At 35.4% G+C, this 72,089-nt stretch overlaps 3 protein-coding genes across 5 annotated transcripts; 2 read left to right on the forward strand and 1 right to left on the reverse strand.

Moving 5' to 3' along the window:
• The first annotated feature begins 14,704 nt into the window (after positions 1 to 14,704).
• On the forward strand, positions 14,705 to 37,440 carry LOC109097855 (PHD finger protein 24-like). Its single transcript, XM_042732349.1, has 7 exons — positions 14,705 to 15,098; positions 23,754 to 24,181; positions 28,588 to 28,773; positions 34,249 to 34,327; positions 34,512 to 34,714; positions 35,752 to 35,918; positions 37,342 to 37,440. The coding sequence occupies exons 2-7, from the start codon at positions 23,756 to 23,758 to the stop codon at positions 37,379 to 37,381; spliced, it is 1,101 nt and encodes a 366-aa protein (XP_042588283.1). The 5' UTR covers positions 14,705 to 15,098; positions 23,754 to 23,755; the 3' UTR covers positions 37,382 to 37,440.
• Positions 37,441 to 45,448: 8,008 nt separating this feature from the next.
• On the forward strand, positions 45,449 to 50,215 carry prkab1a (protein kinase, AMP-activated, beta 1 non-catalytic subunit, a). Of its 2 annotated transcripts, none has more exons than XM_019111473.2 (8): positions 45,449 to 45,607; positions 47,074 to 47,277; positions 47,359 to 47,528; positions 47,975 to 48,068; positions 48,147 to 48,261; positions 48,417 to 48,550; positions 49,353 to 49,421; positions 49,511 to 50,215. In XM_019111473.2, exons 2-8 carry the CDS (start codon positions 47,131 to 47,133, stop codon positions 49,586 to 49,588), a joined length of 807 nt encoding a protein of 268 aa, XP_018967018.1. In that variant the 5' UTR covers positions 45,449 to 45,607; positions 47,074 to 47,130; the 3' UTR covers positions 49,589 to 50,215. The 2 variants fall into 2 exon arrangements, with proteins under 2 accessions (XP_018967018.1, XP_018967019.1); XM_019111474.2 differs by having other exon boundaries at positions 45,461 to 45,607; positions 47,063 to 47,277.
• Positions 50,216 to 65,281: 15,066 nt separating this feature from the next.
• Positions 65,282 to 70,611, reverse strand: ppp1r3c2a (protein phosphatase 1 regulatory subunit 3C2, duplicate a). Of its 2 annotated transcripts, none has more exons than XM_042732350.1 (3): positions 70,553 to 70,611; positions 66,983 to 67,048; positions 65,282 to 66,685 (listed from the first exon to the last, which is right to left on the reverse strand). In XM_042732350.1, exons 2-3 carry the CDS (start codon positions 66,994 to 66,996, stop codon positions 65,704 to 65,706), a joined length of 996 nt encoding a protein of 331 aa, XP_042588284.1. In that variant the 5' UTR covers positions 66,997 to 67,048; positions 70,553 to 70,611; the 3' UTR covers positions 65,282 to 65,703. The 2 variants fall into 2 exon arrangements, with proteins under 2 accessions (XP_042588284.1, XP_018967021.1); XM_019111476.2 differs by lacking the exon at positions 70,553 to 70,611 and adding an exon at positions 67,180 to 67,361.
• Positions 70,612 to 72,089: the final 1,478 nt, after the last annotated feature.

A 72,089-nucleotide genomic window follows, 5' to 3' on the forward strand; every position in this document is an offset into this window, starting at 1 on the left:
CACAATTATACTTCAGTTCAATAAGTTTCCCTCAGTTCCCTCACTGTTAACTTAACAAGACCAGGTTAACACAGCAGGAAGTCATAGAGAGACGTTTGAGAGAAAAGGTCAGTTTGTTCTACTGCAAAGGACAAATGGATGTTGATCAATAAATGCTCTTAAGAATAAAATGTATGGAAGTTAAGCAAACATTCTGCTGAAGAAATAGGGTGCAAGAACTCCATGGCTCCTTTTATAGCTTGTTTTTCTAGAAACATAAACAGTTTGCATTAGAGAGTATAATGAGAAACAATGCAATGATCCCTGCTGATCAGGGGCAAACAAGCAGTAGTTTCACCTCTATTCAAAAGCACTGCAAACATGAATAAGAAACCCATTATGAAAGTTTTATTCTACTAAAGTATTTATAGAGTTAGGGCTGTTTGTTTTATTTTAGACATCCTTAGGGTGAGCTGTGCATTCAGTGGGCACAATCTGGCTCTGTCTTTAGACAGTGTGCATGCAGGCTTTACATGACATCTGGGGCATTGGCTCTAGTTGGATAAGGGTTTGGAGGGCCTTTTCCTTTGTCTGTACAGGAAATGCCTCTAGGAATGTGATTTCTTCGAAGCTCAGTTTTCTTCTGCTTTTGTCAAACATTGTGCCAGTGATCCCAGCCAAGCCATGATTCCATCTACTATTGTGTGGATGCTTAAATAGCTCCTAGTTTGTCTAACAGCTATTATGGATGCATTTATGAAATATCAATCCTTTTTTTACTTTCAATGTTAATTTTTAGTTGATTTTTACAAGTAGATATTAACATTAGATTGTAAAATAATAGCAACTCAGTAAAAAAAAAAAACATTAACATCATTGTCTTTCATCCTTTTTGAGTGCAGGTATTTTGTTGGTAAATGAAGAAATCTCCTTTACAATGCTACCCTTTATCCGGGAAGTGATTACCTGGTTGAGTGTTTGTTTGCAAAGTTCATGGAAAAAGATCTTTTTTAAGGAAACAGCCGTAAGAAAAACATGATATCATTGTCATTTTGCAATATCCTGGAAAAAGATGATTATTTTACATCTTCTACGGAAACCTCCTTAAGAGACTTGAGATTTTGAGTTCAGAAAAAACTTGTAATGCCCTGACAAGTTGTATTTAGATATGGAGCCAGCCAGTTTCTCAATTCAGCTTTTGTGTAAAACTCTAGAGTGTGGACACTATCCACCTTATTTTTCCCGTAAGAGTGGGTGTGGCCATTTGTAAATTGTCTTGCTTCTGGTGTCATTTGCTTCCAGCCATTTTTAGCTGTACAAAACAGCTCGTTTTTCAGCTTGATATTGCAAACTAGTGTGTCTTACCATATTATTCTAATGTATTATCTTTATTACGAACACACTGGTTTGTTGTGCAAACAGTTTTACTGTTTACTGCACTTCGTTATTCATCTTATTATATCTCTACAGCAGCTAATGAATGGAAATCTCACACATTCACAGAAAACAGCTTACTTCCGGACTGAAAAATAAGGTGGATACTGTATATATTGTGTATGCTTTTACAGTGGTTGAAATACAGGTGTGTTTAGATCTTTACCTCATGATATGAATGTTTTGTGGGTTTTAAGTTGTGTGTGTTAGCTTAGTGGTCATCTATATGCTGGTGTACTCTTCCAAATTAAGAAAATTTACTTTAGTGGATATACCAATTTAAAATGGACAGACTTGTTATGATGGACCAAAAATAATAATGACTTTACAATTTTAATGACTTTACAATTTTTTGTCTAATCAAATGCACTCTAGAATAATAACATCCCACCCCCTGACAAATTGGCAAGTAACAAAACAAAATTAATAGCTGTGATTTAACTAAGCTTTCTGTTTTCAACAGAAAGCAACAGTTATGTCCTGGAAGTCAAAATCTCATTAAATTTCTTCATAGGGGAATTGACTTTTAATGATAACCCATAAACCGCTAAATACAGACCTACTGTGACAACAAGGTTGTTTACTGATGATTTTTGCTGTTGTTGAAGTCGTCAGCAGATTTCAATGTGAAAAACTACATTACCCATAATTCTGCAGAAAAATCCACCAATCAGGGAACTACTTCAATCGGTCTCACTTTAAGTTCCATTACAAATAACACAATAGAGTCAATCTCCCTACCCTCAAAGTCATTCCCATTATACTATATTATGTATTTTTATAATGTTTGTTGGGGAAAAAACCTATTAGTGCTTATAATTGGCTGCCATTTTTCTTTTTACAAGGAGCTATAACTATTTCCTCCTTCAATCTTTTATAAACTCAATAGTAGCACACCCAAGCCTCATTCATGAATAAGACTAATGAATAATACATACAGTCATTCCAGCTGAAGTGCACCGCAGTCCTCTGGCTTCCAGCTGATGTCTCACCATTTATTATATCTGTTGTTTCAGCAAGTCTCAAGCACTATGCGTGCCTGATTACCTCCATCACGACTTCTTCTCATCCAGTACCGTTATTATATGCCGTTAAACCTCAATCTGCTCAGTGTTTTTCCAGCTTTCTGTCAGTTTGCCACAGTGAAGTATATGATGACTGCACTAGCGTCAAGTCATCTCCGGGGACATCCGCTGTGTAGCCTAATTGTTGAGGATGTGCGGAGGTGGAAATGAGATCAGCTTAATTGTGTATTTTCCGCTCGTTTGGGCCTGTAGCGCAGCCGTGGTTTTCACCGACGGAGCATGGTCAGGTATTTTTCCGATTTTAAATGGAAAAGACATTTTTTCAGTTACCTTTTGAAAAGTGAGATGTATAATAGGACGGATATTTAATAACACATCATTATAGTTAGAGTGATGTATGTAGGTGTATATACAAAGGCATCAGTCAGTCATTAAAGACTTGTGGTCTATGCTCTGTATTTGCTAAGTAGTCTAATAGGGTTGAAAGACAGCTCTTAATATGAGTATTACAGATATGCTTTTAGCCAAACTATGATAGGGATGTGTCTTACAGTAAACTGTCTGAGGTATTGACGTCAACTTATGATTGTTGATGTCTCTCCTCATTTCTTTTTCCTTTCTCCCTCCCTCGCTCTCCATTATGCACTTAAAGTTTTAAAAGCACCTCCTGTTTTAAAACTGTAACCTTCGTGAAGCGCTGTCATGATAAATTAAAGATGCAGACGGCATAATTCTTATGCAAAATACCTAAAAAGATGAGAAAGGCAGTTTAGCATTGTTGAGGGGTGTTTTACAATTCATATTTCCCTGAGATTAAAACGCTGATTGCGTTTTGATTTATGTACAAGCTTAGGTTCCATTCAGCCAGAGACAAAGCAAGAGCCCTTCCTCAGGTCTACATGGATGAGAGCGGATTCATCTTCCTCGTCAGTTCATTTCTAATTAATTAGCTCATACAGGTCTTAAGAGGCCCAGGCTGCACAAGTAGGTTATGACAGTGTCTGTCTCTTCATCCTGTGCTGCTGAGAGACACCTTTTGTGACAAGCTGGTTGAAATAACACATCTAGCTCGCTTTAACACAAATTTGAATAAAAACAAGCAAAAATTATCTTTTGGAGCAAAAGTGCATCCTGAGTGTTAACAACTAATTGCAAAATAGTGTGGCTATTTTGGCTTAAAATTTTGTGGCTCTGCATTTCACTGAAACACATCTTTTTTTTTTCTTTTTTTTTGTCCAGCGAAAACAGAGCTTTTGAAGAAAATTTGAAAATGCTGTTTTTGTATTGTGGACTGTGAAAACAGAACAATTAAAAAACAATGACGCATGTTTGGTCATGTGACACATATTGTACCCTTATATATGGTTGTGTTGGTGTTGTTGTGCCTGCTATTCACTTTAATAATGTTTCTGGAGATAAATGTCACTTTGTAAAATCTTCATATTACATTTCTGCAAAGATGACAGAATATGTACTCACAATTGACCCTCCGCCCCCTTAGTTAAACAAGACAGCAGGTTATTTCTGGTATGAAACAAAGTCTCAGGTTTTACATTTTGTCATTTTTTTAAGAAATTAAAAAATTAAATAATGTAATAAATAATGTAAATTTAATGTCGTGACAGAACGTTGTAGTGCCTCAGTTCAAGTGACACGTGAACCGATCATCTCTCCCACTATACTAGTTATAGCATGAAATAAACATGAATGAACATCAGAAGGTATCGTGTTTCATCTCTGGAAAGACGTCAATACACCATTTTTCAAGTTGAATTCCACCAACGTTAATCTACTCTCCTGTCTGGTTTGTTTGTTGGACAGAACGGCAGATTCAGCGTTATGATTGGTCAGACTGCCTGTTAGTTGAACTCAAAGGCCAATTGCTGTCATGTGGCAAAACATTATGAAAGTTGCGTTGTATGCCCAGTATACATTGTGTGGTTTTGGGCTGTCTAAATACCATGGAAGGGAACAGAAGGATTAAAGTTATTTGTTAAAGTCAATGGCCAAAGTGTGATTCATCTTGCTCTATTTATTTTGTATACTAATATTGTATACAGTATACTAATACTAATGCTGATGTTTATTCTTCTATACTAACTTATCATACAGTCAACAAACATTTCGTACCCAAGCTTATTGGATCCATGTCACAAGGCATGATTTGTAATGATCTTATAAGATTGCTGAGATCGCACAGTCTATAGAAGGCATGAGACCAAACCTGTGACCTGGACACACCAGTAAGTGGTGGGATATTTTGCTAATGACAAGAATAGTGTGAGAACTTTATATGTGACTTGGACCGCAAAACCAGTCATAAATCGAACAGGTTTATTTGTTGCAATAGCCAACAATACATTGTATGGGTCAAAATGATGAATTTTTCTTTTATGCCAAAAATCATTAGGATATTAAGTAAAGATCATGTTTCATGAAGATATTTTGTATTATATCTTCACAGTACAGTATAGACAAGCATTTTCATTGACTTTCCTGCCTGCCTGTCAACATATGTATTTGCATACCTCTGCGCACCCTGTTTGTGCAGACAGGATACGTCAGCAGCGCGTTCACGTATACTATTGCAGACAGCAAGATTGTGAGAATGGCAGGCAAACATCAACAACCTGATCTTCCTTCCTGGTATTGTAGTACTTTTACTAACTGTACTATAAAGTTTTCTCACCGGTGAAGTAGTAATGTTGTCTCTGGGTGTCTGATCTGTTTGCGTTCGTGCGTTCAGGGTGCGTGGCTTTGAACGGCAATTTGCAGGGAGGATGGGATGTTTGCTTTCAGAGCTATCAGGGTAAAGTTAGCATTTTCCAAGATCTTCTACTGCACCTTTAATTATTTTACCAAAACAAGAGGGATCATATAAAATGCATGTTATTGTTTATTTTGTACTGACCTGAATAAGATATTTCACATAAAAGATGTTTACATATAGTCCACAAGAAAAAATATTAGTTGAATAGTTGAACTGGAGGACTCATATGCAACTGCAGATTCTGAAAGGGGGATGTAAGCTTTTTACCTCAACTATTAAAACTTAATTTTTGATTAGTAATATGCACTGCTAAGGACTTCATTTGGACAACTTTAAAGGCGATTTAACAAAAGAGAAACAAAAGAAGGCAGCCATCTTGGGTGCCAGATGGCTTTTCAATATACTTCTAGATTAATGTGGATGTGGCCTTAGAAAAAATAAACTAAGCTAATTATATTTCACAGTGTCTGCCATTAAATAAAGAATGCATGAAAAAAGTGGTCCAGTGACACAACTTGTCCCACAATTTATATTTATATAACTAAAATAAGAAAAAGTCCTAATTCTTTCAAATATTTAATATTTAAATTTAATTACCATGTTATTTAATTTAATTATTACATACTGATTATTATATAATATATAATTATAATATGACTAAATAGAAATGCTCATTCGCATACAAATGCTTCTCACTCATGTGAATCTCTCAATCACAGGCAGCTGCATATAATGGGCCATTTCTGAATATATTGTGATATGCCAAAAATAATGCAGTTTGCTACATTAAGGGGGCAACACAGCTGGCACATCTTACCCCACTGCCCACTCTCCCTATCTGATTTCAGTGGCAGTCAGTGAAACCAAAAATAAATTTAAAAGCCCATGCATTTAAATATGAGCTGAAAACCACATATCTGCCTCTAAGTAAGGATTGTGAAAACATCCAGAGCATGACTATGTTTGATGTAGTCTGAGCCCGAGGCAGTAATCTAAAATCCTGCAGAAATGCTTTGATACACCCCCAACACCAGCATGACCATCCACTGTGAAAATGTGGAGACATGCAAGACCTGTTTGTTTATGTGAACCATTCATTTTATTAGTGTCATATAGCCTATGTATAGTACATGCAGTTATATACATATATATATATATATATATATCTATATATATATATATATATATATATATATATATATATATATATATATACATACACACACATGCACGCTATCAATATCGCAGTATACGCACGCACGCACGCACGCACGCACACACACACACACACACACACACACACACACACACACACACACACAAACTATACTGCCACATATCAAATCCACATCATCCAACCAATTACATCCTTCTGATTGCATTTTACATAAAAACTGTCTGGTTTCTCTGTTTTCAAATTTGCTGTCCCTAATGATTGGAATCAATTTGCAGATAGTGCTGAAATTGGCCAATTATATTTCCATATTAGCTTTTATTGATTCTGTTATAAACAGCCTTGCAAATAAATTGTAGAGGCTTGGTAATGTGAAACGTAATGTGTATTTTGTCAGCTTTAAATTATATTTAACCCAGTTATGTATATATTTTTTATTAATTTAGTCTCTGTCTTTGTTTTTCATATTAATTTTAATATGTTAACCATATTGCAAAAGGGTCATGACCCATATGTATATTTCTGTCATGACAACTTTCGAATGGATTGGCATGGTAATGAACATGACAAAGTTAATGTATTTGGTCTTGGTGGAATAGATCTGCTACACTGCTGCTGCTGCTGTTGCAGAGCAAGTACTGAGACTTGCTACTGCCAATACATCCACAACATGCTGCTGTGAGCATGTAAGAAATACTGCTGCTGCAAATACAACATACATGAAATAACCCCCATAAAGCATACACGAATCACCTCGTAGCAGATCTATACAGGTGGAGCTGGGGAAGGTGGAGTTTTTCTGAAGCACGCTGCAAACTGCTACAGCAAGCACTAGTCGTATATTTGAATGTTGTGGCGCAAGCTCATTGGCTACCTATACAGGAGAGAACCAATCAGCTGTGCCATGTGATAATGATGTCATTAGGTTAAATTGCGTTAGACCTAGCGGACTGCACCATCTAGAGTTTCATGCCAGAACTCTGTATATATATGAAGAGTTCAGGTGTAAAAGCTTCTAGTGCCGTCTAAAATTTTCTTCTAAAATGGTCATGTTTTCTCAGGCTCCTATGTTTATTTTCAGTTATTTTACTTTAAAGGCAAAGAAAATAACCTATTCATTGCCATTAAAGTGAAGCCTGAGAAAAATGCTCATTTTAGAAGAAAATTTCAAACGGCACTTTGAGGCTTTTGCATCTGAACTCTTCATATATAATATATACACATTACGTAATCAAATTCCAAAAATTAAGTACTTTTAATAACATTTTAAAATATTCGTAATCAGGCTACAGTTATCTTTTTATTGGTTAAGTTAGTTTTTTTTTTTTTAATTGATTAAATATATTAATTGTTTTTTTTTTATTTTTTTTAATTCCTCTTTTCCATCTTTTAAATGATTCTTTCTAAAATAGACTACCGCATATATACATTTGGAAAGTGTTCCGGTTTTTCGGAGATTCACAAAAAGACCAGTCAGTAGTCAGGTGGCACAGCATTTGACCACTGGATTTACAAAATCATTTCACAGAAGTGTTTTAACACTGCATCAGCTACTGATGAACACATTCATTTCCATTTGAATCTTCATTCAGTAGATTATTAACCATGTATTACTTTGTCTTTGGAAGGCTTTTGTCAAACACATTAAAATGCACAAATTATTTCTAATTTTCATGTAATGCAGGCATTCCCAAACTTCTTTGACCTAATATATTTACTTTAAGTACCCCTGAGATGTAATGCGATGGTTAATCCGCTTCATATTGTTAACAACAACAAATGGAATATATTTTCTTTCTCTTTGTATTTATATATTTATATGGTACAAGACTATCCTATTCAAATCAATGTGATAAACAAGTTAGGTCAAAAGTAATTTAAAAGTAATCAAAAAGTAGTCTGATTATATTACCTAAAATGTGTAAAGTAATGGGTTACATTACTAACTACAATTTTTGTCATGTAATATGGAATCAGTATACAATATATATGCAGTCATTTTTTTTATTTTTATTACCCTTACCTTTTGTAAGTTTGATGTTTTTTTTCTGATTTAAAAAGCTACCCTGCTATATGTTCTAGCACTATAAGACTGTAAGGCCTTCACAGACATTTAATTAAAGATAGAACTGAGTCTAGCTGCTGTCAGAGACTCTTTCTAACACCTCTAATGGATATCTGTGCTCCGCACCGACTGAATGTCAGGTCATCCTGACAAACTGTCTTGCATTTAAGCTCTGCATAAAATTCCGTCAAGGTCATGCATTCCCAAATCCAGCTTATGTCACCATTCCAATCAAATCAGTGCAGACAGATCCTTTGGGTTTGATGTATAGCAGATGATGGAGAAGTGGCAGATGGAGGCAGTAGTGCCGGAGAGTTCATAAACAGCTTTCCACCTCCAGAGGTGCAAATAAAACACTTTGCCAGATTGAACTGGGGGGAAAACACACATGGGGTAGTCTAGCTGCTCAAGGAAATTGATAAATGTTGATATTTGTTGACATTTCCTCCTTTTCCATGAAGCAATGTCTTGTAAACTTGTCTTAATAATTATAAACCTTATGGAAAGGTCTTAATTAGAGACTGGACTCATAACCGTTGCAACCATCTGCCCCCAATTACTCTAAGGAAAATAATATGCCACATAACACCTCATAAACACAAAGTCAACAGCATATATAAATAAATAAAAAAATGTTAAAGGTTTTCTGGTTGTTATCTCTGGAATGAGTCACTGACAAACGCCCACTCACAGAACAACTTTGGTTTTTCGTTCCCAAGACGGTCTTTGAATTAACTGCTGGAAAACTTCCTTGAGAAACATGATAGTATAATGTGTTGCCATAATATTAGCAACCAAAAATCCTGGAGGCAAGGGACGGCAAAGTTTTCTAAGACAGCTAAGTCATATTTATTATAGTCACATATCTGTCTCCTATATCTGTGCTTATTAAAACAAATGGTCTTTTGCCCTGCCTAGTGGACATATCTGCTGATAATAACAAGAGCTTAATCATTATCTAATATTCATCTGATTATTGTCTAAATGTCTCTGATGACGTAAGCAAAACAACGTACCTCTGGCTAAGTATAAAATTTGTGGCCTGGCCAAAGCACAAAGGAGTTTTTGTACTGCTGGACTGCTGTGGGAGGAATCAGGATGAAGAGGAAAAGGAGGAAATATTACATTGTCTCTATCAAATTTCAGCATTGCTGCTGTAATACAATTACGATGCCATTTGATTATGCGCAAAAGGGAGGCATATCCTGCTTCTGAAAATGCAGGGAAACTGCACAGCATGTTAAGTACTGTATAAAGTGCTAGAAAACAAATAACATTTGGAGCATTTTTTTATTCGACTTTTATTGGTAGAGGCCAAACATTAAGGATGCAGTGAGTTGAATATTAACGTGTGACATTACATTTAGATGGTAGCTGGTTTCTAATTGCTCTCTAACCAGCTACCAGATTTTTTAGCTGGTTTTGGAAACATGGGGGCTCGTTAACCAGCTGGAAACCAGTTAACTTAGGTTTATATAAAATGGGATTTTCCAGCAAATATAGCATATGTTTTATAAAGGGGGAAGTTCTAAGTGAAACTTTTATTTTTGTCTATTTTATTTTTACAAATAGGACAGAGCTAAACCAGGCAGAAAGAGAGAGAAAGAGAGAGAGTTGCTAGGCAACAAACTTGGCATCAGATTTTTTTTTTCTTTTTGCAGCAGTGCCTCAGTGTGCCAGATCTAAATTCATTCATTTATCATTACAGTTTTGCCTGTTTTCTTTGTGGTGGTAGACTAAAACCCTTACAGCAACATTTTGTTGGGGAAAATTAATGCATGGCGGATTTGGCTCAGCTGACACCTTAAAAGAATAAAAATAGGATGAATACAGTGCAACCAAACAAGCAATCTGATTGTTAGCAGAGAGGCTGATGGCGAGCTCCTCCCCAGAGTCCCTCCAAATGAACACTAATGGCCAATAGATCATGCTGTGGATGGGCTGCTAATGGTGATGGAGCTAGTGCAACGGCTGTCTTCCCTGCGATTCGATGTGAAAGCACAGAGTCTGGCTCCACTGTGCCTGTGCCTTTGTCAGGAACATTTGTCTATATTAAAGGGTTCATGAAGCACTTGTTGAAAGAGTGAAGTTTGGCTACCCTTGAAGTGTTTATGACATATTTTCACCCAATATGAACTTGACAATGATTTGCCACAAGAAAACACAAAAACATAACCATCTATTGAGCGCGTGTCATATTCTAAAATGAAGCAAATACAAAGACAAACTAATCAAATTTAGACACATAGAATGACAACAAACAACGACTTTCCATTAAAATGTATAAGCTGAACATTTCGTTGTAGCTATCATAGAGGATGATTTTTAATTTTAAAGCCTTTTCATTAAAAAAGCTAAAATATGGGTTACACAGAGGCAGTTATAATGGAAGTAAATGGAGACAATAGGGTGGTGCAGGTATGATATCAGAACCCTAAAATTCGTCACTGGTTTCTTTGAGATTTTCCTATGGGGTTTAATAATAGGGTTTTTCATTTTTTCACACAATCACACCCCAAACTATCTTATCTAGTTATTTATTAGAAACATACGATTTCAAAAATAAAACATACCAGCTTCAAAAATTCAAATCAGGTTGACATCAGTCTATTTGATGTTGACTTAACATTGGTTTTTGGTTACACAACCTAAAAACAAGCTCTAAAGGAACAGTTATTTTACCTTGAAAATGTGCATTCGGTGTCAGAATGTCTGTTTTTGTTTTGGTCTGTGTGATCACTTACAGTTTACCCAGTAATATTTTGACAGCCTAGATTTGCAGAAAACACAGCATGCTGCAGCCATGGAAGTGAGCAAATTAATTATGTCAAAGTTCGCACATTCTACCCAACCTAAAAAAACTCACCATCTATCTAAAAAGCTGGCATATTATGACCACAGGCATATTAAAACATGGACCTTTAAAACAACCTGAAAAATTACAAGAACAAATTTACAACAACAACAACAAAAAAAAAAACACATTTTATGAGAAGAATTAATGTAAGTGCTTATAAATCCTCCAAAAATGCTACCCCATTAATTTCCATTCTAAGTGCCTCATAACCTCGTTTTTTTACTTTGTTTTTAAAGAAAATCAGGGATGATTGAATATGAAAGCTTCAGTGAAGGTTCTACCAGGAAGACTCTAATGCGACATTATTCATTCATAACTATTAGCTCTGGTTAATCACTGCTTGACACTTGGAGTATATAAAAAGTGTTGAAGGTAACACATTACAGGTAATTAGCGGAGTTGATGACGCTGGTGTTCCCCTCCATTCTCCCGAAAAACCACCAGGTTGTTCCTTGTCTGTCTAACGGGGTAAGCTCCTCCCCTGCCTTCATCAGGCAGGACCAGCTGAATGTGCATTACCAGGATTTGGACAAAGGACAGGGCCTATGCCAAAAAACTTTTCCATATAAATTTGAATTCTTGTAGCTTGCTACCATCTGTTAATTCTTTATGGACTATATAGACACCATACTGTTTAAAGGTCCTAAATCAATACATCTTTGCAATTCACAACTTTCAAAACTGCTTAGTTTTTGTCTACTGAAAGTTTATTTTTTATTTTTTGGAAATACGTTTCATCAGCAGAACACTCAGTATGTTGTTTAACATCAGTACAGTCCATTGAATGCACTGTATTCAGTCAGTCACAGCCTCATTTTCATTCGTGTAAGAAATTAAATATGGTGCTACCCTGACTATGGTCTATTGTTTTTTTTCGAAAGTGAGAAAAAGCAACCCCAGAGACGTTTTAATTATCAGCTAAAATGCCCCATACAAAGCCTCATTAGCCTCTTCATTTTGCCTGTTATATTAATAACAGTAATATTCATTTGAACATGAGTTTGGGCTTACTACAGGGTCTAATTTATAAGCACACAATCTTCTCTTTCTTTCCTTTTTGACAGTAAGGTGTAGTGGTCCCTAGGGCATCCATTGTTCAATGTGCATTTACCTCAGCATTAATTATGTATGTGTCTCCTTTTGACCCAGCATGCACTGGGACCTCAAACTGGGAAGTGTTGAACATAACTGCCTACGCAGGATTGAATGTCCATAGGTATTTGAGATCTTGATGAAGGTGTATGAAAAAAAATTGTTTCAGAAAGAATTCCATGAAATTTTGGTAGTCGTAATTATTACCTGTACAAACAAGAACAAAATGTGACAAATTAGGGGTGTCTGGATAATTATTTCATTATTCAAGCCTTATTTGGTAGAGCCTCAACCTAATTTTGCACATGATGATTATTGGTGAAAGATCAATGTATTTTTTGTTATTATTATTATTGATATTTTGACTGAATTATTATTACATACAGATTGTAAGACCTCATATTGTTTAGACAGGAATTGCAGTTAAGGTTTGAAGGGATACAGCTAAAACTAATTGGCATGCACACATCAGTTTAGCGTAATTTTGGTCACACTTTACAAAAGTGTTGGGGTAGGTGTAGATGTTATGAAAACACAGTCCGATAGGTAGCAAATTTTATTTATTGTTAGCTTCTGGTTTTAGCTGTATCCCTTCTAGCCACAACCAGGAATTACTTAAAAAATAAAATATCACTTCCCTTATACATACTATATGTAAACATATCTAAAACCTTGTTCATTTTTTACTATAAACATCAACATTAACTTTGCCCGTTGACCAGAAACTTTCAAGATCTTAAAGTCAGTTTTGTCAGTATTTTGTAAAATATACGTTAATTAGCCTATAGTATATATTATGAACTTTTATTAAGTTTGAGCTCTCTGGAATACTTGATTATGATTGGTCACTTGAGAAATTCTGAGCACTAAATTGCGCATTAAATTGAACATACACTGCAAAAAATGCTTTTTGTACTTAGAATTTGTGTCTTGTTTCCAGCCAAATTATCTAAAAATGCTTAAATCAAGAAGAATTTTCTAGAGAAGTAAAAATTATTGTCTTGTTTTCAGAAAAAAACAAGTCGGAAACAAGCAAACAATCTGCCAGGGGGTAAGCAAAATAATATTGTTTTCTGTTTGAGCTTACCCCATTGGCAGATTATTTTGCTTGTTCTAAGTAAAATGTCACTTAGTTTTGACTTGTTTTTTATGAAAACAAGACATTTTTAATTGTCTAAAAAATCCTTTTTGATTTAAGAAATTTTAGATATTTTGGCTGGAAACAAGACAAAAAAATCTAAGTAAGAAAAGCATTTTTTTTTGCAGTGTAGATTTTTGGATTTGGACAGACAAGGATGTTTAATATTTGTAAGATTGGGGGAAATTGTCACATGTTTTATATGTTATGTAAATTTATGTAACTCACTATTTGCAATATCTATTTGCCAATTAATCTATTGCGATTAAATGTGGTGCTCCCCTGACTAAGGTCTGTTTAAAGGGTTAGTTCACTCAAAAATGAAAATTTTGTCATTAATTACTCACCCTCATGTCGTTTCAAACCCGTAAGACCTTCGTTCATCTTCGGAACACAAATTAAGATATTTTTGATTTTTGCGCAAAAGAAAAAAAAAATAATGACTTTATTCAACAATTTATTTTCTGTTCAGATCAAATCACAACAACGTAGGAAACGCGTTGACGCAGCTGAGATATTCTCCAAAATGGAACCAGGGTGATGCGGAGGAGACAAACTGTTGAATAAAGTTGTTATTCTTTTTTATTTTGCGCACAAAAAGTATTCTCGTAGCTTCGTATAATTGAAGATGAACCACTGATGTCACATGGATTAATTCACAAATCTCCTTGCTACGTTTCTGGACTTGGGAACATTTCAGTTGCGTTGCTGTCTATGCAGGGTCAGACAGCTCCGGATTCCATCGAAAATATCTTAATTTGTGTTCCGAAGATGAACGAAGGTCTTACGGGTTTGAAACGACATGAGGGTGAGTAACTAATGACTTAATTTTCACATTTGGGTGAACTAACCCTTTAAGACAACTTACTTCATATAATGCGACTACATGCCCCGCTATCGGGCATAAGTATGTCAAACGAACAATATATAATAAATAAATTAATATAGGCCTGGTTTTTGTAGCCAAACTGTATAGTGTAAGTAATGGACACCCTGTTGTCTAGATATTCTTTACTGATTAGTGAAAATATTGTAATGATTACAACCCCCAAAATCAACAAGACTATGTTTGTTCATTAAAGCAGTTTTGCATCCATATTCCGTGTATTGGCTCATCTCATTTCCCAGTGCCAACGTCATTTGAACAGACCAATGAAACGTCTCCTTTCGCAGGCTGAAAACAAGTTCCACGAAGAGGCTCGAAGAACACTGGACCCTCGCGAATCTAGTGGGCTAGTCAGCAGAAGCAGCAGACACAACTTTTACCAGGGTTGTGTTTATTTACGCGAGCTGTAGCTACGGTCTCCAGAGCAAAGTTCCACTCCAGAATTCAGCACCGGAGCTGTCCAGCCTCCGCGCCCTCTGCTCGTGCCTCAAAACGACGCTTTTTGCTCGGCTGCGGAATATTTGTTTGACGGGGTTACACACTGTGCACTGACCGTCGAGATTACACACGCATAGCTTTCACTGACGAAAGCAAACCTTGAAATGACTGCTGGCAGCGCGTGAGAGGAGCAGAAGAAATCGAGTCCCAAGTACCGGAGCACCATCCCATTTCCGTCAGGTTAGTCTTAGTTCTTTTCAAACTGTAGGTACTAACTAAATCAAGACAGTTGTGATTTTTACAGTCCACATTTAGTAAAGCTTGCAGGACGTGCATTGAATGCAACATAGAACATGCATTCAAATTGCCTGTCAAAACGCAAGCAAATTGCATGGACGTAAATTTCACGAGACGGATCATTCATGCATTAGTTTTATGTGGGTGAAGAAAATACCCCGTCTGTAACACCCGATGTAGGTCAGTGCTGTTTTGGCGGGTGTGGATGAGAGCCATGCATTATGTTGCGTCATTTTCCACTGTGAAATGTAATGAGGCTGGGGTTTGATATAGCCAGCTGCCAGACTTTACGTAATAACTTTTGTTACACTGACACTGAATGTTGCACGTGACCTAATTACAATATTGGATGTGCAATCAAATACTTTACACGGTAACTTGTGCGTAGCGAAGTGTACCCGCTCCTTTGAGCAACACTGCAGAGGTAAGTTTTTCTGGATCAATTGCAGTCTCTTTGTGAGACCCTTGTGCATCACTTCTGACGTCACAGTCCAGGAGCGAGCAGGGTGTTATGTAGTCCTTGAGGAGTGGAAGTCAGGTGCCTGCGTTTGGGGAAACGGACATTTAGGGAAAATTATGTAGCTGTAGAATTTTACAGAATTTCCTTTAGATACATTTCTATAGATTCTGTAGAATTTAAACAATCACATTTATTTATGTTTAGATAACAATATTTTAATCATTAATATTGATAATAAATAATAATATTATTTGTATTACTAAATGCAAAATAATGTAAGTAATATTATTTCAGATTTAAAGAGAATTATTATGGTATTACTACCCGCATAATAATAAATAATAATAACTGCATCATCATCATCAACAATAACAACAACAACAAATATTATCATTATTATTAATAATTAATAATCTGATTTTAAATATTTTATATTGCATATTGTAATTTTTTTTTATAATTATTGATATTATTTTTATTTTTTTATATTGCCAAATGTAACATTGTTTTATAAATATTGAAGTTATGTTTTTTCTGATTTTAGTATAATTTTAAATTTTAATTATACTTGTACTACTTTTTATTTATTATCAACCTATCATAATTATTATTAATTTCCCTACCAAGCCATTTCTACTTGATTTAACCCATAAAAATATGATTTGTTTGTATCAGTTAATGTATTTAGGTTGATTCAGTGATGTTAATTTAATTTTTTTGAATATCTTGACTTGAATATCATCTATAATAATAATCATTTGTTATATGAATATAAAGCTGATTTAACCAGAGCTTGATGACAGTGATGATGATGATGATGATAATGATTTGTTTTTCTTCATGTAAGAAACTATACTGATAATGTTAATAAAAATAATAATAGAGAACATAATGAAAATAAAGCTGATCTAATCCAAACATATAGGTTAACAGAAGTGTCTGAATCTGAATGTTCTGTATTTTACCTTCTGAACTTTTTCCAAATCACCAACACACCTTGCATGTTTATGACACTTTTTCTGTTATTTAACATTTGATATATTTCATCATACTCTATTCTTGGCCTTTGTAGTACTGTACATGCTATTCATTATGGTTCAGTATTAGTATTGCTTCAGTTGATCTATTTGACATGAACCCCCGCTATTACCCCTGTCCTACTTCTTCAGAACCCTCCTCCACCTTTTGGTGCTCGGGTCTCTCCTGTCTGCCCTCCTACCCACAATGCACCATGAGTGTCAGCTTTGGAACCCAGCAGACACTCCAGGTTCCCTCGTCTCTCTCACAGCGCTCTTTGTCACCTCCTCTCAGAAGAGTGCCTGGCACAGACTCAGTGCCTGACAGGAACTGAATGCCAACGTGGGGGCTCCTCTCTCTAGATGCATTTACATTCAAATTCCTCCACATTGCAACGCCTCCGAGCTCATAGGCCAGTGTGCGAGAGGAATCTCAACTCCCCATACTTATAGTTTGCCCAGCACACTTTGCTTTTGGGCCACTGAGTGTCCAAGTCAGGCATTATGGGATGCGATGGCATATATGCGTTCAGAAATGTTCCCAAAGCGCACAAGCTCACATTGCACAGATTATGTGTTTTATCACTTTGTTGCTCATTAGAGAGCGTTGGCGATTTTATCTTTGAAGTTTAGCAGCTTTTTTTTTTTTTTTTCGGTGGGTGTTTGTGATTCCAATCACTGGCAGAAGGTGGCCTTAGTGAACTCGTTAGTGTGATTAGTTCCAGGCTTTTGGGGATGGGATATTCACGTCAATGGGAAGCATTCCCATGGAAAAAAAGAATGCTTTGTCGCTGTCCTATTCACAGAACGGTTCCTCACAGGAGCATGCAGTGCATGAAAGGCAGGGTTTATTGGGATTCAAGTCAGCGACAGCTTGACAGCGCGAAGCTGATTTGTGTAACATGGTATTACAATAATATTAGAGGAAAAAACAAAGGTTGGTGCATATGTAGGTGCAATGCATCTGAAACATTAGCATTCAGAAGTTTTGCTGTAGGAAACAAGTGTAGCTTATTAAATGTTTCAATGATTGAAACTGCAGCTCACCAAACTACAAGTTACTAATAATTTAAAGGGACAGTTCACCCAAGAAAAGAACAGGATTTTCAGTTTTATGAGCATCTTCTGAATTCATTCATGAATTCGGATTAGTCAGATTCATGAATGATTCTGCCTTTCTGATCCAAATTAAAAAGAACCGACTCAAAGGAATTATTTGCTAAAAAATCAGCATCTCTATTTCTCTCGCTGCCATTTTGATAAAATATTTATCTTATAAGTTACTAATAAAAGGATGTATTGTAGCTATTATTCTTTCTTTTTATTGAGATTGACATTTTTATCAAATGTCTGTGCAGGGATAGAGGAATAGATAGAACGAGAGATAGAACGATAGATAGTCAAATGTCTGTGGAGGGATAGATAGATAGATAGATGGTGGGTAGGATGGTAGATAGGTTTTTTGTTGATTTAAATGAACTTTGTAAATAAGCTGGTTCACTAAAACAATGTTTAATATATAAGAAGTAGAGTGAATATTTTAGGTGAGCAAGATTGATTATTGCTTTATTGCTATACTTTGTCTGTAGATTGTCATAAGGACAAGGAGAAAAATAATTATGCAGAAAATTTTAATTTAATTGAACACTTAGAAGAAGCAATGGTTACCTTTATATGAAGTAAATGCACTGAAGCATATTCTGCTGAACATCTGTGCAGACAGATGCCTCACACAGAATGATAATTCGACGCCACAGTGTCCCCGGTGTCCTCACATAAATTGCCTATAAACTCCAATTCACAGCCTCACTTTATGAGACACGATTTTACACAGTTCACATATATGTCAACATGATATTAAAAACAAGCACAGATAATAACCAGTGCTTCTCAGGATGAATGTGATTTAATTATCATAAAGGATATATCTGTTTGTCTGTCTGTCCGTCCGTCCATCTATATAAAAAGTAAAACTAACACATTTCTCTTCTGTGAAACGATATATAAAAATATGAAAACACTATATAGTTTTTAAAACTTGTTAATATATAGGTAAACTCAACTATTAAGTTACACAGTTTTCTGCTTAAATTCAGGACCATGTGATTGAGTCTGTGTCAAAAGCCAAGTAGAGACAGAGACAGCAAAGCCATGTACATGTGTGAGTTTTCATACGTGTCTCCCCTCTGCCCTCAACTTCATTTCTTTTTCAGGAGATTCATCTAAATTTTTCAGGGAAGTATATCTGGCCTGTTAGTGAGCTGTGTTGGTGAGACAGCTGTTGCCCAGAATACACTGCATCTTTTGAGCTCATGGGAAACATTTTCCAGTCTTTTATTTCTGTGAGATTGCTGACTTGGTGCACCCTTCAGTGCAAATCTCCAGATCTAAACACTCACAGGGACCTCGATTTTCTCCTGAGCAATAAAAATAGTCAGCCTTGTGTATAAATTCAGGTCAGTGAATATTGTATTTTCTTGGGTAGGGGTGTTAGTAAAAAATCATTTATTTAATGTTTTCCTTGAGATGTTTACCTATAAGACTTTATACTCAACCTACATCAACTATCGTAATGCATTATTTCCATTAGTACAACATCTTGATATTCAGGAGATAAATTTCAAATCTTTACTAGTGGATATACGTCAGTTTAAGAAAATCCATTCGGTGAATCACATACCTTGAGAAGCCCATCTGTTACTGAAAAAGCACTTCCTCAGGTGTCAATCACCACAGACCTCCATCTCCATATTCACATTAGTGATCAACCAATATGGGCATTTAGTCCTCCTTAATTCTGACTAAGTGGTTACAGCTTTTGTGTCCAACTCACCACAAAATAGAACATTAGCAAATCTTTCATTTAAAATTCACAAGTGTGGCTCAGAATACAAATGTTGTTCTTTCTATTTCCAGAGGCAGCATCCTTGCAGAGATTTAAAGTGATAGATCACCCAAAAATGACAATTACCTCATGATTTACTCACCCTCAAGCCATCCTAGGTGAACATGACTTTCTTTCTTTAGATGAATACAATCGTAGTTATATTAAAAAAGGTCCTGCCTGGCTCTTCCAAGCTTCATAATGGCAGTGAATGTTGGTTGAGATTTAGAAGTCCAAAAAAGTGCATCCATTCATCATAAAAAGTGCTCCACATGGCTTCCACTGACTGTTATATGCAACTTACGGGAGAGTAGCGTTCTAGTGGATGATGTAGGTATAGCGTTTTTGTCTGCCATAATACATAAATTTAACACTCACAATTTTTTTTTCTTTTACCATGACTATAGGCAACTTTATTTTTATAGCATACACGATAGTTAATGGAAGCATGTTACATTGGCATTATAAAGAGAGAGCAAAAACATTTAAAAATACATTTTTAATCATTTATGAACATAAAAACGAATAAGAAATGAAAAAGACAAAAAATTAAAAAATGATAAAAAGTCTAGTTGTCAGTCTTGTCAATTGTTTTCATTGAGTAATTTCACTGTTTGGCAGTAATTGCTTCCCCTGTGTCTGAAAGCATCGGCTGTCACTGGAATGAACATGTTATAATCTGTGCTGAGAGTTGGGATGCAGTGGGATTTCTAGCCAGAAGTCATTTTCATAAGGTTTTCACAAAGGGATTGACTCAGACGTTGTTACAGGGGGAGAGATTCTCATCTTTTATTCTCCTCGAGGGGACCTGCGATGACCGCTCACTCTTCCTCTGCCTATTGTCTCTAAGGACTCTTCATCCATCACTGTATAGTCACAGTTTTACGTCTGTGTCACAGTTTTAGTTCTAGCATCAGTCTGTTCATGCATGGTCTGATGCATACTGCTGGCTGAAATCACCAGTTCTGTGAACTGATAGTCTGGCTTCTATGCAATTTCCGCCCGTTGGGTGTACAGGTCTGCCGGGAAACAAAATTGCGTTCACACTTTCCCAGGCTGATGCAATGAGCTCTTCCAAGGAGGAACTGAATTCAGATTCACCTGTGAGCATCACCAGAAATAACCTGTGGTCAGTTTTGTTGCATAAGCTGCCAAAGTGGACCAGGCTTCATGCAGTGCAATGAAACTATTTGTACCTGTAACATTTTTGTAATTTCAAACATGGATATTTTGGTAACGTTATTTGAACACGCATATCTTTCTAAAACACCCACATATGAAGTTTTGTGAAGTCTGATTCTAGTCAATGGTCTAGTTTAGTTTATTTAAATGAAACGATTCTAAATAAATCAGCTATCAAACATAACTAAAAAGTTATAAAAAAGAAATCAATTTATAAATAAAATGTAATTAATTCTAAAATAAAAAAAAACGTTTTATCTCAAAATTCTGACTGTGCATTTATATCTTGAAAATGTTGTGATTGTGACTTTTTTCTCAGAATTGAGAGTTTATATCTCGCAATTCTGAGCAATTTGAGAAGAAAAGTCTGAATTTTGATATATAAACTCACAATTGCAAGAAAAAATTCAACAGTTATTTTTTTTCGTTTTTATTCTGTGATTTTAAAAAAACAAAATTGCGAAATATACACTCAGAATTGTGAGAAAACAAAGTCAGAATTGTGAGATAAAAGTCGCAATTAACTTTTTAATTTACTTCTATGTCAGTTAGAAAAGGAAGGCTGTTTCAGACGCGCAGCAAGTTATTAAATTATGATAAATGATATATATATATATATATATATATATATATTTATATATATATTGATAAATGTATATATATATATATATATATTTGTATGTATATGATACACATGTATAATCAAATTTTGAAAACTAACTAATTCATTTGGCACTGATCCATTACATGGTCTTTGTTGCAGCACCATACAAAATAATAAAATATTTAATATATTATTTTTACAAAACGACATTAAAATGAGTCAAATTCCAGCTAAATCACTGTTAGTTTTATGGGTGGTATCTGATGTAAATATATAGTTGTTTGATTTTTTTTTTTTGTTTTTTTTTATTGTGTACTATTTTTGGGTATTCACAGTTTTCTAAATGGTTGCCTGGCTGTAATTTAGCTACTTAAAAATGATCCTTTTTTGTCAAACTACACTTTAAAGTAACTTTCCCAGATAGACTGCAATTTCCTTTTACTTAAGAGAGATATAATGTTATTCTCAGACAGTAATATATGCAGTTTGTTGCCGGCTTTGAGATTGTGCCTAAAAGATACGCATGAATTAATTCGGTGACAAGACATTAAACCACACCTCCCTCAGCCAGCTGATGTGACATCTATCAGAACACGCTGAGCTGTAACAGGGTAAAATACATCATACAGCCAGGGGGTAATTACTGCAAAAATCTCTGTGTCACTCCCAGGCCTTTGATGAGTTGAGGCTCAGCACCGCCTCCTTGATTTCCCTCATAATTAAAGTTCATTCTCAGACGCTGCCTATAGGGACAAAAGGGATATTACAGTGTGGCTTGTTTAGGTGGGTGCAGAGAGAGAAGAATGCGTTGGGTCAGAGCTTGGGTTGATAGTTAAGAATAAATAGGGGAAGGATTTCAATATCCATTGAAATTCAGAAGCATGCTGTGCTTTGCGTTTAGAAGGCGAGAGAATGCCAACTGAAGCAGTTTCACACCATTACCCTGATTAAAGGCTGAATGCATGGAGCAAGCATTCAAGATGATCTGATGTCTGGACAAGCTAAATCACAGTTCATGCTCAACACAAGAATGGAATCGACCAAGCTAAATGTTTCAAATTCACTTTTAGTGCTCGTTCAGTTCATGTGTTTTGAACAGAATTGGAAAAAGTTCTGAATTTGAGAATTGTCTTCCTTGCAATTAATGAGTGTTAATTTGAATTTGAATTGAAATGGAAACCCCACAGATATTTGAACTGGAATGACAGAAAAGGGAATTTACGCTAGTAAAATATTGTGCAGGGGTGGAGCAAGGGTTGGTGACTCCACTTACAACATCTGCTTATGTCTCTTTATTCTTGACAAGAGTTATGTTTATTTAGACGTAGAACATATTTACGAGCACATCAAATGGGAGACTGTTGAGACTTGCACTCTATTCTGCCTCAGCACCAGGCATGAGTCAAATGAGCGTGGAAACGATACTGGGCGAGGAGCAGCTTCAGTAGAACAACAGTGAAGTCAGTAAAAACAAGTTTTCCTGTTCGGTAAGCCATTATAATGTGCTTATAGTGCATGCTTCTCAATTACACACACAAATATGGTGGTGCGTGCTGCAGCCTGTATCATTTCATATTAAAATGCGAATGAAACTATGCGAGCATGCTTGTCAGATCCACGTCACATTCAGCAGCGGCAGCTCTTAAAGTAATAGCAGCCAAATAACATAATAACCCAGCTGCTGTGATTTAATTTAAAGGTTAGTGTTGATAACTTTATTCAATTTTTGTACATTTCCTACTTGCTGAAGGGCATTGAAGGTTTATGTGAAGATTGTTTTTGCGCAGTCTTCAGTGTCACATGATTCTTCAGAAATCATTCTAATATGCTGATTTGCTGCTCAAAAACTATTTCTCATTATTATCAGTGTTGAAATGTATTTTAAAATTCTAAAATGCTTCAGGAATTAAATTGGATTTCACGTTCTGAACACCAAAACACCCCTGATCGTGAATCACAAAATCTTGCGATCGAACAGCTCTGCATTGGTTTTGCACTCCGTTCACACTGCATTCACAAGTCGCCACATGTTGCCATTAGTTTAGATTGATGGTCTGTGATGGCAGCAGACCAATATGAGACACACCAAGCCTGCCAGTGATCAATCATATCAGAGATCTGTGTGAAGAAAACGCTAGCGAGGTGGTTTGCAACACATTTGCTGTGGTTCACAAAATCTGCTTGATCCAGCATGTGGGCGTATTTAGCCAGAGCAATGATTTAGAGACAAAGTCGATAGAACATGTCTTGTTTTTAACCTTAATATTTGTTATGCAACAGGGTGCTAACACCGACGCACTAGCATGAGAACTGTCTCTCTTTAATCTATTAATATAATGTAGGATTTGAAGCTTAACCTTCTAAAAACACCAGCATTGGGGATTGCATAGCCTGATACGAATCAATAATGTCTTATGGTAAAAATAGCTTTTGTTGTGTTACTGTTTTGCAGCCATGGGTGTGCTTATGTCCAAGAAGCAGCAGGTGGAGAAGGTGCAGAAGTGCAGTGTGGTGGTGTCCGCATTTAAAGACGGTCTGAAGGACCGGGCGGCTCCAGCGGCTGGGGCCCTGACTGAAGAGGTCATAGCCGAGAACGGGGACGGATCTGCTGATGGATCCCACCAGGCGAACAAGGAGCATACTGAACAGAAAGACAAGGACAGCAAACCAGGGTCATTACCAAATCAGCAGGCCTCAGCTTCGCTCAGAGAGGAGCATAAGGCCAATCAGGAGGCTTGGGGGCGGCTCCGCAATGGGAAGGGGGTGGAGCCTGAGGATCTAAAGAAGGCACATCAGCTCACTCCTCCTGCGTTTGTGCGGCCAAAGAGAGAGGTCAACGACGACCAACCAGTAGACGTGCCGCTTGGGCAAAGACAGCAGGTAATATGGATGAAATAAAAATTTGAAACGGTTTGTTTTTCAAACGTTTTTTTTAAACATTCCTGCTCATCTGTCATGTGTGTTTACTGTAGAAGTATTTCTCTTTCAGTTATGCACATTATTAAATGTTTTATAAATAATTTTTTTTTATTATGTCCCCTAAACACTACAAACAGTAGGACAAGCGATTTGTGAAATAAAAGAATGGATGGAAAATTTTCTAAAATATATTAATAATGATAACTAACAGCACAATTTATTGTTATAATTTTTGAATTATTTTTATTTGTTTATTTTTTATTAAATAGACAATTTTCAAAATTTATTTTGCAATAATATTTTTTTTTTGTTTAGTTGTATAGTTTTTTGGGGGAATATAGTAACAATTATCATTATTATTTTTTTAATTAAATATTTTATTTTATTTTATTTTATTTTATTTTATTTATTATTTTTTTTTTGGTTTATATTAACATTATTTGTTATTATAATTTTATTTTTATTTTGTTCATTTGTTTATTTTTATTAAATAGACCATGAAAAAAAATCACATTAACCACATTAATTTTTGTTTAGTTTTATATTTATTTGGGTGAGCATATAGTAACAATTATATATTATATCCCCTTAACCATACATAGGACAAGCAGTTTGGAAAATTATAAAAAATATATTTTTATAATGGTTATTCACAGCATCATTTATTATTATAATTCTATTTTAATTTATTTATTGTTTTAATTAAATAAAAAAATAGACATTTAATTAAATGAAATAGTCATTTTGCATTAAAAAAACATTTCTTGGGGGTGGGATTGCTGTATATCTACATACCAGGCCTCAAAAATTAGACATTACAACCTCTCTTAACCAAAAATCCCATACCTACAACTGCATGAGACTGAATAGCTCATCTAAAACATATACAAACAAGTCTGGCTTTCCTTCCAGCTGAAAGTAAAGGGGTGCTGTTGGATGTTTTCCTTTCATTCGGAGCTGAAACCCACTCTGTGACGCACGTATGTGAGAAAATGTCAAGACTGTGAGTAAGGGAAGCTGATCCCAGCTCAGCCTAAATGGCAGCTCAGGTTTGTTGACAGTGCGTGGGCAGCGGGTATAGGCTGTGCTGGAAAAACCTGGCTGGGTGAGCTGCACTGACGTCTGGGATCAGTCCGAAATTAATTGGGGTCACTGAAGCTTGCGGCGACGGGGCCAGGCCTTATAGCGAGCCGGAGAAGAGCCACTCCACACAACTCCACTCAACAGAATGCTTTTGTTTAGCTGCAGTCTCTCTCTCAGCAGAAATAAAAGACATAAGAGCAGGCAGAATGAGATGCAATTTGGCTCGTCTTTGTGAGTTATGTCTAGATGCATTTGCAGATGTTAAAATATGGGTCAGGAAAATGAATAAACAAACAGGCAGAACTGACACAAATGAAAAATCAAACAGCTAGTGAAAATAATTGTGAGAAAGAAAAAAAACTTTGCTTTTGCTTTGGCAAAGGGGAACACACTTTATCTTACATTTTCTTAGGAGAAAAAAAAGTGACAACTTTTATCATGCATCAAGAGTAAAGAACTATAATACTACTTAGCATCAGATTATTTGATTTTGGGAAGAATTCAGTCAGGAATGTTTGAGTTTATAGTCAAATTTTAAAAAAAATGTTTGATTGCAGGCTTTGGTATTTTGGCAAATTTGAGCACATTTTGAGACAATGCTGAAATTACAGGGGTCTTTTTGTCAGAAGAGAAATCTGATAGGTACAGCAGCACGGTAACACTTTAAATTGTGCTCACTGTTACACTGAATTAAGTGAAATGAACTTGTAATTTATTTAAAATGCTTTTGTAAATGCATCATAATAAATATTAAGGTTTTTCAAAGAAAATATTCCTTTTTGTTATTATTATTATTATTAGGATGGCTTTGTCCAGTCAAAACAATAAGGCAATCTATATAATGAATATATGCCCATAAAATGCCAAAGTGCTATTTTTATCTTCCACAGACAGTAGAGGTCCACTACCATTCTAGCAGTTAAATACCAATGGGTCGTACTGATTCAGATTTAGAGGCTCAGTGGCAAGGTGACGTCCTTTGGCTCTTCTGATCGTCCCGCTTCTAAATACAGCACCTCTCTCCCCCGCACTCATATCACAATCCTCACCCTCCTCAGAGACACATGTCACAATCTGAAGAGCAAAGACTGAGTGAGTCTGGTGCCGACGCCAGAATAGGGTGAAATATTCATTTGTTATATCTGACAAGTATTTGATCCCTGGTTTCCTAGTGCCACGATCCTTAAAAAAGCTCATATTTAATACGCAAATTAACAAGTTACTTGAAGTTGACTAGGTGGCAGTGGTTCTGGAGCTAAAGCTAATTTTAATGCTTGGTTCCCATGTCCTTTCACATTGTAATATTTAGCTGTGATTGTACGTTTCTAACAGCAGAAGTAGCAGCAGTAGAGCTGTAACTAGCCGTGAGTCATCACATCTCTCAAATCATCCCAGCTCCTGTGGAGACGCTTGGGTCTGCACCAAAAGTCCTTGAATATGATCTAAACTTTGAACTACAGTTTTGTCTCTGCACGTTTCAAAGGTTTTAAAATGTCTGACCCTGAGCTGCATTAATGTGACAGGTTGTCAATAGTTATATCTGTCTCTATCGGACGACGCTGCAGAGAGAGGAGGAGCAGCATGAAATGAGATGAGTTTGTTGGACAGTTTGACCACATTTGTTAAACACTCATTAACTGTTGATAGGTAACAGAATAAAAAGTCGCAATGCTAGTAACTTAAAGGGTTACTCCACTTACCCCCATGTTGTTCCAAACTTAATCACTTACCCCCATGTCGTTCCAAACTCGTAAAAGCTTAGTTCGTCTTCGGAACACAATTTAAGATATCTGAGCAGTACGCAGGCGGCTTACGCTCTTCTGTATCAGCCGTGCCACAAGGATATGTTTTTTACTTGTATTTACGCTTTGGTTTGAAAGAAAGCAGCGCATCAGCGTAGCGCGGCTGACAGAGAAGAGCAAACGCCGCCTGCGTACAGCTCAGATTTGCCAAAATGGCGCTACGCTGATTTGGAGAGACACAGAGGAGAGGAATTGTTGAATAAAGTTATTTTTTTTCTTCGTGTACAAAAAGTATTCTCGTCGCTTCATAACGTTATGGTTGAATCACTGATGGCAGATGGACTATTCTGACCACGCTTTTCATACTTTCCTGGATCTTGACACTGTTATTTATTTGGCAGTCTATGGGACAGTCTCAAGCCTCCCGGTTTTCATCAAAAATATCTTAAATTGTGTTCCGAAGACGAACGAAGCTTTTACGGGTTTGGAACGACATGGGGATAAGGGATTTATGACAAAATTTTCATTTTGGGGTGGAGTATCCCTTTAAGAACATTTTAGTAGTGTTGTTTTGCAAATAGAGTAAACAAGCGACTGTACGTTATCCTAGCTAAGCTAACTTCCTAACTTCTCTCATTTGTAGCATTAAAACTTGCTACAAATTGCTTTAGTTACTTTAGTATTATTTATATGCTATTATATTTTTCTTTAATATTTTGAGTTAGGTTTTTTTACATAATATTCACATTTAGTTTTCAAAAAATATTTCGATTTAATTTTTATAATGTTTATATCAGTTTGTGGTTTTAGCGATTTTTGTTTAATTAAATTAAGTTAAATTAAATTAAATTAAATTTAATTAAATTTACCTGTTTTTAATTTCTGTTAAACATTTTGATTTTTTTTATTGAATTATTTTATTTTATTTTTGAATTTATTTTATTTAAATAAATTTCAACAACAGCAACAAACAAGTCATCAATTTGTCTTCCCATTAAAATATTTTTTTTTTTACTTTATTTTATTTACCTTTTTATTTATTTCTTTTATTTACCTTATCTACCTTTTGTTAGTACAGTTTATTGTGTCTAACGGTTCAAAAAAAGGAAGTGAATGAATACATCCATACATAGGCCTACATGCAGACAGGTAGATGTCTATACCATCTATACAGTTTGATTCTATCACAGTTTAGTATTTATAATCAGTAAAACCTTTTCTTGAGCTGCATTCATCAAAGCAGCATGACATCCACATATCAAGACATGAAAGTAAACCACATGCAGATTCAGCTGCACCATAGGAGACTTTAAATGAGAAGGGAATGTCAAGTGAGATTATTTCTATATTCGGTGACCTTTAATGGAAAGCAGCTAATGGAGGGAGGTATAGAAGTTTGATTGTAGAGTCACCGCACTTCCTGTCATGTGTAATTATGCATTTTCAGTGCGCTGTATGGCCTTTTTTCAGTGAATCAATAAGAGTCTTGTTGCTAAGACTCAGATGATTTATCTGTGTTGTCTCCCTCTGTTCTGCGATCAGCCTGTCAATGATGAGATGTGCGAGGTGTGTGAGGTTTGGACAGCAGACGATCTGTTCCCCTGCCGGACGTGCACGCGGGTCTTCCACGACGGCTGTCTGCGGGAGATGGGTTACCTGAGCACTGAAGCTCTGCAGGAAATGAGAGAGACGGCCCACACCACCACCGGCTGGAGCTGCTATTACTGCGTGAGTTCCCTCTTTGATGAATACACGCACACACTATCATATACAGACATATTTACAAGCACATTTCCAGTCCCTGGCTGTGTGTAGTTGTTTCCTAGTTATTACAGTAAATGTCTTTCAGTCTGTAGCAAGGATCCATTCTGCAGGAGTGAGCGGCTTATTTATATTTATCTGTGCGGCTGTCTTAAAGGAACAGTTTATTCAGAAATGAAAAATGACAGAATATAGATTTTTGGGGTAATTATATTAATTTCAATATCATTAGCTGTTTTTCATTCCTGCTGTGTGTTTTTTCAAAGGCAGTGTGGAACAATGCATGTTATTTCTGTATTTCTGTTATTTCTGTTATTTTCTGTATTTCTGTAATAACTGCATGTTATTTTCACGTTGTGTATTCCTGTTGAAATGAATGAATTTGGCACACAAAAAAATCGCCTAATGCCTTGCCTATAAATACAAGTCGTTTCAGAAACACAATAAGACCAAGGACATTTCTTAAATAAATATGTCCAAGTTTTCCTCTTCTTTTTATACCCCTATCCAGCAAAAAGTGCAGACAGAGTGATCAAATATATAGACCACCTGCTGGCTAGCATATATCCACAGATCCTTACCCCACAGAGCTCCTCCCAAAGGTCAGCATGTCGAGATGATTGTGTTATGCTAGAGAGTCTGGGCTCTGTTCAAAGTGCTCTTTCTTCCAGCTTCAGAGAAGTCTGGCACTAAAATTACAAAGTGGGCTGTCAAAGCACACGAGCGTCCTTCAAAGTGAAGTAGAGCGCTTATCTTGGTGGTGCAGGCTGCTGATGCTTAAATCATTTGTTGAGAGTGTAAGACATTTTCGAGGCTGCTGCTGCTACACTCACTCCAGATACACTCGCTGGTTTCCAGCTAGACTCACACCCTCTAATGGGTTGCATCCCATGCTGCATTGCAAACATTAACAGCTGTGGACACATCCCTCGAAACAATATGTGAAGCTCTGGGTTGTTGCAGAAATGTCTGGCGTGTATTTCCTTGGAGGGCTAATTCACAGCTTATGTGTCTGATTTTCTCACTCTGCCCTCGCTACAACCTAATCCACATGTGTGCGTAAGTGTGAGTATGCCGAGGACTAGAGATGTTCAGACTGGGGATTACAATGTTGACAATTGCTTTCAAGGGACACTGATGTTTTGTTTCATGTAATGCCATTTAATATCTTCAAGTGTATTTCAGTGTATTGGGACAAACTAAGGCTTAATGGGAAATGATAGCGGCGTGGAGAACTGTAAGCATGAAATTTAGCGTCAGTAAGTGTTAGCGAGAAGACCATGGTGGAAAATTAATTAAGAGTCCAGGCCAGGTTGTCAAACTGATTTTGGCACTTGGCATCAAATGCAGGCTTCGCCATTCAATAGAATCAGCACTGTGATTAACCATGTGACAATTTAGATAATTACAGCCCTTACTCGTCCAAAAACAACAATAAAAGAGCTCAAACTGATATGACATGCACCTGGTGTGGAGATATGCTCATAAAGATGATGCCATGGATGATGGGGAGCGTTAACAATGAAAATTGTGAGCTGAAGCAAAATAGATACAGCCAGTAGGGATAAGCTGTGTATTGTTTTGCTAAATAGCTATCTAGCTGTACTATTTGTGTGAACATAATTAAGTGATTTTCTCCCCCATCTTTCAAGGTTTGTGGTTTGAAAATGTCACCCAGCAGTGAAGCATTGTGGAGAAACTGCTGCGTTGTTTTCTCTAGCTTGTCCAACTGTGCTTGTGTTCTTTACGCTGGTCTCATCTTTTGGATTTCCTGTGAAATTCAAATCTCTTGGAGTTTCAGTGAACATGAAGGCTTAAAGGGATAGTCCACCCAAAAAAGAAAGTTCTGTCATCATTTAGTCATCCTCATGATGTTCCAAACCCATATGACACAAAATGAGAAGACTAGTAAAATGTTGAGACCCAAAACATATTTATATGACAGCTTCTAGCTACACAAGCTTGAACTTATTTTGTTTTGAAATGTGTGTGCATTCTCAACCTTGCCACAAACTGTCGCCTTTTATCCACCTTATTTTGCAATGAAGAAGTAGGCTGTTTTCCGTGAATGTGCGAGTCTCTGATTCATTAGCTGCTGTAGGAAAATAACTAGAAGAATAACAAAGTACAATAAATTATTACACTATTTGCACTACAAACCAGTATGTCTATGAAAACAACAACAACAACAAAAAAACCAATATGATAACAAATGTCAGTTTCAATTGCAATAGCAACATAATGGAGTTTTTTTGTACAGCTTAAAAATTGGAAACAAATCAGACCGGAAGCCTCCTGCATTCAAGTTACAAATGGCTGCTTTCGCTTTTACGTTAAAGTCTCCCTGCTTTTTATCTGTTAAAGCTATCTTTGATGATCACAATGACATACTTGAACAGTTTTTTCAATGAAAATTATTTCTTTATGTCTTAATATACTTAAATGTAACTCAACACCTCAATTTGTATACATGGGTTTATGAATATGCAAATTGGGCCCCGCCTCCACTCAGTCACATCAGCTAGGACCTACTGTATTTTCACTCATTTAACGGAAGTAGTAAATGCTACACAATGGCAAGTGGCAATAATGAATGATAAATGATTATCGGAGAGTGAATCCATGAGTGAATTTATTGAAATTGAATTTAGAAAGGACGTTTTTGAGAATATTCTTTAAATTTTTAAGAAGAAAATGAGCAGCAATGGTGTTGACTGATGAATTTGCACATGGTTTGTCTTTAAGTATATTAAAATTGTGAGGCAGACTTGTAAAAAAATTATGGATAATCAGTTGCTTTTCCAGTCAGTTAAGCTATGTTTTTGGAAAAGATTACTATTTTAATACCAGATACTGTGAAATATTAATAAAAAAAAACAAAAAAAACCCTATTCTTTTTTGAACCTAACCCTACTGTTGTGATGGAATAAAGGTCAGATTTACAGTTATTTGGTTAATTTATACAGTCAAAATTAAGTTTTAATAGAAATTGGAGCATCTGGGAAGATTTTTTCATTGGATCACTTTGCAAGATCACACAAATTTGCAGCGTTTGCTGCTTGATTTGCTACATATATCACTACTCCGATTGCAATAGACAATGTCCTCTTTTTTTTTTTTTTTTTTTTTTTTTTTTTTTACATTTTGCTGGAATTTTGTTATTGTGAAGTAAATATGAAATTACTCCCAACCCAACTGTCAACATCTGATTTAATGTCAATATTTCTTCCAAGAGTGCAAGGTTTTGTTATTTAGCATTGTCAGTTTGCCCTAGCTGTTAGATGCTATAACTGCACCATTTTGTGGGCAAAAAGTATGTTTCTACATCTATGGTCATTTAAAAGTAGCCGTGTACTGGAATCACTGCAAGCAGCTTATGAGTCTGAAATGTTTCATTTTAATTTCATGGCTTGGGACTGGACATTGTTGTGGTGCCGTCAGCCAATCTGTGTTGACATGATGTAATTTTCCTGCGGCTACATAGTCACATGGTGTTTTACTGGCTCCAAAAAAATTACCCATAACCGTGCACCCGAGAGCAAAGATAGCAGCTTTCAAATCACAGCCTTCCAGGGGATCAGAGAAACACTGAGATGTGAAGCCCAGACATTCGCATCTGTGTACCTGCAGAGACCACAATGAATCCCACATCTCGCTTAGCATTGTTTATAATATCTGTTTCTCCGACCTGATGTCTGTTGAGAATGGCTCATGGATAACACAATGGACATGAAATCCAATCTCATTTCAATGATCATCCTGAGAAGGGCAGTGTTTTCAACAGTCACTGCTGACAGGAAATGGACTACCTCTGAGACATAGGCTACTCTTCCCATCTGCTCTAGTGCCATTGTTCAGATGAGTTCTCACCAGGCTGGGGAAAGCTGATTGATAATACAGCTACTCCCAATGCTGCTGGGCTCTGACAGGGTTCGTTTGAAGGCAGAGCTTGAGCCAGGAAAGAAATCTCTCTCTGAATTTGATATGAAAGGACAAGCTGTCATTTGATCTGTGAGAGCTTCTTCCTGCACCTCTTACACCTCAAACTCATTAGGTTTCCTTAAAAGCCGAGTTAGTCAGGTCGTTCATTACCCTTGGTTCAGAGATTGTTAGCCTTTTTAGAAAGATAAAGGGGGGAGAGAGAGATTGAAACACCTGCTGCTGGAGATAATTCATGCAACTGTGTTTTTAAGGCTCAGTTTGAAGGGGCCTGAGGCTCTGCGCAGGATGTTTTTCCTCATTAAGCCTTTTTCTTTACATCTTTTTACTAGGGTTGTCATCTGAATGTGTTAATTTAGAAAAATCATCAAGAAACAGACCACGTTTTGTAATATCCATTCCATGATTTATTAATCTGTGTGATTTTTTATTATTACTACTGGGGGCTTTTCTCTGCAAATATTGATGTGATTGGGAATGGGATTAATCAGTAAATATTGTGAAGAGTAGTGATTGAAAACTTAGATCAGTAGACTTTATTTAAATGAACTAACATTTTTAAGATTTATTCAATTTGAACAGTTTTTAGTTTAAATGATATGTTTTGATGCTGGACAATAGTGATCTGTAATTTTATTTTTATATGTTGAATATTAAAGATTATTAAAATCTGTTTGCTAATGGGGGATTATTGTAGAAATATATAGATTATTATTTTGAAATAAAAAGTTCAAGTCAGACCTGTGTGATAAAGTGACAAAACTTCCCAAAGTGAACTGGGGCAGAAGGAAGTGAGTTGGGTGTTGTTGTTTATTTTTTAGTTTTTTTTTTTTTTTATTTATTTTTTTATTTTTTTTATTTTTTTGGTTTATTTTTTTAATAATCTCATGGATAAGATGCACATTTATAATCATCTTCATTACTTGTGATTATCTGAAGTCCAAATGAGCACAATCATTCAATCCTTATTCAAAATCTATTGCTATTTGCGATTCTTCAATTTAAAATATAGGCCTACATATAAGTATATATATAAAAATTGTTATAAAAGTAGCCTATATAATTCTTTAAATATGTAATTTAATTTAATTATTTAAATTGAATCCATTAAAATACTAAATATTTCATTTAGGTTTTACAGTCGTTGAACGAACGAACGAACAAATGAGCAAACGAACTAACAAAAAAGAAATAAAAAACAAAAATAAATAAAGTTAAATAAGGTAGCTGGGGTAGGCTGGTGTATTGTTGATTGCTTCTTACCTTTTCAAGATTTTCAGTTTTGTTTCATTATCCTGTTCATTCTAAACTCATTTATAAATATCTTACATTTGAGTTAATGCACAGTGCATCTTACTGTATTAGTACTAGTATTGAAAATGAATTTCCTGTTGATACAGTTGTTTCAACAGTTAAGCATGGAAGAAGTATAATCGAATATTCTCTTTAAAGTGAAGTGTCTGTTGTACCAGAACCGAAAGACTCTTCCTCTTCCTCCCTCAGGATAATGTGAACCTGCTGCTTACTGAAGAAGAGATGTACAGCCTCATGGAAACCTTCAAACAGTGCAAGATCATCCCAGGTGTTTCTCTCAGTCCCATTTTAACATCCTCCTCTAGATTCTGGTTTAAATATGTCTTTGTGCAGTAAATTAAGGAAGCTAATTAAAGGTTTACTAATTTATCACGTCAGTACTGTAATTAGGCCTGACCTGTTTCCATTGATTGATGATGCAGTAAGTCTCCTCTCACCTACTTTCTGCTCAGAGTCGTGTCTGGTGTCAGATGAACTCCTGCAGTACAGGCACTTTGTGACCAAGCAGCTCTTTGAAAGAGACTTGACCGATGAGGAGGAAGAGGAGGTTCTGGCCCAGTTTGCAGCGCTGGATCCAGACAAGAAGGGTCAGATTGAGTGGTCGGACTTCCTCTACCACGAGTCACTTTCAGTGCTGCAGAAGTTCCGGACTGAGGTAATATGGGACATGGACAAATTTAGCTTGTTTGTGTTTTTGGAAAAAGCTCAATGACCACTTATAAAGGCATTTGATGTTTTATGACAGTACACACTAAAAGACTCAAACTTGTTGCCATGTGGACATTTAAAGATTAATTAAAATTGTGCAACAATCACTAGATTGTTCTCATCCCTAACTGATGAGATTGAAATAGAAATATTTTGTAACATTCTAAATGTCTGTACTGTCACTTTTGATCAATTTTATGCATCCTTGCTGAATAAAAGTAATTTCTTTTTTCTTTATGTTTAATCATTTATTGACATTCACATTTATGAATAGTATGAATACACAATCCTTTCATCAAGTAATATAGCTCATTATCCCATTATCTTGGACAATTGGCTGTTTATGTTTGCCAAAAAACACAGAAACACATTCGAAATGCTAAATTTTAATGAACATTCAACCATTCAACCAAAAGCATTGTAAAAATTATTATTCTTTTTTTCCCCTCCAAAATTAAAAAAATGTTAAATTATAATGAACAATCAAGCATTCAACCAAAATCATTGTAAAATTAAAAAAATTCTAAATTATAATGAATAATAAAGAATTTAAAATAATTCTTTGTTATGATTATTCACCCCCCCCTCCAAAAACATTTTGGAAATGATTCTGTATGCCCCCCCCCCCATTTTTTTTTTTTTAATGCTAAATTATATCAAACATTCATCCAAAAGCATTGTGGAAATTATTCAGTTTTTATATACCCCCCCACCCCCCCAAAAATATTTTTTTTAAATGCTAAATTATAATCAACACTGCCCCATTCAACAAGAAGTGACTGTGCATTGTGAATTTTTTTTTTCTCCAAATTTTACAAATGCTAAATTATAATGAACTTTCAACCATTCAACCAAAAGCATTGTGAAAATTATTATTATTATTATTAGTATTTTTTTTTTTTTTACATAGTACCTTATTATAATAAACTATCAACCATTCAACTAAAAGCATTGCATAAATTATTCTGTTGTTCCTCAATCCAGAATTCACTGGTGAGAATCCTCACAGCGAAGGAGAGGGATCGCGCACGGGCCATATTTCAGAGTATAGACCAGGACAAAGATGGGATCATTACCGCCGGAGAAGCCAGAAAAGCCCAAACCTCCTGGTTCCACAAGATTAACAAAGAATCACAGTCCTGCAGTGTCAGGTGAGCTGAATATATGAGAGTCATTGAGGCTAATCATAGTTAGCGAGACATTTCTGAACGATTCTCAATCACAGTCACTTACATAATCAACAATAAACTTCAGACACTTCAAACACTGAAAATCATTTCAGGGACTTGTCCAATTTGCCTGGCCTCTGGGAGCAACAAATCGGATCAAGCTTGACAGTTTTTATAGCCATGTCAAGCTGCCAATGACTCCACGAGCTGCTAGCCAATGCTAACCACTATCACTTTATTAGCATGTATTCCCATCACTTCTCATGAATTATAGGGTAACTTTGCATTCAAGAAATCTGCAGAGAGAGTATGAATCATTTAAGCAGTGCGTTTGCTGACAGTTCTGACTCTGGGATTAATGCATAACATAAATGAGATGAGATAACTGGTGGGATAAGTCATCTGTGGAAGGGAAGAGGAAAGTTTCTCAATGATAGGAACTAAAATCAGGAACTATACTGACTTTGTCATAGCGCTCTTTGCCAGTCATATCATAATTCAAACCTCACTCTGAGAGCCCAAAAGTCAGAATGATTTGTGGGGTAAAAATGGAGCCAGGTACCTCGGATTGATCATTTGTCCTTCTGAATCCTTCATTCCTTGAGCACCATCACCCAGAAAGAAATATCACAAATGTGATGGCTTTAATATCTCAAATCTTTCTCCTAGACAGCAGTGAGGTTAAATGGGGACGTTAAGTTAAATCTCTCATTTATAAACATTTTAATATTTCATTTGAACATTAACTTATTTTTATATAATTTTAATTAAATTCACAATTATATAATTAGAAATATTATCTGTATATACTTGTACAGTGTGTCGACAATTGCCTTATTTGTGTCTATTTTTATTTATCCTGATGAATTTAACTGAAAAATCTGAGATAAAGTTGACAGTTATAGAATTCTCATTTACTGTATGTTTCTTTTAAATTCATAAGCTATAAGCAACAACGTCTGGGAAATATACTTAAAATGAAAAAGGTTGTGGTTGGTAAAAAATATGTTAGAAAGAAATATGTTTATCAAGATGTCAACATTTATTCTGGATGCGATTAAACAATGATTATTATTTAACAGCACTAATTATTTTTTCTTTACTGTCACTTTTTAATCAATTTAATGCAATGTAATTTCAAATTATTACATGACATAATTTTTATGTAATTTTTTTCAAAAAATCTTACTCACCCCAAACCTTTAAATGGTAATGTATACTGTATATATATTTTTATGTCACATATTTGGCTTGAATTTTGATTGACTGACTTATCAACATTTTTGTGAATTCAATATTTGGACAGTCTTTTTTTGACATCATCCTCCATGCTATTGTTTTTTTTTTTTTTTTTACCAATCATCCTATCCTTTTCACCACTGCTGAATGTCCATTTGCCCTGCAGACTCATGGGATTGTGTTCCCCTTTGTTCAATATGGGGTAAGTCACTCTATCTGCATGGGCCTCCCCTGGAAACATCTTACACCGTTCCCTACCATCATCATCATTATACTCATTAAACTCATTATCACCTCAATTGCTAAATATCCCATAAAGGAATCAGTGGCTAAAAATATCAAAGCTAAACTGTTTTTTTTTTTTTTACTGTAATGGGCTTTCTGTCAGACGCTGTGGCTGTATTAAATGAGATTTTGTCCTCCCATTATCAAGATCAAAAAGAGGGGCTTTTATTCCCCTCAGAGAAGCCCTTAAGGATATTTTTCAGCAGGTTAAATGAGCGCCTGAGTGTGCGGGTGCATGGGGTTGTGGGTGTTTGTGTGTATGTTTTTGGTGCATTTATGGCATGACTAAGCTTGCATCCTAATTTACACTCATTAAAATCAACTTGAGATCAAAGCAGACAGTCTCGACTCTGAGCGGCCCTAGTTCTGGACAAGATGTTTGGGTCACCGTTCAAGGCTCTGGTCACGGTTGCACTCAGTTTGGCTTCACACGTCATTGAACTTAATTACAAGGAAGTTCTTGTTTCAAATTAATTTATTTCAGTCAATGAAGTTTGTCAGATCATGTCAGGGTACGGAATGGCATGCAATGTTTGTGAGACAACTGTATTAATTTATTTCAGTCAATGAAGTTTGTCAGATCATGTCATGGTAGTTAATGGAGTGAGATGTTTGTGGATAAAGCTTTGGAGAATGACAACAGGTTGGTGTATGTTTGTATTATTATGATTTTTAGATGATGGAGAATAAACAGTGTTTATTAGTGTTTAAACAGTCCTTCATCACTGAAATTATGATTATAATAATTTTATTTTAAAGCACAGCTACCACAAAATCAATTAGTTTTTATTGTTTTATTTTTCGTTCATTTTTTGGTTATATTCAGATATATATCTATCATAACAAGATATAGTTTACAATCACAACACTATCAATATCACATCTTCGTAGAACTCTGGCAATCTTCTGAAAGCTGCATTAACGGCATGTCGTAATTACCGTAATTTCGACATTCTACGCAGCAACCTAAGTAGTGCCTAAATTAATCTGTGGCGGTCAGGTGGTATAGCGGTCACATGATCCAGGTCAAGCTTTCAGAAGATTCTCAACTTACTAGCTGTAATTATGAGTTCTACGAGGACGTGAATGTTTTGCCGTTGATAGTGTTGCCATAGAAATGTATAATCCTGAGCCCAAAACTGGGTAGTAACTGATTACATGCAATCTGGATTACGTAATCAGATTCCAAAAATTTAATTTTAGTAATTAGATTAAAGTACATTTTAAAATACTCGTAATCATACTGAATTACTTTTTCAAATAAGTAACGCCAGTTACTTTGTTTCCTATGTATTGACTGACAGCTCTCGTGTTGCCATGTTGAGAGAAACAGGGAGTAAATGCAGAGGCATTGTGTGCTCTGTGATGTCACTGTAGTTCTAGACTAAATATAAACAAGTATTTACTCATCTCACCTGCACAAAAACAGATTCAGTATTCCTTAAAATAAATAAAAACAGTCAAATGCAAACTCAGGATATTATACAAACATGCAACAATTAAATATGTTAAATAAAAAATAAATAAAAAAACGGTGAAATACAAACTCAGGATATTATACAAACATGCAACAATTAAATATGTTAAATAATTTTTGTATTGACTGTTGAAGCTCTCCTGAAATATATTCTTCATGCAGTTTGTTTGAGAGCCCTCTAAACCAGGAGTAAATGCTGAGGCATATTCATTTCACTTTTGTGTGCTTTTACATTTGTGAAGTGTTACTGTAGTTCTAGACTAAATATAAATATGTATTTACTTATCTCACCTGCACAAAAACAGATTCAGTATTGCTTAAAATAAATAAAAAAAGTCAAATGCAAACTCAGAATATTATACAAACCTGCAACAATTAAATATGTTAAATAAGAAAAATATCATTTATGTATTTAACCTCATTTTATTAAACAATGTCTTTGCTACTGACCGTCGATGATCCAATTCAACCACACATTTCTGTTTAATTTTTGTTATTGCTGAATAGCGTTGAACCTTTCCTGAATAATATTCTTCATGCAGTTTGTTTGAGCGGCGCCCTCTACTGTACAGATGTGATTTTATATTTCCTTCAGCCTGAGGCATATTCATTTCACTTTTGTTGTGAAAGGGCTTTTACATTTGTAAAAGAAGAACTTTTTTATATTAAAAACAACAAGCAAGCACTGCCCAGATTTAAAAAGTAACTCAAGAGTAGCGTAACGCATTGCTTTCCATTAAAAGTAACTAACGTAATTAGTTAATTTTTAAGAGAGTAACGCAATAGTGTAATGCATTACTTTTAAAAGTAACTTTCCCCAACACTGGTTATCTCAAAATTACGGTAAATTACAACATAGCGTAATTGCCGCTTTAGATCTCAGAAGATTTCTAGCTTACAAGTTTTAATTACGAGTTGTACGAGGATGTGACGTTGATAGTATTGCCATACAATTCATAATTCTGAGTCAGTTCCAAGTAGAACGTCATGTTTTGTCATTTTGGTAATTACGACATGGCGTCAAACAGTAGCTATAAGTAAATAATTATCACAATTGTCTTTTGGCCCTTATAATTTGTGGGGTAGTTGAGTTAACTCTATTTTAACGTTACATTTTCCAGACCTGTTACCTGGGACAACTTCCTGAGGGAGAGCGTTTGTTTGTTAGTTGGGTTAGTTCTATTTTATAGTTTTTTTTTGCTAAACTGTGAACACTAGGTGGATACGTTAGCCGAGTGCTAACGTGACTAACTGATTAAACAATACAGTTTGTAAACAAAAAATATGTCTACTGTAATGTTTGAAGAACGACAGACAAAAGACGCTTGGTCTTAACTTTTAATCAGAACGCAGAACAGTTGTATCGCAGGAGCACCAGCCGAAATCACTAATCTCTCCCGCATTAACCCTGTAACTGCCAGTGCAGCACAATAAACAGCAGTTTCACAATTATTATAAAGTCTGTGTGCTACACTACATTCTTTATTATTAAACAAAGTAATTAGAACAATAATCGACATATTCTTAGGTTCACTGCAAATTTTTAGAACTACTTCAGTAAGACAGTAATATCGTGCTTTACCTGGAAACCTAAAGCTGCACTAGGTATACGTCACATATTGGCACAAAAAAATTATTTTATTATTTTGAGCACTCAATTGAAAATGTACACCTAACGTATCAATCGTACTACTTACAGGTTGTGGTTCGGAGAGCTTTTTAGTCCAAATTAAGAAGATTAGAAGCCAAGGAAGATAAAAGCCCAGATTAGAGAAGCAGTTCTTGATAAAATGACAAGCACACAAAAGGCTCGAATTGTATTTCTGTGGTATCCTTGAACACCGCGTCTTCTCAGCATGATGTAAACGCACTAATAGCAAAAGTGTTTGTGGGCAGAACAGACTCTGTTCGTATTTCGCGGGCAGGCGGGGATTATGCAAATGTGTTATCCAGTGACGTACACCGGTAACAGACAAATGATTCGAAAATATAACGACTCGTTACGGCGATTCAGAACCGACTCTCTCTTTTGAGAGACAATATCTTTATTTATCATGCACTTTTTTGATTAACAACTTTGCAGATTGTTTTCATTTATTTTTAGATACGTTATATTTTTTTATAGTGAGATTTTTTTATTAACAACTTTGATGATCTCTTTAAGCTTCTTTCTAAGATACCTCATTTTGACTTTCAAGTATAAATATTTCAAGTGATAACCTGATTAATAATAAAATAGTAATAACGATCTCTGCCCAAATATTTGTTGTATATTTTTATACCTGTTACAGTGTTGTTAGCATAGCATCATGCAAATGCCAGACTCTGAAATTGATTGAGTCATGTATATCCCGTGTGCTTCACTGAATAATCATAGATTATATGAAAATCAATTAAGATTGGTCATTTTTAAGGTTTCAAGTCAGGATTCTGTCTTGAAGCAGCTCAATAGGCTGATATTGAATCTCAATTATGAGAAATAATTTCAAGTAGCAACTGTGGATTGCAAAGCCACAATTACAATAAATATATATATATATTTTTTATAATTGGTGTTATTGTTTTTTTAAGTGGGTGGTGGTAGGTGGTTAATAATTGGTTGCTTGTATTTTGTTATTACTTATTTTTTTATTTTTTGTTTTGTGTTTTTTTTTTATTTTTAGTTTCAGAGCTATTACACTTTACTGGGTCTGTAAAAAATGTAACACCTGTAGAAGTGACATTACTCAGTGTTTAGATAAAACAGCTGATGCAAACATACAATCTACCAAAACACTCATTGAAATGCTCATTTAAAGGCAAGAGCCCTCAAAATGTTGATAATCAGGTTTAGAACTTACTGTCTAAACAAAACTGACTCAGAGCTCTTCCTTCCTTGTTTATTCATGTTGAATTTGTTCTTAGATCTGCTGCAGATGAAAACACTCTAATATCTAAAACTTTTTATTCGTAGGCGTTAATCATGCACACTCCTGTTAAATGGCACCTGGTTTTACACTCATTATATCAAACTGTATGAGGGTTATGAAACATATCCGTTCTTGTTTATATGGTCATATCCACTGTATTTGCTTATAGAACGTTTGTGTTGGATTGCTCAAGGCAGTGATTTGAAGGGACTGTGCAATACTCTGAGTTTTGCTGGTAGTGTTGGAAATAAATGCATGATGTTAACTTCAAAAATTACACTCAATGTGTGTGGAATCTGAGTCATTTACTGAGAACAATGTCTGTCTGTCTGTCTGTCTGTCTGTCTATCTATCTATGAATGAAACCACTCATAGCACCCTAAACAGCCTCACATCCTAGACTGAACGATTGGGACACAAATTGCTCAGCTAATTTCCCTTCCATGCTCTTTACTGCAGGGAATTCAAAACACATTCACAATTTCGATCATGTGAAATGCCATTAAGAACTGTGATGTGTGATGCTGTCCCTCATGATGTGCAGAGTATTTGTTGGAATGGAACAGCTGGAGATGGTGCTGGCCCTAATATAAGTTCAGCTCAGAGAAAGAGAAGTTGCAGTAGCAGGTGTGACAGACATGGCCCCTGGCAGGGAGCTTTTTACACATCTGTGCTACGCGCGGCCCCATGGGACCTGTCCCGCATCTGACGTTCTCTTGGAAACATCAGACTGCCATTTGGAACGGTATGTTCAAGAACTCCAAGTAAACACTTTCCTGTGTTTTAATGTTTTTTTCATTTGCATTACCCTGTATGAAACTTAACGTCTATCTTGAGGTCAATCTACTCGAATGTAGCACTGTTGTGTCTGGATATTTTGATTTTTCATGCTGACGTCAGTCTGGAATCTGGCACCGGACAGCACCTTCCTTTGATTCGGTGGGAGGTTGTGTCATGAGCAGTGATCCACTGAGGTGAAGATGTATCAGTGCGGTGGATGGCATCACTCATCAGCTGCTCAGACGATGAGAAGGAGGACAGTCTGGCAGGATGCCGAGCCTCATCACTCTGTAAGGTCGCACTCATCTGACGCTCTCAGACCAGCTTGGAATGTCAGTAGGTGAATTAGATTCAAGAGCGGAAGCCAATTTGTTGTTAGTGTAAATCCTAGTAAAGAGAGGAAAAATGTGAGCAGCTGTACACTTGTCATGCTTATTTTTGAAGGATTCTTGTCAAGATATAAATAAAGCATGAACTTTCAGCATAACAACATCGACTGCAAAAGACCAAAAGGGTTCATTTAAAGCAGGGGTGTCCAAACTCGGTCCTTGAGGGCCGGTGTCCTGCACAGTTAAACTCCAACTCTAATCAAACACACCTGAACCAGCTAATCAAGCTCTTACTAGGCATGCTAGAAACTTCCCGGCAGGTGTGTTGAGGCAAGCTGGAGCTAAACTCTGCAGGACTGACCGGCCCTCCAGGACCGAGTTAGGCCGCCCCTGATTGAAAGTAGAAACAAACAAACAAACAAACAACAACAACAACAAAAAAACATATCTTACAAATCAACAGAAAAACATATTTTGCCTATAATTTTTAAGAAAGTTAGGCTTAATTTATGTCAGTTTAGATATTTTGCATTGCTTTCATGAAAATTACGCTTCTTTTGTCCATATTTCATAAAAGCAAAATAAATAATTAAAAGATAAAAATATATTTAGAAATAAAACAAAAATACCTTGACATGAAATACACAAAATACTTGTAAACTATGCCAAATTCATGAAGCTAATTTAAGGCCGTTAAGATATTTTGCTTTATTATATGGCTTATTTGGCCCACAGTTCTCATATACGTATATATATATATATATATATATATATATATATATTATATATATATATATATAGAGAAAGAGAGGGAGAGAGAGAGAGAGAGAGAGAGAGGGAGAGAGAGAGAGATTTCATATTTGTTTGAATAGGAAGACAACATTATTAATAGTATAATTCATTTATGAATATTTGCACAAATGTTGTAATGGATGTAAAATACTCATTTTCTTTTTGCTAAATAATTTTTTTTCTTTTGATTTTGGGGTGAAATATGACAATGTTTGTGGGATGTTCTTAACACTACATTCAGTTTCATGAGATGGAGCAGAAGATGCAGCTGATGGAGTCTATGTGGTCTAGCCTCACATCTTTGTCTCTGTTTTTAAAACCACATTTCATGAAATATTCAACCAATTCTTATAGCATTTCAGCTATAATGCACTCTCGTGACCTACTTTTGTCCAGCAGCAGACATACACACACAGTAACCTCAAAAATGCTCTTCACCTTCACATGCTGATCATGAATTCTGCACCAGAGTTGTCTTTAATTTCCTTCTTTAGACCAAAGCATTCAACACATCTTTCATATTGATTTTACCTTAACAGTTGCGTTAGATCATTTACCATCCAAATCTATCTCATCAGTCAAGTTCATTAAAATCTGTTTTGCTATCCTAGGGCCAAAACAAAGAGGATTAATCCAAATATACTGAGGTACAGTTTGGTTATTTTATTTATGTTGATTATATATTTCATGTCTGGTTTTAATAGATAGAGTGTGTTTTTGCTATTAAGCAACATTAAGAAATAAAGTTGTTGTGCTTATGGCGATTGTCATTGAGGATTAATGTTGTTTGAAACTGTGGTTTTGTTGTTTATTTTTTTTATATGAATGCTTGATTTCCTGATTTTTAACTCTTTTCCCCAGTTTTTCTTTTTCTTTTTTTTTTCCTGGTGCATGTATGGATATACACAAAACTGTGTGCTGTCTAACAGGATGAAATTGAAGGGGATCACAAATGCAAATTCTGATATTCAGATGTTGCCTTGTCAGATTGTAAGGCAGCCGCTCAGCAGACATGCACAGAGAAAGCGCTGCAAAGCAGAAGATGTTATACATTCTTGTTTTTGCACCGCGGTGTTCCTTTTTAATGCCTTCAAAACACATTTTTATCGCTGAATGTTTAAGTGGGTGGGTGAGAAAGAGGAGAAAGAATGCGTGTGTGTTTGAGGTGGTTGGTCTGTAACACTGACAGAGGGAAAACCAGTGGGGGAGTAATTGCACTTTGCATGACACACACAATGAATCTGATGACACACTGTGACTGAGGAAAAGCATTAACAGCGCAACCTCAGATACATGTATGCGTGCACACTCTATTTTAAATTATTGTTAATAAATGTACAAACACACAACAATTCCCAAGACAAACGTCTCTAAGCCTTTGTTTTGAAATGTGGCGGTGGAGTGACGTCTAGCTAAATGTCGCCATCTAGTGGCGGTTAATAGACAGTGCACAAATTCCCATCGTCACGTGTATGAAACGCCATGAAAACGAGCAAAAAGTCCATACTTGGAAGAAAGAAGTGATAACTGCTGCACACTTATGAATTTACCGAGTTCTGTGACAACCTGACATCGCTTTATAATGCTTTCGAAAACCAGCGGTGCCTAATATAAGTGTGTCCCCCTATCGTTTGTTTTGTGTAAAACCGCGCATAAAAAACAAACAGCTGTTTGTCTCCCCCTAGCGGGCGTAGTTGAAGACGCGCATGCGCAGTGGAGATGCAGTCCGCGGTGGGCGGAGTGGATGCGAGGATGTTGAGTCTGTGACGATAAGCAACGTGAATGAAAATAATGACGAAATAGCTGTGATCTGGGACAAGTAGCGGTCGCGAATTCATACGGCACTGCGCAAAAGGCCATGTAAGTTTTGTCACATTAAGACAACGTGCAACCGAAAATAAATTATTTCAAACATGACACAATAGTAGCAACCTTGCAGTAGATGAGAATGCTCGATGCGGCTAACTATAGCACTAATAGTTACAGTGTGTTGCTGCAGGCTGCCGCGACAGCACACGATTGTTTATAATATTATAATAACCGTCCAGCATTGGTGCACAGTCAAAGCGATTGCAACATTTTCACATCATAGGGAAGATGTTTATTAAAACTGAGATGACGTCTGCTGTCACCAAAAACAAATAGACCTGCGTTTAATATCATTTAACGATATACAGTATCTCGTTCAAGACGTTTGAACTCGAAGCTGTTTTGGCTGTCCGCTATCTTTTTTTTGTCAGACGTCCTTTGAGTTCTCGTGACCTTGCAGTGGAGTGAGGTTTTTTAAAACCATGTGGAAAAATACAGCTGTGGAAACTGTGCCTCGAGGTTACTGAGGTCTCAGGCTTTAGCAATGAAATACGCAATTAAATTAATGGAGCTGATAACGCTTTCAAAATGTTGTTTTGTTGAGTAACATACGTGTAAATTATACTTGCATATTTTGAAATAAATACCAGTGCTTGAAGATAAATGACCTAAAACACTTACGCACCAATTTAGTTATGAAAAAAACGAAAATGAACCAAATAAAAAAAAAAAAAAATCATGGCTAATATAGTTAACATGGCTACTATAGTTAAGTTAAACTTTGGCAACCACATATTAACCATGGTTTTGCTACACTAACCATAGTTTAACCACGGTATTTGTGGTAAAACTGTGGTTATACAAATAGTAATCAATACGCTAAAAAACAACAACAGTTACTACACTTATACTATAATAAAACCATGGTTAATTTTCCGACAGCCGGCGATTCTATTCTACTTTTTAGTTTAAATCAGTGAAGATTAAAATGTTCTATTCTTAAGTGTAATGTTTTAAAATCCAAATATCAAAATGAAATTTTAGTCCATGTCTCTTTGACAAATGTAGAGCTCTTTCTTCTTGCAAAATGGACCTAAAAATGTATGTAAAACTTAGTAAATGAATACTAAAAGACTTTAGTAAATGAATGAATGAGTGACGAATCCAGAGCCTCCTCGGACAAACCTTATCTAGTTTTCCGAGACTAGCAACATTTAGCAAGCAGACTTTAACTGCTTTTTTACTGAAAGTAGTTTGTAAGAGTGCTAGCAGCAAGTCGCAAATCATGGTTTTAAAGTCAATGTACCCAGAAAGTACACTTCATCTCCGTCAAACCATTTAATGAGGCCAGACTGATTGCGAATGAAAGCTTGTATAAAGAACGAGTTCAAAATCATGCTGAACTTTCAGAGTCAGTGAAGTCAACCCAGCTTGGAAATTCATGTAATCCACACATTAAGATCACAATGTTTCTTCCACTATTGTGGTGTTTGTTTCGTTTAACAGATCATTTTAAGCTCAGCCAGCTGGCCGGCCACTCTGTGTGACCTCTGGAAAGGCTTGTTAGGAGCACTATGGGGAACACAAGCAGCGAGAGGGCCGGCATGGGCCAGGAAAAGGCCCACAGGAGGGATAGTCGAGGAACCAAGGAAGGAGACCGCCCTAAAATCCTGATGGACAGCCCAGAGGATGCTGATATTTTTCACGGGGAGGACATCAAAGTGTGTGTTGGCTCGCATTAGATGTTCATTCATGAAGAATATGATTGATGTTAATGTGTTCTGTGCTCTATCTTCTATTAGGCGCCGTTAGAAAAAGAAGAGTTCATCGAGTGGAGACCAGACCTGGAGACCAGTGAAAAGGTTCCCGCTTTAGATCGACCCACTGTATTTCGGTGGACAGGAGCTGGAAAGGAAGTCTATATTTCTGGCTCTTTTAATAATTGGACCAATAAGATTCCTTTGATAAGGAGGTATGTAAGAGTTAACATTAACGGAAACTATTGAAATATTCATCTTAATTGAAATGAACTAAAATATGAAAATTAGAAGAAAAAATTAAAAATGAACTAAATTGTGATGATTTGAAGTGATTATTTTTTTGATTTGATTTTTTAAATGTTGTTTTGGTTAATTAATCGTATTAAACACACATCAGTTTGGGTTGAAAACTTAACCCTAAAAGAATATTTGTAGTCATCACTGTGTTAAATGAGAGAGAAAAAAAGTTAAATATTAAGTTGACAGCCCTACTAAACAGTAATTAACTAACTGTAAATAAATAAATAAATAATTGAAAATTAAACTAAAATTTAAATGAGAACTGAAAAATATAATAGAATATAAATAATACTATTATAGCAGATTCTGCCGAAGAAAAAGCTTAAATCCAGTTAATTTTTACTTGTTTCTTTAATAGTCAAAACAACTTTGTGGCGATTGTGGATTTGCCTGAGGGTGAGCACCAGTATAAATTCTTTGTGGATGGACAGTGGACTCATGACCCAACAGAGGTGACGGAGACATCAATCATCACCATCCTCTATTAGTACATTAAAACCATCATTACACTGACCTTTTCTTCTCGTTAGCCTGTGGTGACCAACCAGCTCGGCACGGTCAACAACATCATCCAGGTGAAGAAGACAGACTTTGAGGTCTTCGATGCGCTCATGGTGGATTCACAGAAATGCTCTGACATGTCAGGTGTGAACCCAGCCAACCATCTTCTCATCTTTCTTACAGCCGTTTAATCACAAGAAGCTGAAAATGATCTGCTGCATAACTTGGGATTACGCAGAAGTGGTTTTGAAAACAGTCAGTCATGGGTTGTTGTGACACATTGTTTTTATTGATTATAGACCTGTCCAGCTCTCCTCCTGGGCCGTACCATCAGGACGCTTATGTGCCCAAACAGGAGGAGAAGTTCAAATCTCCACCCATTCTGCCCCCACATCTCCTACAGGTCATCTTAAATAAGGACACAGGTATCTCAGTGAGTATCTACCAAAGACATATGACACGCATTTGTGTGTATGGGTTTGATTATCATGTTATCATTTTATGAAATGATTTGATTCCATATGAGACCCTATGATTTCCCCGATGCTGAAAATGCAGATGGAATTTTGGAATTCAGATCTAAAGATGGAATTTTCTAGATAACGTGGAATGTTACAAAATGTATCAAAAGTAAGGCTGTACAATTAATAAAACAATCCAAATCATTATATTTGGACTAGTGTCTGAGATTATTAAACTGCAAAAAGTCTGCCATCTCACAATATGAGGACATTCCACATGAACTTTATCTCAAGGGCTGAAATTCCAATGAAATTAAATTTTTTGGGAAAAAAATAAAAAATCTAGCTTTATTTCATTGGGGCCTTGAAATATCAGAAGATACTTGAAAAAATGAATAAATAAAATAAACACTATTTTACTGTACTTTAGAATCTATACAGCATTAGAATCTATAAAGTTATGAACTCATATGCTCTAAAATATGTGACCCTAGACCACAAAACCAGTAATAAGGGTCTTTTTTTTTCAAGTTTGAAAGCTTTCCATTGATGTATAGTTTGTTAGGATAGGACAATATTTAATTTTTATATAATAGGACAATAAAGTTGGCAACATGACCCCTTTTGGGGACAGAGACACCCAGATTGTCAGCTTTGATCTAAATTTTATTTTTACACTTTATTACTTTGAGCGTTTCATTTGCATAATTACATTGTAAGGCCCAAAATCGAAATGAGTTGGGGCTAATGGAAATCCACTCTGTTTCCTCACAGTGTGATCCAGCTTTGCTCCCTGAGCCCAATCACGTCATGCTTAATCACCTGTACGCTCTGTCCATTAAGGTAAGAAACCAACTTTGAGCTCTGTGAGATGAACTGCTATTGATTTCAAGTCTGTTCTGACGACTGTATCTCCTCTGGCTCACTGACAGGACGGCGTTATGGTCCTGAGTGCCACACATCGCTATAAGAAGAAATACGTCACAACCCTGCTGTACAAGCCAATCTGAGAAACATAGCTATTCCAACACACAACTTACATGACCTCTGTCTAGTTTGGCTGTGTTGTATAGTATGTATTACTGTAGATAGAAATGTACAGAGATGCACTTTTGAGATAAATCCCACCTTAATGGATATAAAATAATCAGAGGCATAGAAATAGGTCAGATTTACTGGACAGTTAAGCACATATCTATTCTTTTAGAGGTTGGAACAATTTTTAAACCCACTATTCAGTGGGACTGGGCCAATTCGACTGAATAGAAGCCAGTACGGAGGTGTGTTCTTGAACAGTGTAAATAAAGTGTGACATGTTTATTTTAGTGTTTAAATAAAATATATATTTGTGTGTAGATAAATATTAATATATTATTAGAAAGCATAATGCAATTGCAGCCATTTATCGGTCAGAAAAAGGCCAGTTGTTTGGGGCCAAATATATAAAAAGGGTTTAAGAAACCGTTTTACTTAAGAAACTAATTCTAAGCTTTTAAATCCATTGTTTTTATTATTTACATTTTTTATCTTCTGCATTTTTATTACAGAACTAAATAAATATTGCAAATGTCTTGATGTAACTCTTAATCTCTGTTATGTTCTTTTAAATTAAATATCACTTTGAATAAATGATTCATCCAATTTTAGTTTGTTTTTAGTTTTGATTCTTGGACATTCTGGGTATATGTAGCATATTCAAAATCTCGGGACCTTCAAAAAATATTGGACAAACGTCTTGATGTTTTGAAATCATCAGGATATTATGTGCAAGTGGACCATTATATAATCCTTTTATTTATATAGTGTCATATAATGGGTATAATGGATCTGTCATTGTTTAAACCATATGAGAAGTGATAGAACATTTCTTTTGAGTTCATGTATTTAAACCTTAAAATTAAAGTATTTCAAAATTAAAGTATTTGCTCACTTCTGGTTGTCAAACATTAGTAGACGATGAACTTCACCTGGGCAAACAGACATGTATCCACTAAAAATTAGTTCATTAAAATTAATTTCTGCTAAGAAAAGTGAATTTAGTACAGATAGAGCATCAGTTGTTGCCAGATGCCATTGTTTTTTTTTTATATCTAATACTGAAATCTGTGCGTTTCACCTGGTCGAGATGTGTGAAATATCGCAGGGTGGCTGTGTATAATCTCTGTCCATGATGATTTTGAGGATTATAGTCATATCACACAGGATCAGGTTGACTTTAAAGGATTAGACTTAATCTGTTATTGCGCAAACCGCTAGCTAATGCTAACTGGCTAATTAGCAAGCTAACAATTTATCATTTGTGACCCTGGACCACAAAACCAGTCTTAAGTGTCAGTTTGAAGAAATTGAGATTTATATATCTGTAAATAAGCAATTTATAGAAAATTTGGTTTTTGGAATATTTGGAAGTGTTTGAAATGTTTGAATATGTGGGTTCTGAGGGTGCAAAAAAAAAAAGAAAAAAATTAAATAAATACTGCGAAAATCGCCTATGAAGTTGTCCAAATGAATTCTTAGCAATGCATATTACAAATCAAAAATTAAGTTTTGATATATTTACGGTAGGAAATTTACAAAATATCTTAATGGAACATGATCTTTACTTAATATCCTAATGATTTTTGGCATAAAAGAAAAATCGATAATTTTGACCCATACAATGTTTTTTTGGCTATTGCTTAAAATATACCCCAGCGACTTAAGACTGGTTTTGTGCTCCTGTCGAGTTCATCACAATGTTATGAAATTCATAAAAGACCATCCATACAACACGTCCTGCGAGCCAGGAAAGAAGGTGCAGTAGGTAACAACACGTCTTGGCCTACTTACAGCATCACGTTGCTACAGAAAAAGTGAGAACAATGTATGTTATTACTCAGTAGTTACTCATGTCATTATAGTCCTATGAAGGCTTAAGAAAATGACAACCATAAAGTGTTCTGGAACATTATCATAGGAGATGGATATAAAATACTCATATTTAGGTCACTCATGACGCAAGTTGTGCAGTACAGACAGGTCTGTCTATAATATAGGTGTACTTCAAAAATGAAAATTACAGTTTTAAAAGCATGCTTATGGTTTTATGATCAATGGTGCTAATGCAAAACATCCAGCCAGGCCATGTGAATGTTGCATTCTTCATTCTAAGCTGAGTTTGGTGTCTTAACTGTCATAAAGGGTCAAGACCTTTTGGACTAAAATTGTGCTGTTTAAAAATAATAATAATCACTATAATAATTAGATTTAGTCTACTATAGCTCTAATTATTCAATAAAGGCTGCTTGAGGTTTAACGGCTAATCTGGACACATTGTAACAAATTGTAATCCATTTCCTCATTATAAGCATAATGAGGCCACAAAGGCATGCAATTGTTCTAGACTAGGCTCTAGAAAAGAAACAACCGCAGACGTCAAAGATCAGCAGGAATGTTTGGAATGCTGAACATTCAAACTTTTTTTGCAATGCTGTATTACAGGTCATTTTTTCAGAATTGAAAGTGTTTTCCAAGGACATAATCTACTTGTAGACATTTGTGAGTCATTTGAAGTTAGTATAGTTTGAGGTCTCACTAGAGTTAAACAGGTTTAGTAGGTCAGCGGATGAACTGCATGTTGGATAATTATTAAACCTCGAGTTTAGATTTTGCTTGCTGACTTTTAAAGACATTTCTTCAGATATATTAATATTACTTTGAATTTGTGTGTGTGTGGGTGTGTGTGTGTGTGTGTGTGTGTGTGTGAACAAGGTTAACAAGTTCTCAAGTTAAATATTCTCATTTAAAAGTTCACCACTAGGAGACGCTATAATCAACTTTATCCAGATGTTTTAAGGAATGTTTACAATCTGATGCAATATTTAGGCCTGTGTTAAAGAAAATCATTTATGTAGTTATTTAATCAAAGTAATGATTAATTTAAACAAATATTTTATTAAAGGTCTGATTTAATTGTTTATACTTGCAAGAACAAGTATAATGACAAAAACAGAGATATAACGTTACTAAGATCACTTCAAAAATCAAATATGTATACTTTAACCTCAAAAACAGTTTGAAATGACTAGTTATGTTGGTATTTTCTGCTTTATTGACATTATAAACTTTTTGATTATGGTTTGGTTATGCAAGCTTGCATAGTAGTAGCATCAACCTGATTTTCTGTCATTTAGCATGCATTAGCATACTGTCCAGAAGTAAATGTCCTGACCTTAAAAAGAATTTGAATTTATGAATAACCTTTCTAACTGCGTCAATGGCATTCCAAAGCAGGGTGAATATATGAGTTTGCAATATAAAAGGTGGGAAAATAGAATTGATACCATAACAAAAGGAGAAGGTGAGGCAAATATATCAGAGAGGAAAAATGCATTCCCTAGCAACCATCTCTGACTCATGTGACTCTCCTTCAGTTTGGCCACTGGCAAGTATGACAAAGTCCTTGCTTTGTAAATATGATATGATATGTATTAACAATTTAACGCATCTTTGCAGAATAAAAATGTATTTTCAAAAATGTATTATAAATAATTTTTAAAGTAATTTTGATCTCTAATATATATATATATATATATATATATATATATATATATATATATACATACAGGTCCTTCTAAAAAAATTAGCATATTGTGAAAAAGTTCATTATTTTCCATAATGTAATGATAAAAATTAAACTTTCATATATTTTAGATTCATTGAACACCAACTGAAATATTTCAGGTCTTTTATTGTTTTAATACTGATGATTTTGGCATACAGCTCATGAAAACCCAAAATTCCTATCTCAAAAAATTTGCATATCATGAAAAGGTTCTCTAAACGAGCTATTAACCTAATCATCTGAATCAACTAATTAACTCTAAACACCTGCAAAAGATTCCTGAGGCTTTTTAAAAACTCCCAGCCTGGTTCATTACTCAAAACCGCAATCATGGGTAAGAGGTTAACCCAGAAGGCCATCATTGACACCCTCAAGCGAGAGGGTAAGACACAGAAAGAAATTTCTGAACGAATAGTATGTTCCCAGAGTGCTGTATCAAGGCACCTCAGTGGGAAGTCTGTGGGAAGGAAAAAGTGTGGCAAAAAAACGCTGCACAACGAGAAGAGGTGACCGGACCCTGATTAAGATTGTGGAGAAGGACCGATTCCAGACCTTGGGGGACCTGCGGAAGCAGTGGACTGAGTCTGGAGTAGAAACATCCAGAGCCACCGTGCACAGGCGTGTGCTTTTGAACCAGAAACAGCGGCAGAAGCGCCAGACCTGGGCTACAGAGAAGCAGCACTGGACTGTTGCTCAGTGGTCCAAAGTACTTTTTTCGGATGAAAGCAAATTTTGCATGTCATTCGGAAATCAAGGTGCCAGAGTCTGGAGGAAGACTGGGGAGAAGGAAATGCCAAAATGCCTGAAGTCCAGTGTCAAGTACCCACAGTCAGTGATGGTCTGGGGTGCCATGTCAGCTGCTGGTGTTGGTCCACTGTGTTTTATCAAGGGCAGGGTCAATGCAGCTAGCTATCAGGAGATTTTGGAGCACTTCATGCTTCCATCTGCTGAAAAGCTTTATGGAGATGAAGATTTAGTTTTTCAGCGCGACCTGGCACCTGCTCAGAGTGCCAATACCACTGGTAAATGGTTTACTGACCATGGTATTACTGTGCTCAATTGGCCTGCCAACTCTCCTGACCTGAACCCCATAGAGAATCTGTGGGATATTGTGAAGAGAAAGTTGAGAGACGCAAGACCCAACACTCTGGATGAGCTTAAGGCCGCTATCGAAGCATCCTGGGGCCTCCATAACACCTCAGCAGTGCCACAGGCTGATTGCCTCCATGCCACGCCGCACTGAAGCAGTCATTTCTGCAAAAGGATTCCCGAGCAAGTATTGAGTGCATAACTGAACATAATTATTTGAAGGTTGACTTTTTTTGTATTAAAAACACTTTTCTTTTATTGGTCAGATGAAATATGCTAATTTTTTGAGATAGGATTTTTGGGTTTTCATGAGCTGTATGCCAAAATCATCAGTATTAAAACAATAAAAGACCTGAAATATTTAAGTTGGTGTGCAATGAATCTAAAATATATGAAAGTTTAATTTTTATCATTACATTATGGAAAATAATGAACTTTTTCACCATATGCTAATTTTTTGAGAAGGACCTGTATATATATATATATATATATATATATATATATATATACTGTATATATTGCATATATATATATATATATATATATATATATATATATATATATATATATATACATTTTTAAAAGTTCTAATAAATTATAATTACAATAAATATAGTTATCAAATTGCTTTTTTATTCCTATCTATCCATCTCTTTCTTATAAAAAGTTATAGCAACTTTTCACACACACACACACACACACACACACACACACACAAAAGGTGTTTTAAAGGTGTATTAAAACACACACACACACACACACACACACACACGCACGCACGCACACACACGCACGCACACACACACACATACACACACACAATGTATGTTAAAAATTATACTTTGAATTTAAGTCATTTTAAGACATTTAATCATTTTTAAACTGTACTATAAATATTTTCTAAAATAAAAATGATAAAAGTTATTGTATTTATGTACACATGTACGCATAATATACTTGAATATTTTACAAATTAACAATTTTCACTGGCTTTTTAATAACACCTCAACTTCTAGGTCTTTAAACATGACACATTTTATGTTATAGGGTCGTATAATACATCACCTCCTGCATTAAAGAACACGTGTAGCCTACAGGACATACTAACAACAACAGCTTGCTTTCACTGTTCCTTTCCCCGGCCCCTCTCCTTTCCTGTTTGCGCCTGTGACAACAAAGCCCCCGATTCCCCTGTGCTATCAACTTACTGCACCAAAAACATGAGAGTCTCTCTTCTTTTCGTAGAAATTCCTTAAGCACAGAGAAGCCTCATTCAGGGAATCACGTGTGTCAAGAACAAAAGATCTGGCACTCAACCAGAAGCCTTTAGGGGATTCAACTAAACCTAGGGAACATCGACATCCCAGCAAGTACCCATGAACACACCCGAGGAACATCAGCAATATTTCCTCTCTCTAGAAGACATAACGTAATAATACATCATTCTGCTAGAATGAAGCGCTGTCTAAGAACAGCATTACACATAAAGACAGGAGACAAGATGTTTGTAATAATCTGCATTGTGCAGCCAGTGCTAACAATTCAGTTCAAGTTTTCAATTCAAGTTTATTTGCATAGCGCTTTTCATGATACAAATCGTGGCAAAGCAACTTTACAGAAAATTAATTTTCTGCAATATATTTAGTAGTAGTTTATCAGTGATGACTGTCAGTTAATGTACACATGGCATAAATGTACAGAAAAATCAGTTAAAGAAGAAATCAAACAGACGATGAACACTATTAACAGCAATTATTATGATGTTAATATGATGCAATCAACTTATAGTAAAATTTGGTAGTTCTTTATGTTGTTTCAGGGTTGGCATCATCTGAGGTCCTCTGAGGGGTTGGCATCATCCCTCTAGTTGCAAATTGTAATCCAAGAGATTCTTTGTAGTTTTTTTGTCCAACAAGCAGTGCTTGAAGTGGGTACACAGTACCGGCACTTCTATATTTCAGCCTTTAGAGTACCTGCACTTTTTTGTGCGTACCGGCACTTCTGACATGCTGCCGGTACTCAGAGTAAAAGCATCAGGGTCTGGGTGATTATATGATCCCATATATGATTAGAAAGTACACTATATGAATCATACTACCCAGGCTGGATCACCTCTCATCTCGACCAGTCACGTGAATTAATGCAAGCGGAGTGTGTGGGGAGCGAGAGCATGTCAGGGGAGGCGTGCAGAGTAATAGAATAACAATTAATGCTTGATTACTAATTTGAATCAGTACTTTATAACAAAAATAATATCTAAAAACTAAAATAAGCAGGCTTTTGCGATGACATCATTTTAAACTGGTATACTCCTGGAAAGTCCAAGGATCCAGTAAACAAATTCAAACAGTAAGTTCAAAACAGCGCTAATGCAGAGAAAACACGGCTCATTTCATCAGCGATTGTGGAGAAAATAGTGACTTACGTCCAGATGTCAGTAAAATTATTATTTTCAGAGTATATTTAGCTTAAAAGCAAGAGTGTTTAATGAATGCTGATTATGCATTGATCAGAGATTTAGTGATTCTGAATGGATCCATAGAGTAGTAAAGGCAGGAGATTTAGTGGTCTTAGGCGTCTCCCTGTGGTCCTATTTGGTATCGTAGCTTGACTAGTGCTAATTTGTATTGAAGACTTTTAATTATTGATTGATTGGTTGTGGTACTATGCATACATTGTGAATTATTAAAAAAGTACTTATTTATTAATATAAATAAATAATTAAATAAATAAATAAGTGGTCATCCAGTCTTTTGCATTTTTAACACACTCTTATCGCTTAGATAATTTAGAAGTTTCATCTGGTCTTGTTGAGAGATATAGTTGAGTATCATCAGCATAACAGGGGAAACTAATCCCATATTTTCTAATAATATTACCAAGGGGCAACATATTGAAATATAGCAGAGGACCTAGGACAGATCCTTGTGGCACTCCATACTTTACTGGTGATAATTGAGATGAATCCCCGTTTAAATAAACAAAGTGGTAGCAATCGGACAGGTAGGATCTAAACCATCTTAAAGCCTGCCCTTGGATGCCTGTATAGTTTTGTAATCGATCTATGAGTATGTTATGATCTATGGTGTCGAACGCAGCACTAAGATCAAGTAAAACTAGCAATGAGATGCAGCCGTGGTCTGACACAAGAAGCAAGTCATTTGTATTTTTTACAAGTGCAGTTTCTGTGCTATGATGGGGCCTGAAACCCGACTGAAATTCCTCATAGAGATTTTTTTTTTTTTTAGCAGGAAGGAGCACAACTGAGCAGGCACAACTTTTTCTAAAAGCTAAAAGTTTAGACAAACAGAAGATTTAAAATGGGTCTGTAATTTGCCAGTTCTAGTTGTGGTTTCTTAATAAGAGGCTTAATAACCGCCAGCTTGAATGGTTTTGGAACGTGACCTAAAGATAAGGACGAGTTAATAATATTGAGAAGTGGTTCTTGGTCTGCTACAGGTAACATCTCTTTCAGTAATTTAGTGGGTACAGGATCTAATAAACATGTTGTTGGTTTAGATGCAGTGATAAGTTTATTTAGCTTATCCATATGACATAACGTCATATGATTATGAATCATATAATATTCAATAAGGCCATATAATTTGGTCCACTCAGAGATAGAATATTAAAAATGCAAGCTAGTTTGATGGGGAGACACCTTTGAATTACATAAATCACCTCAGATGACAAGGGAGAGGAACAGTGTGTATGACAAACTCATTCTAGTCTATTGCTTCATTCACTAGACTGAATAAATCACCAAAAGTTGTGGTGAAATCAGAGTTCAGAGAGGTGGAGGAATGAGATTCAGATTCCCCTGACATTCCTGTTGTACCCTGGGACTGAAAAAGTAAAATTATTGTTTTACAAAATTGTTTTACTAAATGTAATGTTTGATGAGGAAATTGTATGTGATCATGTCTTATAGACAGCAAGCGCATATTTCCCATTCTTACAGTTCATATGTTTGCGTCATTTCACCATACAGTAGTCCCTGCTGAGGGAAGACATGACGTATCTTATATTTCATCAGGTCTGATGATGGCTGATCCCTGTTAAAGCAGACTAGATGTTTGTAGGTAGGAATGCGCTTTGTTCGCAATCATGATGCCAGCTGCTGCACAGATATCATCATGTGAATCATATCATACTCAGAGACATGAGAGGATGAGGTTACAGAGAGCGGTAACAGATAGTGTTTGATTTCCCGCCAAAATCCACAAATCTTTGTTCAGTGATAAGCAGTCTTATTCTTATTCAAAGTAAAGTTATTTAATGTGTATTGCACGCAGCATTTATTTGATAAAAAAATACAGCAAAAACAGTAATATTGCAAAATATTATTACTGTTTCAAATAAATAATTTCTACTTGCATATGTTTTAAAATGTCATTTATTCCTGTGATTTTTAGCTTCATTACTCCAGTCTTCAGTGTCACATGATCCTTCAAAAATCATTCTATATATGCTGATTTGATGTTCAATAAACATTTCTTATTATTATCATTGCTGAAAACAGTTGTGCTGCTTAATATTTTTTTTTTTTTTTTGTGGAAAATGTGATACAAATTTTTCTGGATTTTTTTCAGAATTGGATAGAACTGAAATCATCCTTGCTGGATAAAGGTATTAAAAAAATTCAAATGGTATGTTATGTCAAATGAGATTATTATTATTTTTTTCTTTGAAAATCACATTAATTTTTTTATTTGACATTTTTCAAAACTGAAACTTACTATCTCTATTTTGTAATTATTTTAAATGTTTTATCATCTTTATAGTTCCAGGCCCAGTTTTCAATCTTTAAATATCGAAATCTTTTATAATAATAATAATTACATATTAATTATGATAATCTAAACAATGAGTGAAATAAGCTGGATCAATTTCTGTATTTGTTTTGTGTAAAATTAATTTATATTATTGTTTACACAGATTTTGTATATATTGTTTATGTCTGCTTTGTTTTTTTTTCAACACAACCAAACATTTTGTCAAAAATATGTGTACTTGTTTACCAAGGAGACAACATTGCTGAAGAGCTTGAAACAAGAGGACAATTTTTTTTTAAAGAATATACAAATATTTTTAATTGAGAGTTATTTACAATCAAGCTGTACAGTATTTTCATGAAATTACACAAATTGATTGTGAAAATATTATTCAGTTGTTTGTATTTAGGATGTGGAAATTGCTATGACAAAGGAGTCAAAAAATAGTTGTGATGCAAAGTGGTGGAAATTGTAATGATATTCTTCTGTAAACTATTAGACATTGTTTGTGGACAAATTAAACTAGTGACCGTGTCCATAAATTTTCAAAATAGGTTATTTATTGGCATCCATGGTTCCATGAAGAAACTTTAACATCCATGTAGCCTTCCCATTGCACAAACAATAATTTGTAATGGAAAATGGTTCTTTAGATTATTAATTTGTTATAAAGATTTTTATAGTAGAATTTTTTTTTAGGTTTTATATGAAAGCTTCTTTGAGGAACCAAAAATGGTTCTTTTGTGAAACTCCCTTTAGGAAGCTTTATTTGTAAGAGTGAAAGGGTTGCACGTGAGTTTGGGAACAGAATGAGGAGACTGTGGATACAGGTGGTTATGAAGGATTTGTTTGTTTCTGACATCATTACAAACATAAACTGTTGGAGGGGAGGCACCTCAGAAATGCATCAATCAATGCACATAACAAGGGAGAGGTATGAGACAAGGACATTCCAGTGTGTTTGCCTCACTACACGGGCTGAACCAATCCCAGTAAGTCATCATGAAATCACGGCTGTCGGCTGCAGTCGTGGGAGATTTTCCCTGCCTTGTACTCGCTGTAACTCGATTCACGTTATCCATGCACGAAACCTTCTCTCCAGTGCCAGCTGTATCTATTTGCGCAATATACTTTTAGTCCAGGTAGGATTCTCCTGTCCCTGTTCTCGAGTGTGCACGAGAGGAACGATGGAAGACTTGTGTGAGCCATTTCAGCTTCTCAGTTTCTACTTGGGTGTCCATATTGTTACCGCAGATACCTATTTCTATAGGGAAAATTAAGGGAATTTTATCTGCATTTAATATCAATTAGTTTATTATGTGAAACTTTAAAATGTATTTATTTATTTATTATTATTTTTTTATATAATAAGCAGCACATGTGGGATTGCATGTGATATGCATGCTTTTAAGTCATGACTTTTTTTCTAAATTTAAAGTGCAAAAAGTCACAAACTTTTGTTATTTAAATATATATATATATATATATATATATATATATATATATATATATATTATATATATATATATATATATATATAGATAGATAGATCTGTTGGATATTTGTCTTCAGCTTCTTCATTATATATGGTTAAATAAATGAGTAACTATGGTGACCAACATTTGTTTTCTCCCATGCTGAAAGACATTCCCAGTGCATGACGTGTTGACCTGTCTTGAACTGTCTAACATATAATGAGAGGTGACTGGTTATAAGTAGAAATACTAGTTTTGCCAAGAATGAGTCACTTCATTTAATATATTACAATTGAGAGTGAGATTACTATGTACTACTTATAAAAAAAGTCAAAATTATTAATTTATTTTTTAATACTTTTAAACTTTTTTTTTTTTTTTCTAGTTTTAGATTTGGAATCAGATTATATGTATGTATGTGTGTATTTATTTATTTATTTTTCACTTAAAAATGTAAATGGCACATATTACTACTTTAAAGGTACATACACTTATTAGTATTTTGTTAAAGGGTAATACACCAATGACATTTGTTTCTTTTTCCTGAGTGCACAAAAAAATTAAAAATAAATAAAAACAAAATAAAATAAATAATTAAAAAAAATTATATATATTAGTTAGCAGCTTTAAAAATAAATATTTTTTTTTTATTTTATTATTTATTTATTTATGTATTATTATTTTTTTCTTTTTTGTGCACTCAGGAAAAAGAAACAAAACTGTCACTGGTGTAATACCCTTTCAAAAGGTACTAATAAGTGTATGTACCTTTAAAGTAGTAATATGTGCCATTTACATTTTTAAGTGAAAAATAAATAAATAGAAAAAAAAATAAAAATTTAGGGGTAAATGGTGCAAAAAATTATTTTTTAGCTTCAGGGTACGGCCCTAGTGACAGTTTTGTACCTTTTTCTCAGGGTGTATCAATTTCACAATATTTTTCTGTTAAAATTACTCGTATTTAACTTTCAGTCATGCACATCTCCTCGCATATATTTGCCACGAGTCAATTGGCTAAGAGCTGCATAAGCCTACATTTGGTCCTGTTAAGCACTGGCTGACCTGAGAATACCTCTGACATGAGTCTTCCCTCAATCACATTCTTTCCTCCCCTACATGTTCTGTGCTGAGGCAACACTGAGTAAACGAAATACCACAGGCACTGGAATTAGAGGTTTCATGCACTGACTGACACAAGCGTAAGGAGGTGAACACCCCTCTCTGTTCTCCACCTCAACTGCAGCCTTGATTCCGTGAGTTTGAGTTTATCGTGAGGAGTGAGACAAACGCACTGGAACGCTGTAGGCGTGAGAGTCTGTCATGCAAACCTGTCCCTAGAAGCTCAGAGTGTCTCTAATGAAAAGCTGTTCACATGTTTAATGATGTAAGAAGCTAACCTGTTCTATCTGTGAACAACCTCATCTCACCCCTGAACACATGTAGCAGTGTCTTATACTCACAGAATTGATAATGGAGAGAAAGGTGGGAATATTTCTAGGGACTCGTGAGTCTCTTGAAGGGAACAGTGCAATGGAAATGCTATACGTAATGAAATCCCTTCACAAAGCCTGTTAGCACAGTAAACAGACAGTCGCTTTCAGGAGGTTTTGCAATGAGAAGGTTCTCTATTGTATACTTACTAGGCCTGCAAGAGTAAGGGTCCACCTATAATTTTGGAAATATAAAAATGCGAAATTAAGCAATGGCCCTGTGAACAGAAAAAAAGTTAGTGTAAAAAAGGTCTCGGTCCTCTTTTGTTTTGCAATTTGTTATCACAAAGTCCTCAGTGGCAATTCATTAGAAGTCATTCACTAATGTCTTGGACAATCTCTACCTCAGATTTAAAAACATTCAATTGCGCCGCACACATAATAAGTGAGTCCATATATACACACACATCATCTCACGTTCAACTGTTTTTATTTTATTATAAGTCACCGTTTTCCACCAACTGCTTTAAGTACCATAGTGCATCTCATCATAAAGTCCCTGGTGTGGTCCTCCAGCAAACGGTCCAGTTGCTCCAGGCACAGGAGCTGGACAGCTGGGATATTCATCATAAAAACACCACTAACTTAGTTACTTTTAAGTCCCTCTTCTGTAATACGTGCTGGAGTGTAAAAAAACACACACTAACTTAGTTTCTTTTTTAAGTGCGGAACTAACAACGGAGTGCTCTAAGGCAAATCAAAGCGCACTGGGAAACAGCTGGGATATTCATTACGGAAGAGGGAAAAAGACAAAAACAAGAACTAAAGAAAAACGCCACTAACTTAGTTACTTTTAAGTCCACTATTCTGTAATACGTGCTGGAGTATAGTTCTTTTTAATAATCCATAGGAGAAAAGGGCACATCCAACACAAATCTTCAAACATAGCATACAACATTAATAGGCGGACAAAGCAAAAATGGAGAACACATATTAGTTAGTAACTATAAAATTTTTTTAAAAAATTTAATTTTTAACCATTTTTATACACAGTTGTAATTGGACAAATAAATATAATCATAATCATGTTGAGAATCCTTTGCAGGCAATGACAGCCTTAAGTCTGTAACTCATGGACATAATCGGTTTCCTCCTTTGTGATGCTTTGCCAGGCCTTTGCTGCAACTGACTTCAGTTGTTGTTTGTGAGTCTTGAGCTGATTTCCAAGCCTTCTCCATACCCTTTTCTTCCCGTTAATCTGGTACAGGTTGATCTTGTCTGTTCACCTGCATGGAGAGCTCCTTTGACCACATCATGTGTGTTTAGAGTAACAGCTTCCAAATGCAAATGGCACACTTAGAATCAAATCCATACCTTTTACCTTCTTAACTGATGTAGAAATAATGAAGGAATAGCCCACATCTGTCCATGAAATGGCTTTTAAGTCAACTGTCCAAATTATTATTATTGATATATTATATAAGCTGTTGACCAAAACATATTCAAGTTACAATTATTTAATGAGTATACGCTTAAAGAGCACTCTGAGCTTTAAAGGGGTAGTTCACCCTAAAATGAAAATTCTGTCATCAATTACTAACTCTCATGTCACTCCAAACCCGTAAGACCTTCGTTCATCTTCGGACTGCAAATTAAGATATTTTTGATGAAACCTGAGAGCTCCCTGACCCTGCATAAACAGCAACTCCAAATTTAACAGTCCCAAAAACGTATAGCAAGGACATCGGTAAAACAGTGCATGTGACATCAGTGGCTCAACTTCAATTTTGCTAAGCTACGAGAATACTTTTTATGTGTGCGTATATATATATATATATATATATATATATATATATATATATATATATATATATATATATATATATATATATATAGTTTAGAATGAAAATATATTATTCATCAAAATTCTGTCATCAATTACTAACTCAAATTATGCTTTTTGTGAGTAAAAAGTATGGGATACTCTGTGAAAATTTGTAAATGTATGCTTCTTGCATGATGCATCACCCTGTGCTTTGTGGTATTTTGTTAAGTTATTGTTTAATACATCATTGTTGTGGTTTATATTACTTGTATGCCATTTCTTGTTTTGGTGGGTAATGCTGCATACATTCTTGATGAGTTAAAATTTCAAGGGTCATATGGCCTTCCATTTCACCACTTGTGGTTCCCATTATTGTGGTTATTTTAAGGTAAACGAGAGATTATTTATTCTTTATTTTAAAAGGGACACTTAAGTCCATCATGTAAATGTGCCAGATTTAGCCATACAGGCTAATTTTCCATCTGCAGCCCCTGGCAGGTTGATGGTAAAAACCAACAGTCCACAAGTACATAAAACATAAGACAAATAATTCAGGTAGGTTTGATTTAGTAACATCGTATCAGTTAATACATGGCTAAATGTTAAATATACAGGCACTAACATCCTTGTCACCATATTTTAATGTGATTTTTTTTTTTCAGTAATGACAGCTGCCATAATTACAATCTTAAACATGATTTATTTTTTTCTTATCTAACCCCAAACAACATTCTTTCAGCTTTAAACCTACTATAAACTCTCACCTCATCCCTAAGGGAATGAATACATCGAAATGTTGTTCCAGAAACAACAAAGATGTTGATCCAGCAATATGTTTTACGGCTAATTAAACAGGTTAAATTTGTCAAAAGACTCAAAAACTAATTTTGAACCAGTGTAACAATTATGTACACAATGAATCCATCAGAGCTGTTATTGAATAAACATTTAGCTTACAGCTCACTGGCTGAATATGTATAAGATATACATATATATATATATATATATATATATATATATATATATATATATTCTGGAATAATGGATACTGTAAATATAAATTACATTAATACAAAAGTTTTTTTTTTAATTGTAATAGTTTTTTACAATGTTAATTTAATATATTACTATATTATTATTGAACTTAGGTTGTTCAGCTGTCATGTTTGGGAAATAAAGTCACTTGTGTAAAAGTTCATTGTTGTGGTGGACTGTGTGTTGTTGACATTCTCAAAAGCTGTAGGTATGAAATGTTCTTTTACATTTGAACATCTGGAACATTCTTGCACTCTAATTATTTTGCTGGTTGCTAGGTGTGGTCTGAGTTAGATAATAGACCAGAGGAGTGCCTTAATATAATATAATGTTATGAGACCAGTTCAGGCATGAAAAGCCGCAGGCACGTACTAACTTTTACCCAATGCTTGTTTTGCTATAATGTTATTCAATAACACTTGACAGAGTGACACAGTTCCTGCAGCGCAAGACACATAAATCATGCAAAAGTTCAATGGAAAGCAGTTTCTTTTTAATGAAAGAGTTTAAAATAAATACATAATCATACATACATATATACAAAGGATTCATTTACACCACTTTTGCAAGTCAATTTAGCTCTTCAGATACAAAAAAGGCAGGTGACAGGAAAAGTGAGCCAGGTTCCCATAAAACTTATATTTTAGCTGTAGAAGGAATGTATAATGTGCAAATTAAATCCAGTTTAAATATACAGTATTTAAATGTACATATCAAAGTAAACATTCACATTTCACTGCTTAAGCAGCATGTGCAAACCAGCAAGCACTGTGTCCATTCATGTGTAATGTATTAAATGGTGTATGCAATCGCTCCATTTTTGCACATTGTTCAATTCGCAATTAAATCAAGCACTGCAGAAATGTCAACCAGACAAGTGCCTCAGTCCCATCTTAACATAATGGAGGAACATTCGCCATTCTTCCCCAGGTCCTGTTTAACAGATGGTCCGTGTAGGGCAGGCCTTTGCATACCAGGTGTCTCGTCCTATGTAGTTCCTGACCTCTGACCACGGGCCATGCAGAATAACGCTGAGGACTTGGTATAACGAAGTTTCGCCTGCTTGTCTTCACCAGCCGAGGTTCTGGCACCATGTTTTCCACAAGAATGTGGTAGTTTTTACCTTTGTTGTTGTCCACGAGCTGTAACTTGCTATTACCGGGCTGGAACACCACTACAAACTCCAGGCGCTCCTTCGGGTCCAGATCGGACGGTAGCGACACATTAAAAGAATACAAGTCAGTCTCCAAAGCTGCATTTGGTTGCCTCACATAAGTGCATGCAATGTCTTTATGACTTCGCCATGAGTCAAAAGTTATGCGGATGAACACAGTCTTGTCGAATTTAATGTTGTAGACCCGTACTGTCCCACTCAACGCCTTTTCGCTCAGGCTACAGCTCTCCAACTGCACTAAGGTTTCCTTCAAGCTTGCACGGTCTGCAACAGGCTGTGGAAAACCAAGCTTAAAGCGCAGTCTTGCACTCTGTATGGGCTCTCTAGGCTTCACATGCTCCTCAGGTTGAGGGGCGTCTTCTGTTTCCATCTCCGAAGGGTCAGAAGTGAAGATGCGCACGGATGTGAGAGCGAGACCTTTATCATCAGCGAACACGACTCGCTTCTTCTTGCGTAACGTGCTGCTGCCAGGAGAGTATGACGACAGGGAGCTGGCAGAGCTGGATGAAGATAGTGAAGATGTAGGGGAAGGGGGTGAAAGCCTGTCTCGTTGAAGCTCTGGTGAGGACATGTTGGGTGGAGAAGCCCTGAGAGCAGACATGCCAAGGAGTTGAGACACCGGAGGGCTAATCTGTGCATGCATGGCCAGATCCACCGGCATCACACGATCAGGGAAAGAGTAGATGCTGAATCCAAAGCTTCTGGGAAAACACATGGAGGAAAAGCTATATTAGACAATTTGGAAAATATAGAGACATGCAATTGGGTCCAGAAGTGAAATCACAGTTTTTCTGAAAATCTAATTTAGTCACATCTAATTATTTTACTATGAACAACAAGTAGCTAACATTAATAATAAAAATGTCATGTTAAATTAATTAAATTTAAATCAGTTTGCCCAACATTCATTTGAACTCATACTGTAACTTAACTAAAAACTAAAAGTTAACTTTCTGTAATATCTCATGCATTATTTTGCAGAAAACTACTGAACTTACTTTGTGGTGCTCATTTTGGGTTAACGGATGACCGTCAGATGAAGATGAATGCAGATGGTGAAACGTCTGTTGGAATAAAAAGAAAACTTTGAATAAATGAGGTGGAAAAATATTATACCTGTGACTGGATATATTTACTGAAATGGTCTTCAGTGTTAAAACATGCAGAATTAGGCTATTAAAACTCCTTCACTCACCTCTAACAACGAAAGACGCGCTGAAATTGCTTAAACTTTAAACGCAGAAGTGGAATCAATGCCAAAGAAACGCACGACACAGAAGTAGTTACGAGAAGTAAACATCACTGTTTGCCATCCATTAAACCTTCACTCGTAGCCTCACTCAAACTCAAGCGTCTGTTCTGGAGTGCTGCTGTTTCTCAGGCGTTTTAAAGGCGCACTTGGAAGGGCGGGCCATTCCTGACGTAGTCTCAACGAAAGTATTTTTTTTTTTTTTTTTTTTTGCTACTGCGAACTTCACGATCCCACAAGTTCATCCATTAGTTCTGATTAATGGTTTTCCATTGAATGAGTAACAAGAGGGAATAAGCAACAAAACAAAACAAAACAAAGCAGTTAGCCATGACACTTTTGCTAGTTTATCTAATGTGACTGACTACTTAAAAAAAAAAAAAAAAAAAAAAAAAAAAAAACTTCAACATGAATCCAATTCCAAATGATAAAATATATTCCTTATGCATAGTAAGTTGCTAAAAGCTAAAAAAAAAATTAATACATTTTGGACAAAATAATAATTATATATATAATTTGGGTGAGGGTATTCTTCGTGGTTAGAGAGTTTGACTCCTAACCCTAAGGTTGTGGGTTTGAGTCTCGGGCTGGCAATACCATGACTGAGGTGCCCTTGAGCAAGGCACTGAACCCCCAACTGCTCCCTGGGTGCAGCAGCATTTTTATAAAAAAAAAAAAAATTAATAATATATATATATATATATATATATATATATATATATATATATATATATATATATTATATATATATATATAAAAAATAATATTATTGTAAGTGTTACTTCATATTGCAATTATTATTGTGGCATCTGTAAACTGGGAGATTACATCTTGTGACATCTTATCAGTGAAACAGAAATAACGCAACATTGTCATTATGCAAATAACAAAGAAATGCAAACAGGTGTGCACATCCAAAAGACCCATATATATTTACCAAAAACAGCATAACTCTTTGACCATTTATTGAAAAAAGAAGAAAAAAAAAAGATTATGAAAATAACAACACAACTGTGCCAATTGGAATTTTTGTATAACTAAATGTAATTTGCAGTCCATCAAAAAAAAAAAAGTTTTAAAATGATTTATTTGTTTAGATCATAAATTCTAATAAAAATCAACCCCTCTGACCAAAAACTGGCATAGTTAAAGAAACACCCACATGCAACTCTTCCATATATGTACATAGTATGTGAAAGAATTCTTTAGCTATATTTAAAACAATGACTGCTCTTGACTTTTCAGATACATAATAGGCATGCAAGTTTACACACAATGCATGATTGCACAACATTGCATAATTTTTATTAGCACATACTAAACTATTAATATAAAATAGTTAGGTCCCATTTTGATTAGATAATTAGATTCTCATTATATGAGCTACATTTGAGGTCACAGTAGAATTCAGAAAGGCAGTGTTTTATAATATCAGTGTTGCTGTCCCTTTTAGAAAACAGCAAGCCACTAAAGGTCCCAAATGTGTTATCATTTTTTTTTAGATATACTTAATTTACTGTAGATCTCAAGCTTGATAAGACCTGTTACATATTTGGAGTTTGAAATTAGATCATTTCAGTTTACACAACACATAGGCCTAAATGAGGTCATAAACTGGCAGGACGATTCGTGTCATGAAGTTACCTGCACAAGTAAAAAAGCGGAGACACTAAATCTATGGAAAAAACCTCACCCTAATAGACTATGAATGTAGTCTGATGATCTAAACATTAATTACTCAAATTTTTCCACTGCAGTTGGTGGAAACTGGTTGTTAAGTTTTGATTATATAATAATTCCTATCAAGACTCATGTTTAAATGCAATGAAAACAGTTAATACCTATGAATACTATAATAAATATGGGCAGCAAATCTTATGTTTGGACTTTTTAATTTGCATTTCATTTGACATTTTTAAACATGAATTAACAGAAAAATCAAACAACTGGGATAGCTTGACTAAATTGTTATTGCAGCCATCATGTGAATTTTTATTGCAGAAGAGACTGAGAAAAGCTCCACAGAAACATGATTAATGTTGGTGTCACTTCATATTGTAAATATTATTAAGGCATCTGTGGACTGGGTGAAATCATCTTGTGACATTGTATCAGTGAAACTGAATAGAAATCTGACATATTTCTTCAGCTGAATTGGGTGTGCTTAATATAGTGCACATAGAGAGACAGAATGTATAATATGTGTTAGGGTTAGTACAGAATTAAAAATGTTACACTATTGTTCAAAAGTCTGAGGTCGGTCAGATTTTACTTTTTTTATGTTAGGCTGGGTTTATTTTATTTGAGAAAGAAATTTTGTTAAATATTATTTTAATTTAGTTAAATGTTTTTTATTTTTATTTAAAATGTATTAAGACATTTTTTTTTAAATTTATTCTTTTGAATAATACAGGGTCACGTGATCCTTCAGAAATCATTCTAATATGCTGATTTGATGCTCAAGAAACATTTCTTATTAGGGATCCAAGCACCAAAGGTGTAAAGTGGAAAATGTTAAAGGATTCTTTGATGAATAGAAAGTTCAAAAGGACAGTATTTATAAAAGTCTTTACTGCCACTTCTGATCAATTGCACCCTTGCTGAATATAAATATTATTTAAAAAATCTTTTGAAGAGTAGTGAATGTCTATCATTACTGTAAAAGTGGACAGAAACCAGATACAATTCTACTATTTTTTCCCACACAGTTTAATAATTATTTTTCTTGCATTAGGCTGCACTTTCTTATGTGACTCTGCTCCTGTAAAACTAAGAATACATCTAAGATCCAAAACTCTTGAACTGTTGAAGAAACAATTTGCATAAAATGCACAACTGCATACCACTGATTTTAAATTTAAATATCTGAAAGCAGTTTTTCACACACTCACAATGAAAATGTCTGGCATAACTTGTCTTGAGTCAAGCCTTCACAACAAAACAAAAACTTTGACTTCAGTAGGGGTGTGTACATTCTTGTTTCATTACATCACAATAAGGTGAAGCAGTAGTTTAGGTGGATCTTGCATACAGTTGTTCAACCAAGAGCTCCATGTTCTCCTCCAACAAGTTTCAGTCACTCCTTATGATTTCTGTCCTGATGATCTTATTAGCCTTCACATTTTACACACAAAAGAATAAAAAATTTGAACCCTTTTGGAATGCAGATCACTTTCAATTGCTAATTGATATTTTGTTGCAATAAAATGTGGATGCTCCTTGGTTTGACATTTTGAGCTCAATGACATTGATATATTGTTAAGTGTGGTTTAAAGAAACTGTACACCCAAAATTTATATTAGCTAAAAAATGTACTCACCCTCAGGCCAGGATGTAGATGAGTTTTTTAAGATTTGGGGAAATTTAGCATTGCATGACCTGCTCACCAGTGGATCCTCTGCAGTGAATGGGTCCCGTCAGAGTCCAAACAGCTGATAAAAACAACACAATAATCCACAAGTAATCCACACAACTCCAGTCCATCAGTTAACAACTTACAAAGTCAAATCCTTCATATTTTTAAGAAACAAATCCATCATTACCATCATCTTTGATACTATTGGTTCAGACCTAGTGATTATTATTAACAACAGTCTTATGACAGGGACTGTACCAGAATGTTTTAAATGATGTTTTATTAACAAGGTTCGGGAGGAGCGCATCAGATAATTAGCCTAATCAACACCAGTGGACCACAATCAATCAATCAATACCACAGTATAAATACCGCTGACTTACCTCTATCCATTGACGGTTCATCAGCATCCCTCCCCCCCCCCAACTCCTCACTTCAAGTTCACTTTACAACTAGACGGGGAAGTGGGGGGTACTCTAGGTTCGGGCCATTCCCGAGCTTGGAGCCCTTCCCCGGACAGCACGCCAAATACGCATTTCATACCTCAGCTAATAATATGTAAGCGTGAACTAGTGAAACTTTATTATTTGAAAAAGTATTTTTAAGGGGACTGTACCAGAATGTTTTAAATTAACTTCTGTGACAACTATTTGTAATTGGGGTTTTTTTGATATTTTATTTTATTAAAATTTTATAATAATCTCTTTTTTGCTGTTGCAAAACTATTTGACTAACTGTATCTCTGATATGTTTCAGTCTGGTTTTAAAAGCTTACACAGCACAGAGTCTGCCCTTCTGAAGGTTTCCAATGACATTTTAACATCTACTGATTCTGGTAATATTATGGCCTTAGTGCTTTTAGATCTCAGTTCAGCATTTGATTTTGTTGACAGTATTCTGTTATCTTGCTTGGAGCACTGCATTGGTATTAGAGGCACTGCACTTGACTGGTTTCGGTCCTTTTTGTATAACAGAAGATTTTTTTAGTCAGTATTGCGAAATATTCCTCGTTTGTAGCGCATTCTTCATGTGGTGTTCCTCAAGGATCAACTTTGGCGCCGTTATTGTTCTCGCTGAGATTTGGTGTGTCATATCATTGCTATGCCGATGATACCCAGCTTTACCATCTAAGTGCAATGATAAGTCTGCTTTATACCAACTAACAGCCTGTCTCCAAGAATTGAAAACATGGCTTATCAATAATTTTTTTTGCATTTGAATGATGATTAAACACAAATTGTTCTGTTTAGGCCAAACGAGAAAACCGATCTGAGCACTGTCGATCTGGGCTCTCTTTCCCCATATTGCTCTTCTGGGTTTTATACTGGACAGCAACCTAAAGCTGAATAAACAAATGAATTCTACAGTGAGTGCCAGCTTTTACCATCTGTGAAGACTAGCAAAAGTTAAACCCTTCCTAAGCAGGAAGAGCTTTGAGATTGTAATCCATATTTTCATTTCTTTGCAACTTGACTATTGTAACTCGCTATATTATGGGCTG

Source organism: Cyprinus carpio, chromosome B10, assembly GCF_018340385.1.
Source record: "Cyprinus carpio isolate SPL01 chromosome B10, ASM1834038v1, whole genome shotgun sequence".
NCBI lineage: Eukaryota > Metazoa > Chordata > Actinopteri > Cypriniformes > Cyprinidae > Cyprinus > Cyprinus carpio.

Coding starts and splice junctions, on each gene's coding strand:
- LOC109097855 (XM_042732349.1), top strand. CDS start 23,756: ATGGGTGTGCTTATGTCCAAGAAGCAGCAGGTGGAGAAGGTGCAGAAG. Junction 34,715..35,751: donor TGCAGAAGTTCCGGACTGAG/GTAATATGGGAC, acceptor TCCTCAATCCAG/AATTCACTGGTGAGAATCCT. Junction 35,919..37,341: donor TCACAGTCCTGCAGTGTCAG/GTGAGCTGAATA, acceptor TTTGCCCTGCAG/ACTCATGGGATTGTGTTCCC.
- prkab1a (XM_019111473.2), top strand. CDS start 47,131: ATGGGGAACACAAGCAGCGAGAGGGCCGGCATGGGCCAGGAAAAGGCC. Junction 47,278..47,358: donor TTCACGGGGAGGACATCAAA/GTGTGTGTTGGC, acceptor ATCTTCTATTAG/GCGCCGTTAGAAAAAGAAGA. Junction 48,262..48,416: donor GAAATGCTCTGACATGTCAG/GTGTGAACCCAG, acceptor TATTGATTATAG/ACCTGTCCAGCTCTCCTCCT.